Raw genomic sequence first — 72,089 nt, forward strand, 5'->3', positions numbered from 1 at the left:
CGCTTTTCTTCAAACAGTTTATGTGCGTTGTTAGTCTTTTATTTTTCTTTGCTTTGTTCTCGGTTTTACTTTGTTTTGGTTTTACGTTGGGAAGCCGGAATTATTTAGGGGCAATGGTCCGGCCGGAGCTTCTGAAATAATTCTAACTCAGCTTCCCTTCGTCGGTCGGTCTAGACGAGTATTCTTTTTCCTCTTCTGAGGTTTTAATGAGGCTCGGCCCTTAGCTTGCTCCTTTGTGCTCCCAAGGGTTTTTTAGGTTCTTTTTAATATAATCTCTATTTAATATATAGATATTGTCTAATTCTCTCCTACTTCCATCATCATCATCCAAATTTTAAGTGATATTCTTTCAATTTTCAACAGGTTCATATTATACTCAGTAATCTATATTAATACAATACTTCTGAATGTAATTTAAATTATCAATTTTATATTATGTAATGTAAATTATCAATTTTGTTTAATTTCTCTATATTATATTTTACTATACATTATAATATTTCTCTGTAAATTATCAATTTTTTTTTAGAATCCTATAGTACTTCTACTATACATTATAAATACGTAAATTATCGGACCGTTAATACTAGTACTTATATATTCGCGGGCCCAAATCAACCTCCTCCGTTAATAATGTGGACGGATCCAGAATTTTTTTATTACGGGGGCACAAAGTGAAATTGATCAAATTTTTAAAAGAAGCAAATAATCATATTGATTTATAGGGAAAATTGCACCTAAATACACAAACTTTGTCAAAAATTCATATTTGATGCGAAGTTAGGATTTTACATTTTAATACACCAACTTTCGTTGTTGTCCAAATTTGACAAGACTTAATTCTTAAAAATTCAAAAAACAACCCTTTTTTGTAAATAATTATACAAAGACACACTTATGTTATTATTTGGGACATTTAAACCAAAACAAGATATTTCCTTATGATGTTTTCTTTTAATCTTTGATCCGTGCCTAAAATGGTTTAAAAGAAAACATCATAAGGAAATATCTTATTTTGGTTTAAATGACCCAAATTATAACATAAGTGGGTCTTTGTATAATTATTTACAAAAAGTGGTTGTTTTTTGAATTTTTAAGAATTAAGTCGTGTCAAATTTGGACAACAACGAAAGTTGGTGTATTAAAATGTAAAATCCTAACTTCGCATCAAATATGAATTTTTGACAAAGTTTGTGTATTTAGGTGCAATTTTCCCTATAAATCAATATGATTATTTGCTTCTTTTAAAAATTTGATCAATTTCACTTTGTGCCCCCGTAATAAAAAAATTTTGGATCCGTCCACATTATTAACGGAGGAGGTTGATTTGGGCCCGCGAATATATAAGTACTAGTATTAACGGTCCGATAATTTACGTATTTATAATGTATAATAGAAGTACTATAGGATTCTAAAAAAAAATTGATAATTTACAGAGAAATATTATAATGTATAGTAAAATATAATATAGAGAAATTAAACAAAATTGATAATTTACATTACATAATATAAAATTGATAATTTAAATTACATTCAGAAGTATTGTATTGAATATATGAGCCTAATTAAGCTCATATATATTTATTCTGGCACCCGAATATGAACCTTAAGGTCCAAGTTACAACAACCAAGCTTCAAAATACTTATAGTTAAGTATCGATTTTTTTTTCTCATATGTACAACAAAACTTTTCTAACACAATCACTAATATAACAATATTTATTCTATTATGAATAGAAGATCTCGTTATCTGTATGAATATTTTATTACGAAAAACAATTTTTGTTTTATAACAATAAAAAATCAAAGTGACGCAAATTGTTATCTAATTCTCTAGAAAAATATATATTTATAAAACAATCAGAATTAATATATTGCTCCTTTCGTTCCACTAAAAGTGGTCTGTATTCTTTTTTGGGCTGTTCTACTATAAGTGGTCTATTTTTATATATAGAAAAATTTAAGTGCTAATATATCAAAGTACCCACTTTCTTATAACAAAAATAAATTTTACCCACTTTTTTGTTGAATGGACTAAATTACCCTTCTATATAAATGGGCAAACCCTAATTTCCTTTCATTCTCTCATTTCTCTCTCTCCCTCTCTTCTCTCTCTCTCTACCCGCTCTCTTCTCTCTCTCTCTCTGCACGCTCTCTCTCTTCTCTCTCTTCTCCGCCGTCGCATCCTTAGTCTCTACGGCCTTCTGTGCAGCGGCGTCGGCCGCCCCCTTCGTCCTCTCCGCCGTGTACTCCCCCGTCTCCCTGGCTCTGGCGCCCGTCTCCTCCGCCGTAGGACTTCACTCTCTCTCGATTTCTGCTTCCGATCGCGTCCAGCGGAGCCTGGCCTCCGCCGCGCCGCCCCGGATCTGCATCGCCCGCGCAGTCTGCAGCGCTCGCCGGATCTCGATTTCTCTCTCTCTCTCTCTGTAAATCAGCCGGCGACGTGATCCTCCTCCGTGACCAGCTGCGCTTCAACCTCGTCGCCAATCTCCAGCATAACAACTGCTGTTGTTGATTCAATTAAAATTAAAACCTAATTTCAATTCAATTAAAACCTAATTTTCGATTGTGAGAGAGAGGGAGAATTGGGGGAGAGTTGATTGTTGATGATGAGAGAGAGATGAGAATGATTGGGATGGAGACTTTAGTTGAATTCAATTTGAATTTAATCGAAAAAAATATAAGTAACGAAGAAATTGATGAAAATCACGCATTTTTGTACAAATGTTCTTGAATTCACAACTGAATTATCGGTGTTGGTTGTGAATTCACAATTGAAATAGTGTTGGTTGTGAATTCAAGTTTTATCGGTTGTGAATTCTCAACTTGAAATAGTGTGGGTTGTGAATTCACGCGAATTCACAACTAACACTATTTATAGTTGTGAATTCAAACTTTAAAACTTGAATTCACAACCAATACTTGTTATTCAGTTGTGAATTCGAGTTTTAATTTTGGTTGTGAATTCACTGGTTGTGAATTCGTGGGTATTTGTAAAAATTTTATATGCAAGGGTAAAATGGTAAATGTGGGTATTTTTTTAAGTTTTTATATTAGTGGGTAAAATTTATTTTTACTATATAAAAGTGGCTATTTTCAAAATCCACTCAAAATTTAACCCTTCAAAAAGTGTAGGCTCCACCACTTTTAACCAATTTATATTCTCCTTAATTTTTGTGTCGAAAAATTTTAAACCACTTATAGAGGGACCAAGGGAGTAAAATTGTAATCCTCGAAGACAATCTACAACTCTTGATCCCTTTTTTGTATGTATGTGACTATATACAATTATTACGAATTAACTATAAATTAAATAGTGCCTAATTACACAAAAATATATAGGGCCTGTTTGTTTGGCACAAATTATGTCCTAAGAAAGTAATCTGATTCCAAAATATTAAATTCATGTGTTTGATTAAATTTTTGTCAAACAGGGTAAGTAATAAGAATCCTGAAAATAAGGAAAGTAGTGCAACTTTCCAAGATTCTTATTCCTGACTTTTCTTTGTTATTCTTTTTCCTCATTGTCAGGAGTATTCAATATTATTTGTATTATTTTATAAAAGGTAAATTACTTACTATTATTCAATATTATTGTTATTATTATTGATTAATTCATTCATGAATTATTTTAAGAAAATCATAATTTAATTCTTAGAATTATTATTATTATTATTATTATTATTATTATTCTTATTATTATTATTATTATTATTATTATTATTATTATTATTATTATTATTATTATTATTATTATTATTATTATTATTATTATTATTATTATTATTTAATTGATTAATTAGTTCATAATTTATTTTAAGCAAATTATAATTTAACTCTTAGAACTATGAATCATACTTTATTATGAAAATCTTAATTTAATTTTTTACAACTATAAATCATATTTTATGTTGTACATTATTATTATTATTATTATTATTATTATTATTATTATTATTATTATTATTATTATTATTATTATTATTATTATTATTATTATTATTATTATTATTATTATGTAAGGAAAAAAAATGAATTTAATTTTAGAATTATATATCATATAATTAACCTTAATAATGTACTTTGTTGTAACTATAAAATTAATTAGAGAAATTTATTATGAAGATTAAATTACAATTTAATTTTTATATTGACTTTCACAGAAAACCAATATCGTTGTTAAATTGTTGACTTTTATGACTGATAGTTGTCAAATCAGTCAAATGTGTAAGACTTTCATAAAAAACCAAGCAAACCTATCAAATCAAAAGGTATTTAAAGAATATGACATAGAATGTTTATGTTTATAAAAGAGGGCATTTTTCACATATAACTTAAGGAATATGACATTTTAAATTTTCACTCTTGATAGATTATATTTATTTAATGATACAAATTCATAATCTTAACAATTAGATTTGGTATTTTCAACCACTGGATAATGAATCTATTAGGAATCATTTTCTTGGGAATAACAATCTCAATTCACATTACTTTCCTAACAAACAACATGCCCATAGTGTAATTGCATATAGTATAATTGACATTATTATATAAATTTAACATTTAACTAAAAAAAAATATCAGATAGATATATATACACACGCACACGATTTATTATATTTATACAATCAAAGGCCCAATGTAAAATTTTAATGCATTATTTCAAATATATAATGATATTCATATACATCTTACAATTAAAAATAAATAAATAAATAACATTGTATTTTCTTGATTTGGATTCTGTATTGATCTCATTTGCATACAGTGCAATATATTCGACAGTTTTCAGCAATGTAAAGATGATCTTATTTATTTTCCTAACAAAAATAATAATAAACACAAAAATAAGATGATACTCTATACAATTCTTCTGAGATGAGATCCAATATCCCACAATTATATGTATGCTAGTATATTCAATTATTTTATCTTTTAATTTTAAAATATTTTTTTAGAAAAATTACTATTGAATCAATTATTTTATCTATTATTTTTAAAATATTTTTAGAAAAATTACTATTGAAAGTACCATGTTCATGTCACCAATATATACTGGGTACGGGCCTCAAAGCTAAGCTAGCAAATTACTATCACAGCCTTTCACCCAACTTAAGAAAATACATGAGTATTACTCCCTCCGTCCACGAAATGAGTATCCATTTGTGGACGACACGAGTTTTAAGAAATGCATGAAGTATAGTGTGAATAGTTTAAGGGTCCCACTTCTTGAGTGTATTAATTAAAAAGATGTGTGAGGTACACTTGCCAAAACGAAAAATGGGTACTCATTTCGTGGACGGACGAAAAAGAAAATATGAATACTCATTTCATAAACGGAGGGAGTACTATTTTTTAAGAAGTAAACAATATATCTTGAAGTTGGAACCTAGAATATTGGCATGATGCAAAGAATAGAAATATCCTCGCCTAAAAGAATTGTGAAACGTAAGCTTTGTAGTCAAACGTAAAAAATAACATACACGACAAACTAATAAAATGTGACACCACATCCATCATATTCAAGCTTTGTCGACAAATTAACAGTTGCATAATATGAAATACATATATTAGATATTTAGATCAAAAAGACATACACACGAAATAAGAGCAAATAACCATTTAAAAAAAGACAAAAATTAAAACTTTTATCTTGGAACAGATATTAGGAGATCTCTCCAGTTCTTCTCTAAAGATCATTCACAGATTCTGAAAAAACTAAAAGAAAATATATGAGAAAAAGTAACAAAAATGGGCCTTCTCTCCGTTGCCTCCAGCCTGCAGTTCGTGCTTTGGAAAAAATTGGTTGTCATTCTGCATCCACACAAACAAAGCAAAAAATTGAATCAAATACCCTCAATGCCATCGAAGCTAAGGAAACTCGCAGGATAAAAAATTAATTTAAATTCAGAAAATCAACTACTATACATATGCAAAGAAAATTTAATAATATAGTATACCAGTATTTTATTCTTTCCTCGAATCTGGTTGTTGCAGAAAAAATAAAGAAAGAAAAGAAAAATGCAAAGCTGCATATTTGAGCACGAATATAACCTTGTTCGCTATTTTATTTAACACGCCGCAAGTGTACGGGTGCAATTGTGTATAGTAGCAAGCAAGGTCGTATTCCACAGAGACTGAATTAATCAATTCCTATCCTAAATTATTCTACTCTATCTGGACAAACGAAAATAAGAGTTTTGTTTTTAAAACTAAATAAATAAATAACAGGAAACAAAATAAATCAAGCTGTGAAACAGAGAAACAGATAAGACAAGATTTCCCAAGGCAAAGGTTTCAACAGATTCTCCTAACTAACATGTTCAATTCAATTAATAAAACGATTCCTAAGACAATCTCTAAGCTAGTCCATACCCACTCCCGTGGCATACAAACCGTTGATTACATGCAAGGCTACCGTCCCCGGATCGCACTTCTAACATGCAACTCCTAAAAGCTCATAGGATTAACGCCCTCACAAATATCAATTCCCTTTAGAATTAAATATATGTGTTTTATGTTCTTAGTTCAGGTAATAATTATCATCTCCCGATCTCAAATTAAAACCTATGATTATGCTAAATTGGTGGCCAATCAATAAAGCAAACAATTAAAACAAGAACATAGAAAGGAATAACAATCCAATTACTTGAATCAAACAGTCAGAAATTCAAACTATGTTTACTCCCTAAACCCTGGGAAAAAAAGGATTCTAACCACACATAGACATACGAACTAAAATACAATTCTCAATAAAACAAATAAACATCCACAAGAAAAACCGTAGTAGAATTGAGAATCTTCAGTTCTTGCTCTCGCTCCGTTCTCCGTCACTCTCAGCTCTCAGGAAAAGTAAAATATGATAAAAGATGATAAAAGGTTTTTGAGAATAAGTTCTTGGGGAGTATTTATATGTCCTAGGTCTTGTAGCTCTCAAAAATACCCAAAATCACTAAAAAAACGAATTTTGGGCGGAAAAACGGCGACTCGCGCGGCCGCGTGACGAAACAGAACTCCTGACAGCTTTGCGCAGTGATTTTGTTTTGGCTCGTTCTCCCTCGTCCGAACCCCGATTTATGATCCGTTTGCGCTCACGAACTCCTATCGAGACGAACTACAACTTTTATTTCAGTCAATTCTTCCAAATTCTGCTTCATTATTTCTGAAAATTCATTCAAATACAAGCAAGTAACAAGTTCTTGACCATAAACGAATATAAGCTCAAATAGACCATCAAACACACAAAAACCTCATAACTAACCATCAAATATGACACACCAAGAGGTAAAAGTGCATGTTTATTACCGCCAGAAAAGAAAATAAAAAGAAAAAACTTATAGTATATATTTTTTTCCTCTTGAAATTCTAAAAAGAAGTAGTAATCCAATTTGCATCTAACCCTAAAAACGAAATCTACAAAACAGAAAATTCCAAAAAAAATCATGAATATAAATCCAACCTTTTTCTTAGTATTGCAATCCTCAAAAACAATCTGCAGCTCTTCATCCTTTCTTTGTTGAGTTATGAGCTGACTATTCGATTCCAACAAACCACAAAATCTGCAAATTAAAACCAAGATCAAAAATCAAAACACACGGTATAAATTATAGCTAAATCCCCAGAGTTTTAATAGAAAAATCAATAATTCTCACTACAAACACATGCTTGTTGGTGATAATAGACATAAACTATATACATCCTGCCATATACATGACTCAATTCGATCTATAAGACATAAACTATTGAATATAAGAAATCAAGCAAATTCATATCGACTAACACCTTGTTAATCCATACTACGTGCTACTAATGCAGGGAAAAGAAAAACATGCCAAAGAAAAATCAAACATATTTCACCGCTTAAACATGAACTCATATCTTCAATTCAAGGAAAAACATATCAATAACCAAAACTCAGCAAATCATGGAGTACCTCTGAAGAGTTAAGCCGCTGCTCCCAAGCTTTGAACACCGACTTCACACTTCTAGAAACAGCCTCATTCGACACAGATAACTTCGAAAACACAAATTTTCAGTTTCAGGCACCATAAAATGCTTATGTAAAATCCATACAGATTTAAAATAAATAAGAAGGAAAGCTGCTCAACAAATTCCAGATAGAAAATTCTAGATACCAATAATGTTGCTCATAATTCTTTGTTGAGTTATGAGCTGATTATTCGATTCCAACGAACCACAAAATCTGCAAATTCAAAGCAAGACAAAAAATAAAAACAAACGGTATAAATTACAGCTAAATCCCCCAAAGTTTTAGGGAAAAAAATCAATAATTCTCGGTAAAAACACGTATTGCTGGTGAAAACCATGCCAATAATGAAGAAACAAAGGGAGAAAACGGGAATCCATTTCACTGAAACCTTTGCATTTTAACTCTTCATCGTTTCTTCTCTTCCCCTTCTTCGATTTCTATTCAATATTACCTATATTTTGTTCTTCCTCAGATCTGGTTGCATCTCAGCGATAAATTCAAACAAATCTGAAATAACTTTGTGTGGGTAACATATAAAATCCAAAATATAGTAGGTATTGGCAGAAAAAATTGAACAGAAAAGAAAACTCACGGACCAGCCGGCTTCAGGCAGCAGCAATGGCGGCGTCAGATGGCGGCGGTCAGCGGCAGCTTCAGCCGGCGAGACTCGCCGGTCTTAGGCGACGGCGGCGGCAGTTATAGAAAGAAAAAAAACTGGGGGAGAGTTTAAGGCTCGCGTGTGTGCGCGTTTCTATGATTTTCACAAAAAAGAAAAATCCTAAACATATAAAAAAAATGCAAATGCAAATGCAGACGGCAAGGGTCCGGCCGTCTTCGAGTTGCTTGCTAGCAAAGATGAGTCGCTGCAATATTAGCCTTCACGTTATCTTGGTGTCGGAGGAGGGTGGGAGAGAAATTTTGAGAAAAAAAAGTCGAGAATTTCTTAGAGAGAGAATGAAGATAAGACGTAGAGAAATTTTGAAGCATTGTTGAGAAGAAAAAAAAAATGAAAGCATGAGAAAGAAATGAGGAGACTTAAATGATGTCTGACACCTTCTCTTTTTTTTTGCGTGAAAAAAGGGGAAGAAAGAGTGAATAAAGTGGTGTCAACAGCTGTAAACACTTTCCTCACTTTAGATTCACTGCGTTTTTTTGCCAAAACTCTCCTGGCTATAGATAATAAAATAGATATAGATTATCCAGCAGATAAATTTTTTTGAGATACCCATTAGATTATAGAAAGCTGCTCTTGGCGGGAAAAAAATTCAGCGAAAAACTGTGCATTAATAGAAGTATAGATTGTGTAATTGCCTGTAGTTAATGATTTATCGGTTGGGGCAGTTGTTTAAATGCTTGGTGAGTAGCCGATTGATTGTGGTTCAATTTCCACTAGAAGCGTTTTTGTCCCTTTTATTGTTTGACGTTGTTGGGAACTTAATGGAATATCCTAATCCTTATTTTGATGATACCAAAATCCATAGGCTTTGATTGTAATAGACTAGAACTGTTCGAACTCAAGTGTTAGAGTTGTTTTCTAGTTTAGTTTGTTGTTCTGAAGACTGAAGACTGAAGTACGTAGGACTGAAGACTGAAGTTGCCAACTGAAGAATCAGTTGAAGAATCAGTCATGAACTGATTACTTAATGCGTGCCACGTGGATTCAGCGGACTGATACTCAAGTCAAGTATCAGTTAAACATTCCTCCTCAGACTGAACCTCCAACGTTCAAAGAAAGTCACGTACTCCGAAAGTACAGCCGCATTAAATGCAGAGATCTCAGGATCATCCTTTCTCTGCAGAGGTCATTCCTATTTTGTGGCTACTTTATCAGAGACGTCGCATCTCCTGCTCTTCAACATAGCCGTTCTCACCAAACAAGGAACCTCGAAGATTGAAGCCTCAGCCCAAATTCAAAATGCTCTCCAACGGAAGAAATCTTGAAGACCTTCTCCGCCAACGGATCTATTCAAGACCTCTCTTATAAATAGCGCTCGAGGATCACTTCAATCTTCACCGATTCAACGACATAAGCTGAAACTCTGCCAAAATTGTTTCTCAGCCAAAAGCTTAACCTCTCCAAAGCTTGAATCGAGGAAGAGAATACCAGAGCCAAAAATCAGTCACTGCTGATTACATATATTCTCTTAGACCTTAGGCAAACCTTTGTTTACCCAGAAGCCTAGGTCAAAACTGTTGGATTTGTATACTGAAGGCAAGAATTAACATTTTATGCTTGTATACAATTATTCCTGTGTTCACTGTTTTTATCTCCTATCTGTTTGTGTTCATGATTGCATATGTATGTTCTCTATCTCTATATAAGTATATTATATGGTGTGTTGTAGATCACAGAAGACCATATAATTGGATTAACCTTAAGAGATATAATATGATCACAGCCGAGATGACTTTAGGACTAGTCATCGTTTTAGGCTGCGGTATAGATGGAAGTAGTTTGTCTTGACTACTTGTCTATACTGGTACGTCATAACGTATTGATAGGACCACAATGAGATGTATTCTTCTATCTGACTTAAGTGAAGAATCAAGATCTCGGTGACTTAATATAATCTTAATACTAATAAGATTTCAAATATATATGTTAATTCGTGTATCACTTTGATTTACTATGAGTGAGAGTTATATAGTAACTTGAGTACTCTGTATCTTGGGTGATAGCGGTTAATATATGATATTTGATTATCTGTATTAGTACTCGTATCCGATATAGGATAATGACATCCCCTTAAGGAGCTCAATAATGTTTATTGCGCTAAACCCTGCAGGTTGATTAAGTTCAGGCGCAATAATAAGGTTTGAGTGGTACTGCTTAAGGATTACAAAGAGATTAATTAATTTAAGCTGTCAGAGCTCTAATTAATTAATGGATGTCGGATATTTTAAATACGGGGATTTAATAAGTCTAAATACAAGCCCCGACTCATCACCGGCAATAAAGGGGTAAGTCAATATTGGTTCTCTAGTGGAATGAACTAATATTTATAAATTAATTATGGTCTGGGCTGACCATAGATAATTAGTTTATTTGAGGCCCATCTTTATTCCTTGTATTTGGTCCCTGGACTGGCCCAAAGTCTCCTAGCCCAGAAAGAGCTGGAAATCGTCCCTCACCCTAAACCTGCGCCCCATCTCTGTATTTTATTATTTAAATACAGCTGTCAGCTCTCAGGAAATTGTAACACCCCGCCCAATTATATTAAGTTTAGAATTTATTTTCGAACTTAGAAGTAAGATGATTCACGCCGGATATAAAGAAAATGAATTTATTTTTAATTCCAACAAAAATGATTTACAAAAACATTTGTAAATGTAGTTATTGAATTTATATGCATTGCATATTTATTTAATTTAGCATTCAAAGCATTTTCACGAGCTTTTATTTAAGCAAACACTGAAGAATTATTACAGTTTTCATAGTACAACCCTGAAGACTTTTTATTTTATTATTTTATTCCTCCCACTACTCCCACCTATTTCCACTCACACCTTACTTTTGTCTTCCACCCACCCACCTATTTCCACTCACACTCTTTATTTTCCACCCACGAACACTTTCCCTGCAACTTTAATTCATTCACACCCACCTACACCCACTCTTTCCACCCACTTTACACTCACTCTTTCCACCCACAAAGCCATATCCTATGCTCACTCTTGTCCGCAAAGCCATATCCTATGCTCAAATCAATTTATTCCCACCTTATTTCACAAAATCTTTCACAATCTCTTTCTCGCAAGGAAGAAATTCAATGCACATCTCTATCTCCAGAAGTTCAACAACATCAGATTCACTAACCATTCGTTCCTACACAGAACACTATAAGGTTTATCTCAACTTTATTTTACTTTTCATTCAAGCACATCTCTTCTTGTTTCACAGAGCACTAACCAAACACACTCAATCAAATGGGAGCAACTCATTCACTCATGTGTGTATATATATTCGTGTGCATAGAATGAATAAGAGAATTCATCTAATATTCTATATTTTCAAACAAAGCCATGAATCTAGATAATCAAAAGCAAAGAAAAATCAAATCTTGCTCCCTGTTTTGAATACAACAAATTGGAGAAATCTTGGTTTCATGTTGCGCGTGTCCTGTTTTAGTCCGAGTGGGTTGTCGGGCCAGCAGACGGCGGCGATAGTGGCAGCTGATTGGCTGCTGCTATCGACCGGAGTTGAGCAGAGGGATGAGAGAACGGCGGCAGTGGCCTGGTAGCTATACTGTCGCCGGAAAACTGAGTGGTATAGACAGGAAAGGGTGGCGTCTGATTTTGGGAACCTAGGGCAGTTGCAGGGGGGCAGCAGCGCCTTGACGTTGCGAAGGGTAGAAGGAGATGAGAGAGAGTGAAGGGAGAGCCGAGGAAGCAGGCGGCGCTCCTCGCCGGGAACGAGGGAGTGTCGGTGATGGTGGCTTGTGTTGTCGCCGGACTGATTCAGAGATAGAGAGGGAGGAGCGGTGGCGGCTGTGGCTGCTATCGCCGGAGGTAGAACCGCGGTGGTGGATTTCTAGCGGAACCGAAGTAAAGGAGAGAGGAAGATGATGTGGTGAGTCGACGGGCGGCGACCAGTCGCCGGAGGAGGAGCCACGGCGGCGGAAATTCGAGGGAGCAGAGAGAGAGGCGAGTTTGGCGTGAAGAGGGAGAGAGTGAGATATGTTATGCGTGTGTGTGATGGAGCGGCGTGAGTTTGAGGAAGAAGAAATGTAGGTTTGTGTTGTTGGGCTTGAAAGTTGGGTTTGGGTGATGGGTTCTCATTTGGGCCGATTTATTTCTTTATTTTGGGCCGGATTATTTACTTATATGGGCCGAGACAGTTGGGCCATTTTTATTTAATTTGTTGGGCTGCAGTTGTTATTTAAATCATGGGCTGGGTTTATTTAAAGTATTCGGGCCTTTGTTTATTTATTTTTGTGGGCTGCGAATTTTTAAGAAGTTGGCCTTTACATTTAATTATTTTGGGTAGCCCATAATTTAATTAATTAGACTTAATTAGTTTGATTAATTATTTTAAAGAAGATTTGCATAATAATACTATATTATTATTATGTACATATTTTAAGTGATTACTTATTATATGCTAAGCATGACATGCATTTGCATATGCATTTTTGCAAATAAAAGTACTCATGATTTAAATTGGTTTTCATTATAATTCCAATTATTAAAGAAAGTCGAGTAAGAATATTGTTGGTGTTCTTAACTCAAGAGAAATGTTTTCAATTATTTATTCATTAAATTTTGAAAACCCGGCTAAGTGAATCATAGAATATTAAGCACTACACCATGACTTAAGATTAGATTCAAGGAGACCTATTGAGAATAGATTTCTTGTAGGCTTTGAGCATCAGAAGGATTAGCACTGCTATTCCGAATCAGAGATAAGGTTAAACGACAGGCTTTGCCTATACAGGTGGGCTTACTTTCCAAATGTACAAAGTATGATTGAGTTATTAAGCTCTAAATGTTTCAATGAAATGCAAATTGTTTATTTAATGTAATGAAAACTGTTTATCCAATAAAATATTTTGTGCACTCTGCTCTGTTTAAGGCTCGCATAAGTTAATCGATCGAGGTTCTCTTATGACCTAACACGTTGTTTGAGAATTGTGTACACCTATTAGCTGACTCGGTGGGTTGATCTCCATTCGGGCACTAATCATGTATGAGGCGTTATAAGGGTGCTCGACGGGATGTGTTCCGGAGCATTGGGTCCCAAATGGGAACTTGACTGGGTTACGCCCTCAGATCAAGTAAAGCGGGAGATATGGATCCGTCGGTGGCTAAAAGGTCCGGGATCACAGCGAGTAACGGAAAGGGAGTGTGACATGTGCGCACAAATGAAAAATGTTTTAACATGCTTAGAAGTTATTTCATTTTAAAACCTTCTAAGTCATGTCAAGTATAATTGGATAAACTGCTCTTACGAAAATATGAAATGTTTATGAAAATGCATGCCCACTAAGTACATTAGTACTTAGCCCAAAAATACTTTCAAATGTTTTCAGGTTGGCTGGCTGGTGCTGACGGGACGGAGCTGAGGCTAGAGTTAAAATTCATATGTTAGACTTCCGCTGTAGCAATTACTCTTATACATCTTTTGTTTTCTCAACTTAAGATGACTTCATGTCGAGCTTAAATTTGAAATTTTAGTTTTATGCTAATGAATGTTGGTTGTCAGAAACATGAAACAAAACTTGTGATCCAAAGGGGCATAGCCCGACTTTCTATCCTATTTCGGATTTTTACAAGGTTGTTCCTTGTTTATTTCTATGAATTAGTTGCACCTCGATTATATTTATTCATTCAAGAATTGGGGTGTGACAGAAATACACACTGATAAAATTAGGGTTTTGAGAGAGCTGTGAGAGACGCAGAAACGTGTGGGAGTTTTCTGGCTTGGGACTTTCATAGTTCGTTGTCCATCCAACGGTGAAAGCTGAGTGGGATACAGTTCAGAATATCAGAACTGGAGTCATTTGATTCGATCATCAACAGCCTCTGCATACACTTTTCAAGTAAGTATTCCTAACACCTATGTGCAGCTGTTAAATTCATAGGAGCATGTTAGGGATTAATCGTTGTATGATGAATTAATAATAATCCAAGAAACGATCATCGGGCATTAGAGTATTAGTTCAATTTAATATTCCTTCAAAAACTAAATCTAAAGAACTTGTTCTTTGAAGTTAGTTGGCATGATTTCAAACCTCCTTTCGACCGATAGAATCGAGTGTTTGAGTTGAAAAGGAGTTCAGGAAGGTACTCTGACTCCGTGAGATCCTAGTGCCAGTTCGTGCTAGGAGTGAGAAATCCAACCAGGTGTGTTGGTACTGAAGATTGGATCTTCAGTTGTTTCGGTTGTGTGCACCCGGCAAGCACACAGATAGGTTTGCAGTGCACCCGTAAGCACTTGCAGAGTGAAGTTGTTGGTCTGGTTGAGGAAGCTATCGTTTGAGCTTCGCACAAATAAAATATCATGTGCCCACAACTAGACTAGCTAGTGGTAAGTCCAGAGTCGAATCCACAGGGAACTGAGTAGTAACTCCTCCTGCAAGGGTGTCACTAAAAAGGGTTTGTATTCTGAAGGGTTCTGACCACAACGTGCTTATGAGCATAACAGCGTTTCCAACTAAACTGAAATAACAAAGGTAAATGAATCAAATAACAAAACAATCCTTACTTGGGTTTGAATAACTAAACATGAACTAGGCACTCGATCATTGGTGCAAGGATAAATTACTATACTCGCATACCAGTGGTTATAGGCATAAGAATTGTTGCGCCCCTATTGTCACTCGTCACGCACGCAAAAACCCATTGCCCAATCTATCCTTTCAGTTTATGATCCCTTAGAAGGTTCAGTTAATGGAAATCAACTACCCCGGGCAACATCCACGCTCTCTGCGATGGCCTATCGCTAGTTGTGCTTTGCCCAGAATGCTTTAAGATTTAGATAGACCCACTTGACTCTTACGCAGATATTTCACCGCAGTCACGGCTCCAACACTCGTTGTACTATTTTGGAGGTCGATGGTGTCTCGCCTTTGCCCAAAGTTTACTTGTGGCCAAAACTCCCTAGTTAACTAGTGATCAATTAATTAACCAAGTTGTTACAACCTTATTGGAATCAAACCTAGTGTATCGGGAATATGCTCGTACAATTATTATGTCCAAATTAGACCTCTCGAGTTAAGTGTTCATGCTTAGATCATCTTGCCCAAATCAGAATATAAAACTAGTGATGTGTGTATTTTAGCTACCTAGTTTAGTGAGCGTTTCGCTGTGGTTTCATGTGATATTACATGGTTTGCTATATTTTGGCGCAGGAATGAGAAGAATTGGAGAAGGAGCTGCTAATTGGAAGAAATTGGAGAAAGACGAGCTGGCGATGAGTTTTGACGTGAAGATGGAAGAAAGTAGAGATTGGGCTTTTAATTACTTGTTATATTTTTATAAAGCTCAAAACTCTTAATTTTATTTTATTTTGGATATTAATTAAGTTAAGGGCCGAAGCCCGTGTAGATATGATAGGCGGTAGCTTAAGGGAATTTTAATTCCCTAATTTTGTTTCCATAAGGGCCGCATATAGTATTTTATGAGATTAGGACTCTTATGAGATTAGGACTCTTATTTTATTAGCATTAGACCTAGCCGCATGTGTGGACTAAGGATTATGAGGTTTGACTTTTGATTAGTTTTTACACATACTCTTATTTTTGCTTCCAGTGTTCGGACGATTTTCTGTGAATTTTTCCATGCATGCATAGTTTTTTTAGTAAGGTTAATTCTCTCTTTTGCAACAATTTTGAGACTACAGCCGCAATATTTGATTCAATTTTAGGAGTTGACTTTTACTTTTTCATGCAAATTACTTCTATGCAATTTCTCTTTACGTTTTAGTATTTGATTCCATAAGTTTTCCTTAGCTTTAGTTCGTGTTCCTTTAATTATTGCTTGCGGCTGGATTGGAATCGAAGGAGGCAGCCGAGTATTGGGTTAATTCAAGTTTGATTTATTTCTTGCAATTTATTTCTCAGCTTTATTCGCATATTTCAGTATGTTTATTTTTATTTATTTGATTATTTTTATTTTAAGCATGAGTAGCTAAATCTTTAATTCGACGAGAATAATGAAACTCTAATTTAATGATCTGTGAGACCTAATTGGTTTAAAATTGATTCCTATTGATTCCGATTAATTCCTAGGTTCCAAGATAATTCTGATTTTATTTAAGCCTGATCAACTTAAGTTTAATTGGATTACAGTCAATTAGTTCCTGCCAATCCGTAATTGTTGGAATTGGACTAATTAGTGATACAACTACCGTGTTCGTAGGGGGAATAAATTGGTATATTAATTATTACTAGCGTCTCTAGGATAATTGGTATAAATTGGGTTCCTTCATCTTAATGCTATTAGAATATTAAATCTAGGTCTGGCGTTTCCAGCTAGGTTATATTTTAATAAGGGAAATAAGCAGGTCTGGCGTCTCCAGCTGTTTATCGACACAGTAAGTAGGAATTGGGGTACGTCTGTTGCGTTTCACGGTATCCTATAACTGGTTGGTTGATAGGGATTGATTAATTATTGCGTCGAGGATCAGAGTTGAATTAGAGTGGATTTATTTGAGTCGAATTACCCTTTTCATATATTTACTTCAAGCGTATTTTATTTGATTAATTTTGTTTCCTTAGTTTAATTAATATTTTATCCCAAGTTAAGGCGTGGTGGCATCACCAAAAATTATAGATTTTAGGGAATTGAATGATTTTACCTGCTCTCTGTGGGATCGACCCTGCTTATCATCATACTAATTTGTTTTGATAATTCTGCAGGAATTATTTGGTGGTTGGCGACGTCCACCAAATTGGCGCCGTTGCCGGGGAGCGGTGTTAATTAATTCTTTTCCCTTTGTCTATTTTTCTTTTTTTATTTTCTTTGTTTATGAGCAGATCGTCCAAGCCAAACCTCCTCTTCGATAGTGAATTTGAGAAGACCGCGAAGAAGCTAAGGAAGGAGGCGAAGGCGAGGAAGCTACTGGATCTGCTGGATTCGCAGGTTGACCTTCCCATTCGACCAGAACAGTTCATCGAGGAGAAGCCCGGTGCTGTAGCTGCTGACGAGGTTCTGTTTGCCCAAACAGACCACGACTCAGAGACAGAATCAGACTTTGAAGAAGAAACCGACTCAATCTCGGTTGCAAGTACTGAAAGTGATATGGCGGACGATCCCAGACTGTGCGATCTCTCCAGCCACGAAGCTGATGACCCCCCAACTCCGATTCGGATGCCGGCAGCTGCTACCGGTATTGAGATTAAGCTTGGACTGCTTAATGTTCTCCCGAAGTACTATGGCAAGAAGGGAGAAGATCCGTACAATTTCTTGAGCGAATTCATAAAAATTTGCAAGGTCCAGAAACGCCCAACTGGAGTTACAGAGGAGCACTTTAGATTGGCGGCTTTTCCCTTCACTATGACAGCAGAGGCGAACTCTTGGTTCGCGAGTCTTCCAGCTTATTCTATCACTACATGGGCGGAGATGAAAAAGCTATTCCTGGAGCACTTTTTCCCTCCCACCAAGACGAATGCGCTAAAGAAGGAAATCAGTGGAGCGAAGCAGGAGTATGATGAGTCATTAAGCGCTTATTGGACCAGGTTCAGGAGATTGGTGGACAGCTGCCCAAACCAAAAGTTTTCTGAGGGCGACTTGTTGCAATATTTCTACTTAGGGATGACCGTTGACACTAAGAATTTGGTGAATTCATCTAGTGGAGGCGGATTTTCTCAGAACACTGTGAGTGAAGCTAAGAGGTTGATTCAGCACTTGGTGGAAGCGACAAGAGAATATGAGGAGCCACGTATGCAATTGTTCAAGAAAGCTGCTCAAGCAAGTTCCTCTCACTTTGAGGATAAGTTTGAAGAAAGGATGGGAAGGATAGAGAACATGTTGAGCACTGTGGTGGAAAAAGTGGCAAGTTCTGGACAACCTATGGAGAAATCATGTGGAGCGTGTGGAAGTATTGGCCACACGAGTTTGCAATGCACCGGGGGTGAGGAAGAATATCAAGCACAAGCGAATTCTTCTCACAATTTTTACAGCTGTGACGCGCCACTGCCCCATTTGCCCAAATGGGATCCCTACTCAAACAACCACAATGCACCATGGAGAAATCATCCCAACTTTCGATGGAGTGATCCCGACCAGAAGCAACCACAATTGATGCAGCAGCCGCAGCTGCAGAACTACCGTCCGCCGCATCAGAGAATGGGAAACCCAATCCCACCGCCTCCTCAACCCGTTCCGGAAAAGCAAGGCAAATCTCTTGAGGAGATGATGGCGGAATTAATTGGCAACCAACAGTTTTTGCAAGGCAATGTGCTGCAGCTTCAACAGTCTCATGCAGAGCAAAAAGTGCAGATAGAAGGGTTGGCTCGTCAAGTGTCTCAGCTCGCAACGTCCGTGAATCAACTCAAGGGCCATCAAGGCAAATTGCCATCGCAAGTCCAAGTGAATCCTCAAGAAAGTGTGAACTTGATCACCTTGAGAAGTGTCAAAGAATTGGATGAACCACCAATCAAGAAAATGGAAAAAGTTCTAGAAGGCGAATCTGGCGAGAGCAACTGTTTGCCTAAACAGAACGATTCTGAAGAACCAGTGCTCACTGGAGGTCAATCTGGAAATACGTCTCGTTTGCCCAAACAGGACGGAGAGTCCGAAGCTGTGCGGAAAGGAAGGGAGGCAGAACGAGAAAGTGTTGAAGATGATTCGACCAAGGAGGAACCAATACTGAGCCTTTGCGATCCTAAGTTTGTGCCACCAGTACCTTTCCCAAGAAGGTTAGCAAGGAAGAAGCCTGAGGAAGAGATCAATGACTTCATGAAGATATTCGAGAAGTTGGAGATTAATCTTTCATTCCTCCAAGCACTCAAACTCCCTCATCTGAGCAAGTTTTTGAAGGACTTTATCGCTGGAAAGTCTAAGAAATCTGGAAAAATTGTGATGGGCGAAAACGTGTCAGCAGTTATACGAAAAGAGTTGCCACCTAAATGCAAGGATCCAGGTATGTTTTCTCTGCCATGTTTCATAGGTGACACCAAGATTGAACATGCTATGTGTGATTTAGGAGCTTCTATTAATGTCATGCCTTTAGCTGTTTATAATAGTTTAAATGGTGTGAAGTTGGTAGATACTAAAGTTGTGATTCAGTTAGCCGATGGATCATGTGTGCACCCTGAAGGTTTGCTTGAAAATGTCCTTGTGAAAGTGAATAATTTTGTTTATCCTGCTGATTTCTATGTGGTGAAAATGAGTGGTATGCAGTCGAAGGAGTCAGCTGGTGTTCTGTTAGGTCGTCCTTTCTTAAGGACCACTAGGGCAATCATTGATGTTTATAGTGGTACTATTTGTTTGGATTATCATGGAGAAAAGTTTACTTTCAACATTGATGATACCATGAAAAGTCCCCATGCTATTAAAACTGTTTGTGCCACTAATGTTACTGACCCTTTTGTCCAAGAACATCTTGAGACTAAATCTGTGCAGGACAAATTTCTTCATGTTGACCCGAAACTCGCAGGTTCTGGACATACGGACTGTTTGCCCAAACGGAAGCCATGCGACAGAAGTCTGCATTTTGATGTGGAACCACCCGACTTAAAAGATAAGTGTGTGGAGGAGCTTCGTCTTGAAGCTTATGACACCGCGATGTGGTATAAGGATCGCACCAAGATGTGGCACGACAAGAACTTGCGAGGAAAGACATTTGAAGTCGGCCAAAGAGTGTTGTTGTTCCAGTCAAAGCTGCGATTGATGCCCGGGAAATTGAAGACGAAGTGGATTGGCCCCTTCGTTATACAGTCTGTTTGCCCAAACGGGGCATTTGAAATTCGCAGTTTGGATACGGCGAAGACGTTTACCGTCAATGGCCATCGATTGAAGCCGTATTATGATACATCACCCGTGGCAGAAGGGGAAGAAATTTCACTCCTACCTCTGAAGGTTTCGTGAGCAAAGTTGGAAGTCGAGCCGACGACGTTAAAAAATGGCGCTTATCGGGAGGCAACCCGACTTTCTTTCCCTTTTTAATTTTCCGTTTTGTTCTTTCCTTTCTTTAATTCTCGTTTTAGTTTAGTTTTCTTTTCAGTTCTTAGTCTTCTTTAATTAGTTTTAAAGCTTCGTTTTATTTCAATTTAAAAAAAAAAAGAATGAGAGAGGCTCGAATTTTTGAGGTTGAGTGGTAAAAATTTGGCTAAGTGTTGAAAGCTTTCTTCTATTTCAGCAGTTGGCGAGGATGGACGGGCACGTAGCAGCATTGCAGGAGAGCATAGCCAACCTGAGCGCCACGATCAGACATGAGCTGCGGCGGCAGCGCGCGCGGTGATTCCCTTCATTTTTTCCTTTTATTTTTGTTGTTCTTGTGTTAGCTTTTCTGTTTTGAGTGTTGTTCTGTGTTTTTCGTTGCCCTTTGCTTATACTTTATTTTGTTTGCTTGAGGGCAAGCAAAATCTAAGTGTGAGGGGGGCGACTTTGAGTCTTTGTTTCGTTGAGTCAGTTTATGTTGAGTTTTGTGAGTCTTCTGACCAAGTAATTGATAAGTTCAGTTGTCGGAGCATGCTGTTAGATTTGAATATGTGTGATAACTTGATCTTTCTCTACTTAAGAATTGAGAACTTGTGATTGACAGTGTGTGTTTTTATTAAATGATGTCTGGAATGACAAAATAAGGGCGATGAGTGAATCTAAACTACACATAAGTGAGGTATTGAGCCTAATAGAGTAGAGCACTCTCTACTATTCTTGGTTTTGAGAGATTTAATTATCCATGAAGTCGTGATATTAAGTGTGTCATATGTGGTGAATGATAAGAGGCACTAGGGTAGCCATTTGGCCTGCTTTTGAATTCCTACCCATACACTAACCCCTAGTGAGCCATGTTTGAGCCTTGCCGTGATTGTTCATATTAGTCACTATATATATATAGCCAAGGCCTGTTTTTCATGTCAACTTTCTCTTTGGCCCTATTGTGCATGTTAGAATTGAATTACATCCTAATTGAATTCTTGAGGAAGATGCATAAGGATGCTTGTTTGCCCAAACAGAACCCGAGCTAAAACTAAATTCTGAACCTAGACAGATGGTCTGTTTGGCCGAACAGAGGAGGATGTTGACAGTTAGGCAGATTGTTTTTGATGTACTCTTTGCATGATTGTGTTGTTTTAATGAAGTGGTGCAGAAAAAGAAGAAAAAGAAAAAAAAGAAAAAAAGAAGAGAAAAACATAAAAAGAAAAAAAAAAGAGAAAATAAAGGTTGCACCAAGGTTGAATTAGTATATGCATTGAGTTGTTTGATGATTGTTGCCCATAGTTTAGTTGGAAGTTTCTCTTCATATGTTTAGAATTCTCTGGGTGTGATTTGATTCGAGCATGCACGATATTTGATCTTCAATGTTTGAGCTTAGGACCACTAGGATCTTGCCTACATCATTGATAGTCCTTAGCCCCATTACAACCAAAGAAGAAAGACCTCTTTGAGCCATAATGTGACTGCGAAATATCATGACTAATTGGAGTTTCTTTTTGTGTGAGAATTGCCTTATCTTATGGAGAGATTGAATGAGCGTGAGAGTTGCACTCATTGTTGCCCCATTTGGACTAGATTGATAATGAAAACACACTTTGGAGGTTCATGTTCTTAGTTCGAGAGTTGGGAAGTGATGGTGAATTGCATGATTCGATTTGATAGACTGTTGCATTTCTGGTGCTTTGATGTTGCTTGGCTAGTCGTTTGGTTTGTCGTGTCTTGTCTCGTTTCCCTTTTTACTTTCCTGTTCTTGCGTGTGTTTGTTGTGTCTGTTTTCCGTTCTTTCGTTTCTAGAGTCTTCGTGTCTAGGAAGGGAGTTGCTTCTCGGGGCTGAATTTCACCATTAATTCTTCTCTTATTTCATACTTGAGGACAAGTATGATCTAAGTGTGTGGGGATTTGATGTGTGTATTTTAGCTACCTAGTTTAGTGAGCGTTTCGCTGTGGTTTCATGTGATATTACATGGTTTGCTATATTTTGGCGCAGGAATGAGAAGAATTGGAGAAGGAGCTGCTAATTGGAAGAAATTGGAGAAAGACGAGCTGGCGATGAGTTTTGACGTGAAGATGGAAGAAAGTAGAGATTGGACTTTTAATTACTTGTTATATTTTTATAAAGCTCAAAACTCTTAATTTTATTTTATTTTGGATATTAATTAAGTTAAGGGCCGAAGCCCGTGTAGATATGATAGGCGGTAGCTTAAGGGAATTTTAATTCCCTAATTTTGTTTCCATAAGGGCCGCATATAGTATTTTATGAGATTAGGACTCTTATGAGATTAGGACTCTTATTTTATTAGCATTAGACCTAGCCGCATGTGTGGACTAAGGATTATGAGGTTTGACTTTTGATTAGTTTTTACACATACTTTTATTTTTGCTTCCAGTGTTCGGACGATTTTCTGTGAATTTTTCCATGCATGCATAGTTTTTTTAGTAAGGTTAATTCTCTCTTTTGCAACAATTTTGAGACTACAGCCGCAATAGTTGATTCAATTTTAGGAGTTGACTTTTACTTTTTCATGCAAATTACTTCTATGCAATTTCTCTTTACGTTTTAGTATTTGATTCCATAAGTTTTCCTTAGCTTTAGTTCGTGTTCCTTTAATTATTGCTTGCGGCTGGATTGGAATCGAAGGAGGCAGCCGAGTATTGGGTTAATTCAAGTTTGATTTATTTCTTGCAATTTATTTCTCAGCTTTATTCGCATATTTCAGTATGTTTATTTTTATTTATTTGATTATTTTTATTTTAAGCATGAGTAGCTAAATCTTTAATTCGGCGAGAATAATGAAACTCTAATTTAATGATCTGTGAGACCTAATTGGTTTAAAATTGATTCCTATTGATTCCGATTAATTCCTAGGTTCCAAGATAATTCTGATTTTATTTAAGCCTGATCAACTTAAGTTTAATTGGATTACAGTCAATTAGTTTCTGCCAATCCGTAATTGTTGGAATTGGACTAATTAGTGATACAACTACCGTGTTCGTAGGGGGAATAAATTGGTATATTAATTATTACTAGCGTCTCTAGGATAATTGGTATAAATTGGGTTCCTTCATCTTAATGCTATTAGAATATTAAATCTAGGTCTGGCGTTTCCAGCTAGGTTATATTTTAATAAGGGAAATAAGCAGGTCTGGCGTCTCCAACGGTTTATCGACACAGTAAGTAGGAATTGGGGTACGTCCGTTGCGTTTCACGGTATCCTATAACTGGTTGGTTGATAGGGATTGATTAATTATTGCGTCGAGGATCAGAGTTGAATTAGAGTGGATTTATTTGAGCCGAATTACCTTTTTCATATATTTACTTCAAGCGTATTTTATTTGATTAATTTTGTTTCCTTAGTTTAATTAATATTTTCTCCCAAGTTAAGGCGTGGTGGCATCACCAAAAATTATAGATTTTAGGGAATTGAATGATTTTACCTGCTCTCTGTGGGATCGACCCTGCTTATCATCATACTAATTTGTTTTGATAATTCTGCAGGAATTATTTGGTGGTTGGCGACGTCCACCAACTAGCCAGATATAAAGTAAACAACAAACGCAACAGGCATGATTAAAAACAAACTGAAAATACTTAAAGAAATAAAATAGTGCTTACGGCCAAAAGTGCCGCAAAGAACATAAGCGAAGTAACCTAGAACTACGCCCACAGCCTGGGCAAGCTTGAACTCCAAAAGATCGTAAACAAAATGCACAACAGTCGGTTCTTCAACACCCCCCGCTTTGAAAGCTCTTCGGGTATATATATAGGCGCGACTAGGGCAACAAAAGGCCCAGCCCATGTTGTTGCGGCCGGATCCATGCAAGGCATGGAGATGCTATCCATTTTCAGACCTAGTATCTTGAAGATTTCTTTCCTTCGGGATAAGGCGGAGGTTTAGCCTTATCGGTCTCTTCTTGGATGCTGCCGCCTTCGGCCCATATCAAGCGCCTACTCCACAGTCCTGCCTCGCCCGTCTGCTGTGCTTCTGACTTCCTTCCCTGTTCTCCTCCTCATGCCTGTCAGCTTCCATGCGGTATTTATGGTCATAAGGGATGGTTTTGCCTCCGAATCCCCCTTGCTTCCGGCACATGCCTTTTTCACGGAAGGTGACAGCAGTTCTGACCCCTAAAGCACTTTTTGCCCATAAGCGGGTCCTGCCAAAGAACTACACCCTCCCAGGCGACCAAACAACACAAAACAAAAGGAAAAGACTCGATCTAGACCTAAAACAGAGCACAAACTTGGGCTCATCACACACACACACTTTAAACACGATTGTCCTCAAGCGTGCACGTACAATTTTGCCCAAAAGCGGACACATACGAAACAGGAAACAAAACAAAAACACAACCAACAAAGCATGCTAATATTTCTTAGTCCAACAGTCAATGATGATTAAAAAGAAGACCAGTAGCAAGATCAAGCAAACAACGTGCCATCAGTCGAGTCAAGATCAGGTTCTGGGCATGAGGATGTTCCTCCCCTTTCACTCTCTCTCTCAAGTGTTTAGGCTCGTGTTTTTACTCTGGACATCTTGTTGGGTTCTGACCATAGGCTTGTCTATCTTCTATTGTCTCCCCCTTTAGTCAAAGCTCTAAGTGCATCTCATTAGGTCTTTTATGGGTTGTAACGTGGCTTAAGGCATAAGGTGAGAATTTTTGGCACGAGGCTAAGGTCATCCTGAACTTCATTCTGGGCAACAAATTTCCCATATTTTTTTAAAATCCTTGCCTATTCTTGCGGGCCTAAGCACATATTTCCCATTACTCTTTTCTTCTCATTTTTTTATTTTTTTTTCTTTTTATTTTTTTTTCTTTTTATTTTCTTTTTCTTTCTTTTTCTTTACGGACTATTTTTTTATTTTGGGATCAGATATCCCATTTTGCAATTTTTGCACTAGTCCTGCCCATAGGATCCACTACACTATCTTCCTTCTTTTGCCCTTAAGTTCAGTTTGACCAGGACGGCTCAAATCTAGACAAATTTATAAGTGAATTCAAATGAATTATTAAGCTCAAAAGGTTGACAAGTGATAGATGTAGGGTTCTTTAATTTGGCTTTTTGGGCTAAAGAAAGAATTGCCTAAATCATTTAACGCACCTAGACTATGTACACAGGGTTTGACTAAGAATCAAGGCAAGTTCTAGCATCACCCTAATCAAGATGTCAATTTCACACAAGAAAGAAAGAGCTGCTTATGGGCATAAGTCAGCGTGGCTTAGCTCAAATCCTCACAAGGTAATATGCCCGCAACCCTATCCATCGTCCTCAACTACATACGGCACAAGAATTTGGAAAAGTCCTACTTACATAATCGAACTCAAAAACCATCAAAACATGAGCAACCTCGAAAATATAACATGCTGACTTAAGACTCTACTAAAACTAAAAAAAAAAAAAGTGGGTCTTCCCTCCCACTCACACACTTTGCCTTGAGGCAAAGGGTGTGAGAACAAGGATTACTCTGCACAAAAACAACAAGAGCCTTGCCCCCCCCCCCCCACACACTTTGCTTTGAGCAAAGTAGGTGTGTGGAGGGGGTCAAGGAAAACAAACAGACTCCAACAAAAAGAACTAACGAAAACACAAGTGGCCAATGCTTTGGGTGCCTGCACCAAGTGTGTTGCCTTTTGGGCATAACACCGGTGCAGGCAAAAGGTTACCCTTCCCTTAGCATTGGCCAGACAGACTCAACAAAAATAAACAACACAACACAAAAAAACAAAACAAGACAAAAGACACAACAACTTAAAAAAAACTAACATCCTAGGGAGGGTGAAAATTCAAGGGGCAGGTGCAGGTGGGTACCTGAAACCCTGGTGCTTGAAGAAGGCCAAAAGAGCATTTTGGGTTGCAGCCAGCGCAACCTGGGTCTCCACAATACTGAACTCAATCCTGTCCAGCTGGTTCTCTTCGTCCTCTGACTCCGATTCCTTCACCTTCTCTTTTCCTTTGCCCATAGCAGGGCTTTGGCCTTCGGCCACCGAAACCTCTCTCTCCTCTGGGTTGGTGAACTTGGGCACACCTCTCTCCATCATCACGTCTCTCATACGAATCAAAGCCTCAATATTGAGCTTTTTTGCCTCGATCCGGGTATTTTCTTCCTCGATCTCGATCAGTTGGGCGAATGCGGTGGTGAACTGGATGCATGAGAGCCTTTGATTGGGTTTGCTGATGATGGACTCTATATGCTCGATCAGGAAGGCTCCGAATTTGAGCTTCACCTTGCTGTGCATTGCCCAAAGGATGTAAAGATCCTTTTTGGACATTGCATTCCCACTGTCCAGTTTTCCAAAGAGGGAGTATGAGAGGATGCGGTGGCACATCCTTAGGGCAGAATCACGGATTCTATGTGCAATACTCTAAGCTGACCATGTTTCACACACAAATGCAAGACGGTCTGTCTGTGATCCACCTTCTCCGTTGCAGGCAAACGGTCGTGTCGAATGAACTCTTCCAAGATCTCAACATGCCCATTCATGGCGGCAATATGAACTGGATTCATGCCGTGGCAGTCGTGCAGCCAACACATCTGAGGGGCGATTGCTAGCAATTTTGAGGCGATTTCGACTGTCCATTTTGCTGCTGCGATGTGAAGAGACGACGATTTTTGGGAATCCAAACTCCAGGCTAGATGTTGGTTGATCCTTAATATCTCTTCAACAATGGATGCATGTCCGCTTCTTGTTGCTATGTGGAGGAGATTTCTTGAATCGGGAAATGAAACTACATCGAGAAGATATGGATCTTCTTGGAGTAGTTGTTGAAACGTTGTTGCATCACCTAGTGTTGCTGCATCGTAAAGCTTTTTTCTAATTACTTCTCGAACCATTGCTTGATTGTGAATATTAATTTCTTGATTATGTTGTTGATGGTGTTGAGGCAGTCAAGAATTCTGGAGATGTTTATATAATGACAATTTTTTGAAGTGATCATGAAGAGAATTTTCTGCATAATTTCCTACTTAAGTGACACTTGAGGTGAGTTTGATACTCACTTTCCTAGTAATAAACTTTAGTCTTTGTAGAAATGTTATTTTATTCATTCTTCAACATATAATGTCAAGGTAAAGGACAAGGTGAAAATCATATTTTTTTTCGTGAAATTTGAGAAGTGTGAACAAACAAATAAATTACATATACGAATAAGAGATGATCAGATCATGAACAATTAAATATAACACACACACATGATCTAAATCTCTTGTTTATGTATTTTACGTATTTTAATTATTCATGATTTTACCATCTTTTATTCATGTATTTTATGTATTTGTGCATTGTTCTCAATTCTCATGAAAAGATGTGGTTCTTACTGATACCTTCATATATTTTCTAACCCTAATTATATTTTGAGAAAATATTGAATAATGATATTTTAGATGTCATGTACATATTAAATTCATTTTCCTATTACATATAAGATAAATATTATGTAAAGCTTCCTAATTTTGGCAGGTTACAATTATTTAATTTTGTACGAATGTGAATCCATTTTAGATTAGTTATGTATCATAACTAAAGCCACTAAGAGATTTCCTATTTACGATTGATAATGTATGATTGAAATTTTCATTTTAATTATCAGTATTTCTACAATAATTATCTCTTTTGATTAAATATGTACGAATCAAATAATGGAGTTTAAATTATAAAATATTATAAAGGATATTCCAAAATTAAAATTCATTTTCATTAACAATAAATCTCGATCAGCTTATACTATATATATATTTTTTACTGAGGTGGTCTTGTTTACATCCGAGTGTACCGTATAATTGGGTTGCACATTCACTTAAACTTTGACCCGTATCCTTATTTGAACTCATATCCTGACCCAAATCATATAAATAATACCCGATTGTACGATATACCCGGGTGTACTCAAGATTTTGTGTTTTTTACTAGCTAATCTTTCATATTATATGCTAATTAATGCAAATCTGTCTTCATTCTTTAACAAAACAATTGATTAATGTGCGGTATAGATAGATACAAGAACCAAGCATTTCCTCTCTCCCTCTCTCTGCCCTTTTTCCTTTTGTTTTTCTTTTCTTTTGTTTGATAGTGCATAGAAGTCAATCTAAAACATATGGATCGATTTAACAAAACCAAAATCCATTAATTAAAACCTATGCTAATGCAATTCCCGCAAGATCGAGTAATAGTATTACTATCATGCAATATAAACAATAATATATATATATATATATATATATATATATATAGGGTTGAGTTCAACAGAGAATTATCTTTTTATTCATCATGAACAAATCTATATAGTTTACGAACAGATCAACATAACTATTGAACAGACGTATTTAGTAAAAATATAGAAAAACTCGCCACCAGCAGGATTCGAACCCGGGGCAAATTGTTGTTCATGTGGTACATTGATATGTTCATTAAAATTATAGATCTGTTCGTTTTTATTTTACGAATTCTCTATTCTCCACAATATTTAGCTTCTCTGTTGAACCCTTCTATATATATATATATATATATATATAGGGTGTGGTTCTAGAGAGAACTACATTATTTGTGAGAACGGGAGAACCATCAAATCTAATGCATTCACTGTAAAAATTAATGCATTTGCTGTTAAAATTAATGCACTCAAAAAAATAAAAAAAATTTCTCACTTCAGGATTCGAACCCAGGATCTGCATTCATCTAACAAGATGATGTATCCACCGTAGATCTTGATGATCGAATGGCTGAAAATGGTTCTCCGTTCTTTTTTTATTTATGGTTCTTTCCTGAACCTCTCCCTATATATATATATATATATATATATATATATATATATATATATATATATATATATATTCCCTATATAGGGGCGAGCTCCAGTGAGACCCCTATTTTTCGTGTAACATGAGTACAATAAATAAGATATATAATACTAATGAACAAGACGTATATCTAACGAACAAGATGTGTATATACTGATGAAAAACAAAATTTATAAAATTGGTAATGAATAAGACATATATACTGATGAACAAGGCATATATACTGATGAATAACAAAATTTAAAATATTCTGCTCCCTCCAGGATTCGAACCCTGCGAAAAAAAATCACCCTCCAGATACAATATCAGCCATATGATTGATGAAATAAACGCACCAGATCGTGCCCTAGATCTCACTAAAATTAGGGGGTCTCATTGGAGCGGCCCCCTCCCTATATATATATATGGTTGAGTAACAGTATGATGCATATAATAATATATTATGCAGTATAAACTATAATATATGGTTGTTACAGGAAATTCTGTGCAATGTTTTAGTATTAGTAAAGCAGTGTGAAACCATTTCAATTGATTTCAAAGACCAAAGACATAATAATGTGTAACTAGACATGATGACGGAGTGGGAATGGGCGTTTACATCATAGATGATCAAACGTTGTGCGAGGTGTTGTAGTTCATCCCTTGATGCAGAAATGGAAGAGTGTTTAATTAGCTCTTCGAGAAGGGATCCTTTTAGCAAAAGAGTGCTTAGCTCTACGATAAGCGTAGTTTTTTTTTTCAATTTTCGTTCGTTCACAATTAATTAGTATGGTCTTTCTATTTTAGGACATATACCTTTATATTTTTATCCCCGTTCACTCAAAATATTTACAAAAAAACTCATCTGACAATTATTAATTATTAATAAATCAATTTTGATGGTCTCTTTCTCCACTTTATTTTATTTTATTTTTCATCATTTTATATAAAAAATAAAATTTAAGAAAGAAAAATCATAGGACGAGTTTGGCCAAACCGTCCAATGGCTCGAATGGCACTGGGCTAGGCTTGAGAAATTGTAGCCCGATTAGATTTTTGGCCAGCCCGGCCCGACCTTGTACAATCTAAAAGCCCGATGGGTCGGGCCGAACTAGCCCAACCCGACCTATTTGACAGCTCTAATATCCAAAGGTCATGAATTTGAGTCGATCATGGACCATTTTTTCTTAACCTAATTGTTAATTTAACAAAATAAAAATAATTTTATTGAGTTGAGACGTCGAAACAATGAAGCTTGAATGCGAAATACCTAGTATTTTACAGGTTAGTATAATGAGATTTTTAAAGTCGAAATCAAACACGAGCGAAAACGTTAGTTAAATATAAATAAAACTGATGAGGTCATAAATCAAACACAAGCTAAAATTCAGAGCATCCGCATCGGCTACACGATAGCGGCCTACTCGTGTAAGGCTCGCATCGTGTAAGGCAATGCAGTCCTAAGTTACACGAGGGCTACACGCGTGATCAAAATCAGCGTGTGTTTTACACGCGCGATTAAAAAAAAATCGAATTTTGAATTTGACTGCCTCGATTTCCGTGCTTTTTTGACTGTTCAATTTTTTTTCATTTTTTTTTTATGTAATTTTTAGGTTTTTTATTTTAATGGAATTTTAATTATTAATAAAATGTGTTATTTACATTTGAGCAATTAAATTTAAGTGAAAAGCATAAAACTCAAAACTAAAAAAATCATGTAGGCTATCATGTAATTCCAATGCAGCCTCTTTACACAATGTGGTCCCTCCTCATCAAGTAAGCTATCATGTAACACCAATATGGATACTTTAAATTACAGTTAACCCTAATTTCTATGGCTCAAAGTAAACACCCTAGCCGGCCAAGAGATTATACATTGCTTTACCCGAAATTAGGTAGAATTTTGTTTCAAATTACCCTTACTTTAATGTGAGGTCCTTTTCTGAATTGCGACCAAGCAGTGAGGAAATTAGGTAGAAATGTATTTGGGTCAACCTTGTCATGCGAGATTCTTTTTTAGACATACTAGCAGAAAGAACGTACGTTGTACGTGTAATTATAGTTATTTTATTTGATAATCTATTATTTTAAAAAATCTATTAATTTATTACTTTTATTAGATAATTTATTGAATGGATATATTTATCTATAAGCCTTATCAATAGCTATAGATATATATCACATGATTAATGTTATTTTATTTGATAATTTATTATCTCAAAGAAATTATTCATTCATTACTTTTGTTAGATAATTTATTGGATGGATATATTTATTTATAAGCCTAATCAATAGCTATAGATATATATCACATAGATTTAGTGTAATATCTAATGAATTAATATATTCTTATAAATACATGTAATATATAAAATACTTTTAAAATAAAATATATAGTAAGGGTAAAATAGGCAATCAACAAGTTGCCCTTAGACTGCCTTAGCCTCTTTTTCTATTAGTATAGATATAGATAGATATATTGCGAGAGTAGGAGACGTTTGTGAATATAAAATAAAAAAAGGAGAAAGCAGAGAAAGAAATAAAGAAAAGAATTGCTGCAGAAGCAGTAGAAAAGAAACTCTATGATGCTCGGATTTTAGACTCCCAACAACTGTCGCCTCTGCCCATTACAGCAGCAGCGCAAGGGCACGTCGAGATCTCGAGAAAATTGTTATCAGTAGCCCCGGAGACGCGGTGCTAGCGAGACTGTCATGATATGAACCCGGATTCAAATGAGTGATAGATAATCAACCCACATCCAATCATTCAAAATAGTGATTATTTACCACTTCAGAGTTGGGTAGATTGTTTAATCAATCACCCCTCTAATCCTATTAATCTTATCTATCTCATCTAAATTTCTTCTTAAGTCACTTAATTCAATATTATCACTCATTTTATACATGACGGGACCCTCTATATAACTATTAAAAATACAATATTCATTAACTTTTTTATTAAAACTCGTGTCCAGCCAAAATAGTATATAATTATGAAAGCTAATTGGATTAGTGAATCTAAATTAATTAATAAATGTAATACTCCCTCCGTCCCTAAAATAACTTCCTTTTTTTCCATTTTGGGACGTCCCCCAAATAACTTCCTCTTTCTTTCTTTCTTTCCATTTTTGGGACGTACCCCACCACTAATAATACTTTATTTATTCTTACTTTTCACTTTTCACCACTATCAATACTAATTATAACACTTTTCACAACTTCCAATAATAATTATATCACTTTTTCTCCATTATCAATACACTTTACAACTTTTTATTAAAACCCGTGCCGTCCCCAAAGAGGAAGCCATTTCAGGGACAGAGGGAGTATCAAATTAAAGCAGTAGAAGTTGAAAAAAAGTAATGATTGATATATATAGTGGAACATGAAATGCCATACTAACTACGTTGATAACAAGGACAGGTGTTTGAGTTTTTATATTGGATTAACTAACTAACTATGATTAATTACTAGTAATTACAAAGCTCTGACGCCAAGCTCTAACATAGTTGTAGAAGGAGGACACGATGGGTGGACCGTATCTGTAATAAGGAACAAGTCCAAGATCACAGAAGTAGTATATGGCAGCTAATATGATGAGAGAACGATGTTTTGTTGGGTGATTTAGCATCCACATGGAAGTCGTAAAACTTAAGCAGAAAAATACCAACGAGAAAAAAAATCCGGTAAGGATAGCCATCCACAAAGATATTTTCCTCTCCGTCGGCGTACAGAGCCCTATGATTGTTAGCACTGACCAAAGAAAAGCACTCATGTTAGCTTCTACGAATTCTTCGTACTTCTCGGGATTGGTAGACGCCATGATCGGTGTGCCGGCTTTGTGTGTTGCCGAGTCGTCCTGCCACACGCCCCCGGGAGGGTTGATCGCCGCCTGGAACGTCATGCCGATGATCAGGGCCAGAATCCCCAACACCACCTCAATCGGCACCTTGTTAAAACTGGTATTTGAAATTTTTATTATCGTTATTTGTTCGAGGATTTTTGTTATCTCAGATTGAATTGTGTCTTGGGGGCTCTGGCGGGAGATGTCCAAAGCTGTTTCTCGATTGGAATTCCTTGAACATTGATATTCTACTCCAGTGTTTTCTACCAAATACCGAACAATCTAAGATGATCAAACCGTCAGTAGTTTGAAGTATAAAGGTGAAGGGTCAAGTTAAACAGAGAATTATTTTATATTTTATTTTGAATAAATCTATACATTTTACGAACAAATTAATATAACTAAGGAACATACATATTTGGTAAAAAAAGAGAAAAACTCGCCATCAGCGGGATTCGAACCTGAGGCAAATTGTTGTTCATGCGGTACATTGATTTATTCATCAAATTTATACATCTGTTCGTTTTTGTTTCACGAATTCTTTATTCTCTAAATATTTAGCATTCTCTGTTTAGCCTTTCTTTACTCATATTTAAAAAGTAAAGGTTTAACCAAATACACATACCGAAATTTGGAAAAATTTAATACCTCACCCGTCCCCATATAGGGATTTAAACGAATCGAAATTGATGACTTTTTTAACTAACCCAAGTTGAGAGAAATTTATTAATTTTATAGAGTTTATTAATCAAATAAAGTTGTTTAGTTGTGTAATCAAATAGGCCATTTTTCCAAGTAAAAAAAAATACTAATATTATATCAATATTTGATTAAATAATCTTTGTTATTATAAAAATATTTAAAACCAAAATTGAGTCAATTAATCAAGTGAGAAAGTCGATGTAGACAACTTACTAACCTCAACTTGTTTGTACCTAACAGCCAAATGCAATACTGTTTCTCCATAATCATCCTGTAAATGGACAAGCTCACGAAAGTGGTTCACTAAAACCTGCAATACCCTAAGCTGACCATGTTTCACACACAAATGCAAGACGGTCTGTCTGTGATCCACCTTCTCCGTTGCAGGCAAACGGTCGTGTCGAATGAACTCTTCCAAGATCTCAACATGCCCATTCATGGCGGCAATATGAACTGGATTCATGCCGTGGCAGTCGCGCAGCCAGCACGTCTGAGGGGCGATTGCTAGCAATTTTGAGGCGATTTCGACTGTCCCTTTTGCTGCTGCGATGTGAAGAGACGACGACTTTTGGGAGTCCAAACTCCAGGCTAGATGTTGGTTGATCCTTAATATCTCCTCGACAATGGCTGCTTGTCCGCTTCTTGTTGCTATGTGGAGGAGATTTCTTGAATCGGGAAATGAAACTACATCGAGAAGATATGGATCTTCTTGGAGTAGTTGTTGAAACGTTGTTGCATCACCTAGTGTTGCTGCATCGTAAAGCTTTTTTCTAATTACTTCTCGAACCATTGCTTGATTGTGAATATTAATTTCTTGATTATGTTGTTGATGGTGTTGAGACAGTCAAGAATTCTGGCGATGTTTATATAAAGACAATTTTTTAAAGTGGTCATTAAGAGAATTTTCTGCATAATTTCCTACTTAAGTACTGAGACTTGAGGTGAGTTTCATACTCACTTTCCTGGTAATAAACTTCGGTCTCTGTAGAAATTTTATTCTATTGTGTTCATTCTTCAACATATAATGTAAAGGTAAAAGGACCAGGTGAAAATCATATTTTTTTCGTGAAATTTGAGAAGTGTGAACAAACAAATAAAATACATATACGAATAAGAGATTATTCGTGATTTTACCATCTTTTATTCATGTATTTTATGTATTTGTGCATGGTTCTCAATTCACATGAAAAGATGTGGTTCTTACTGATACCTTCATATATTTTCTAACCCTAATTATATTTTGAGAAAATATTGAATAATGATATTTTAGATGTCATGTAGTAAATAGACTACATATTAAATTCATTTTCCTATTACATATAAGATAAATATTATGTAAAGCTTCCTAATTTTGGCAGGTTACAATTATCTAATTTTGTACGAATGTGAAGCCATTTTAGATTAGTTATGTATCATAACTAAAACCACTAAGAGATTTCCTCTCATAACTAAAGCCACTAAGCCATTTTAGATTAGTTATGTATCAGTATTTCTACAATAATTATCTCTTTTGCAAACAATGGATTTTAAATTATAAAATATTATAAAGGGATATGATATTCCAAAATTAAAATTCATTTTCATTAACAAATGATCTCGATCAGCTTATACCATATATATTTTTTTTACTGAGGTGGTCTTGTTTACATGCATCCGGGTGTACCGTATAATTGAGTTGCACCTTCACTTAAACTTTGACCTGTATCCTTATTTGAACTCATATCCTGATCCAAATTATATAAATAATACTATTTTGGATACGGGTCAACCCGATTGTACGGTGTACCCGAATGTACTCAAGATTTTGCGTTTTTTACTAGCTTATCTTTCATATTAAACTATATACTTCATTCTTTAACAAAACAATTGATTAATGTGCGGTATAGATAGATACAAGAACCAAGCATTTCCTCTCTCTTTCTCTCTCTCTCTCTGCCCTTTTTCCTTTTGTTTATCTTTTCTTTTGTTTGATAGTGCATAGAAGTCAATATAAAACATATGGATCGATTTAACAAAACCAAAATCCATTAATTAAAACCTATGCTAATGCAATTCCAGCAAGATCGGGTAATAGTATTATAATGAATATAATATATATATATATATATATATATATATATATATATTGTCACAGCCCGCCTTAACTAAGGATAGTTAAGCCGAGTGATCTACGACTAGGGATGGGGTTAAAGAATAAGGGAAAGAAAGGGGCATCATTTGAAACCGTAAATCTTACTTAACTTAAGAAAAATCATCGTATTTACTCATTAATACTCTTTTGAACAGTCTATGAAAGACAACATAAAACTTAATTAATATCATTAATCAAGTTATACATCATATGAAACCATTCTCTTAAGACTCAAAGTATGACATAACATACTATAACATCAACAACATCTTGCAGCGGAAAGTAGCTAGACATATGTATGAAGACATATTCTAGACAGGTTAACTATTTATTAACAACCCTGGAGACTCCGCTCATTGCAGCACCATCATCACATCAGCTCAACCTGCACATTTAGAAAACATATGCAGGGCTGAGTACAAAAGCACTCAGTGGGCACGTATGCCCAGGTATAAAAATACATGCTTCAAAACTATAAATTGTCATGCCATCATAATCAGTACAGCGAGGGAGTTTTTCGCTAAAAAGGGCCCAAGCTTACTAAGTTCATTTGTGATTCTTAAAGTTCGTCTGATCAGACTAAGTTCTTTTGTAATCTATCATATCTGAAACTGTGTGCCGGAGAGGTGGCCACCTCTCACGGTCACTTGACCGGCCAACCCGCTAGATGACTCACGGTCACTGGTGTACACTAGCCCTGGCAGGATAGCTATCAACTGCTCAGGACCCGAATTCGATTGCATCATTGGCAAAGCCAAAGCAGATAGATATCATACTAAAATTTAAACATTTTATGGCAAGACAATACTTGAAATAACTTTAACTCAAAGATTTTGTCATGAAATAACTTGCTCAAAGGTAGCATTAAACTCGTTTGATAGATATATAAAACTGAAATTAACAGTTAAATCATCTCATGCATTCATTCGTATAAGAGGCCTACGACAAGCAGGGGATCTCTATATACGTATAGTAAAAGTAATGCCCACCTCGTTGTGTCTCTGTATCAATGAGTAACGTCACTCTCTCCCTCAAGTCGTTACTTCCCAAAAGGACCTTCATCGTTATGAAGAATTGGTGAGAAGTTATAAAAGAAACCTCGATTAATAATCTAATCTCTTTTATGAAACATTAGTATCTCTAATGTTCATCTCTCTTGATTGTTAATCAATATAACAATTATTATCTCTCGTCATTACTCATTAATTATAACATCCTTATGTTATAATTAGTAGCGCTTCAATTAAAAGAAATATTTAACACATCGAAAAGTCCACTTTCTTAGCAGATCTATTCGCTCTCATCTCGTCTAATTAACCGATTAGAAAGTTAAACTTTCCATTAGGCATGTATTTGAGTCACGGGTCAACAAGAATTGACTATGCTCAAATTCTAATTTCACTAAAAATTTCGGCATGACCTATTCATATATAATGTCAGCCACGAGATTTCAACGCGTGAATCTCACTACGTGAACTCGTCTCTCGACTCAAAACTTAACATCTTGACATCTTTTCAACGCAAACCAAACAATTCAAAATCATCAAAACTCTTTATCAGTAAACTATCATTTATACTCGACACCAATTGTTCGAGTGTCAGATACCAACATTTATGTGCGTTAATCATAACTCTCACAACTCACACCATTTAGTCATATCGTATCATCCATCAAAACAAATATAATCAAGTTGTTTTCTAGAAAGTTTTGCTGTTTTTGTGTCATCTTTAAAAATTCATAACAACCAACTCAATCATCATAAACTCTCATACCAATTGATCTAAAAAACTTCATGAAGTGTAGTTCACTCTAAAAATGGTAGTTAACCAAAAAGGTTAAAGGTTTTTGGAGATATTGCTCTTTTAGTGCAGGCTGTCAAAGATTGACAGTTTTTGCCAATTTTGTTTAGGCCATTAGAAACCAAGGCAAACCTTAATAAAATTCCATCAAATTTAATCATCCAAAACTAAAGGTATCCTTGAAGATTTGGTTAAAATTTCACAAGAGAAAACGTTCATATGATCTGCCAAATAAACAATGAAACTCATACACTTTTACTGTTGGACAAATATGACAGCAGAACAGGGCATTTTTGAAATAATAAACTGCTCTGTTTCAGAGGTCATAAAAATCGAAATCTTATGTTTTTAGAAAAGTATTGAAGTCTAGTTTCGTTTAAAAAAAACGGTGATGCAAAATCCTTCATGGATTAATAGATATAAACGTTTTTGTGAAGTCTACCAATAGTTGACAGATTCTGTCAAGGATTTTTCAAAATATCTTTAAAATAACAAACATCATCCAAAAGACATGAAATTTTGCAGCGACGAAATACACATATCATAGATAAACATACTAAAATTTCAGAGTCATCAAGCAATGAAAACTCATCGAAACATAAGCTTGAAACTGCTGTAAAATTTTGACAGAATTCCAGTTTTAATTTCGTTCAACCAATTATCATCCATAAATTGTAAATCAATTAGCATGCTCATGTGATATCGTAGAACACATATACGCAATAATATTCATTATGCAACGTCCCAAACTTCACGAATTTAAATAATCATGCTCTAAAAACTTATACAATTTTCGTGCTTGAAAAAATACGAATTTAATATATATCGATCCTAGCATACCCCTAAGCACAAATATCAAGTCAAAACGATCAAACAAAAATCGAAAGACAAGCTAATATGTGAAAAACGGGGCTGCCCTCATGGGTTTCATAGCTACGGTTCGTTCCGTTCTTACTCCCTTCATTAAACATGCTCAACATCTACCCAAGAACAACATACTAAAATTTCACGACGATCCGACGTCGTTTCAAAATAAAGTCGAGAATCGACGTTTTTCGACGTCGACGAAAATCGAAAATAAAACCATCAAAACGTAGGTAGAGATCTTACCTACTTAGATACATGATCGAAAAGATGATCGGCGCTCGTCTCGGTGCTCAAATCGGAGGTCAAAAGCTCCGTCCAAACTTAAATGGAAAATGGCGTGTGTAGTGTGTGTTTTAGGTGTTGTGTGTGTGAATATGTGAGTTGTGTGTGTGGTGTGGGCTGATATAGCGTGAGTTAGTGAGGGGAAAGGGGTTTTGGGAGGTTTGGGGGTGGTTAGGGGTAGGGTAGGTTAGATATTTAGGATATTAACCCGTTAGTCGTTAAATATCTCGTCTCGTCTCGTTTTAACAACTAACAACCCATACTCTTTGTTACTCGCCCTCTCAACCTCTACTCACTTTCATTGCACTCGTAATTCTATATAAATATAGAAAACGCAAGCTCGTTCTCAAAATTCTGATAAACGAGCTCGGTTCGTTTATCGAGAAATCCCGATTTACTATTCACTCGTCGTCCAAAAATAAAAACTTTCATTATTGGACTTGTATCGAAAAACTAAGAATATTTCTCGACGACGTGCACGTAAGATTTTGAAAGTCGACAAAAAGACGAAATAGCAGTATTTTACTATTCATCGTCAAAAAGTCAAAATTTTCAAAAACGTCTTAACGGACTCAGATCTCACTTCCGAGTTCATCGTTCTCATTCAAATAATTATCTCGAATTATTCAAATACTCAAACTCAAATACGGATATAAAATCCCACATCATTCTCACATCATCGAAAGAACATCTCAACATCTTAAAAAAATAACAAGAAAACTTCATATAACTCCTCATCTATTTACAAAGTAAATCAAACAAGGGATCTAAACCCTAATTACTCAAACTCAAGCAATTAAACACGTCATCAAAAGCCCGGGTATTACATACCCTCCCCCTTAAAATAAATTTCGTCCCGAAATTTGTACCTCTTGTAAATGTTTCAGGTACTTCTCTCACATCTTATCCTCAAGCTCTCTTTCCACTTCTTTCTAACTATCATATCTCCATTGGACCTTATCCAATGCAATCGACTTATTACTCAATTGCCGAATTTTATGATCTAGCATCATCTGAGGTCTCTCTTCATAACTCAAGTCTGGTTCTAAGATCATTTCTTCTTAGTAAACCACATGGTTTGGGTCGAAAATATATATCCTCTCAATTGTGACACGTGAAACACGTTATGCACATTTCCAAAGCTAGGTGGCAAAGCCAACCTATACGCTATTGACCTATCTTTTGCAATATCTCGTAAGGACTTATAACTCTGGGTCTAAGCTGTCCTTTAACTCCAAATCTATTCATCCCCTTTGAGGGTGAAACCTTCAAGAAAACTTTGTCTCTTATCTCGAAACTTTGTCTCACATCTTATAGGTAAACTCAATTAGTGGCAACACATTCTCCCAATTTACTCCTCTATCAAGGATAGTAGTTCCTATAATATCTTCTATCGCCTGCTATGCTAACATTCATCCTTGTACCCAACTCTTTCTGTAACTCATCCAAAAACGTGATGTAAATTTTTTTTTTTTCTGAGGTGATCTACACCGGTACTCAATGCAATCTTATAATCTCACGAACGTACAATTGTGATAACTTATCTGGTCCATACGCGATTAGGATCGGTATGAAATGTGCAGATTTTGTTAGTCGATCTACAATCACCCAAATTGCTGTATTTCCTCTTTGACTTTTGGGTAAAGCTGTCACAAAATCCATCGCTATGTGATCCCATTTCCACTCGGGATTCTCCAACGGTTTTAACTTCCCATAGGGTCGTTGGTGTAATGCTTTCACTTGCTGACAAGCTAAGCATCGCTCTACAAACGAAGCTATGTCTCATTTCATTCCGTCCCACAAAAATCTATTTTTTTACAACCTGATACATCTTTGTGCCTCCTGGGTGGGCGGTGTAAGGCGTGTTATGAGTCTCACTCATGATCGTATTCTTAAGTTCATCATCGCGGGGAATGCATCTTCTCCCCTCAAATAAGATAGCATTGTCTGATTTTTTTTTTTTTTTGTAACTCTTGAGATCTCCTGCTCTTATCCTTTCTCGTAACTTGTTCATTGTCTCATCTTTCCTTGTGCTTCAATCACCATTTTCCTCAAACTAGGCATCGTCGCAACAATACTTGCTATCGTCCCTGGTGGTTTTATCATCTCTATCCTCATCTTGTCAAAGTCCTTTATAAGCTCATCCTCTCTCGTGAGAATACATCCTAACTTTGACGAGACCTTTCGGCTCAATGCATCGGCTACTACATTGGCCTTGCCAGGGTGATAGTTAATGTCGCAGTTAACATCCTTTACTAATTCGAGCCATCTCATTTGCCTCATGTTAATATCCTTATGCTTGAAAAAGTATTTCAAAGTTTTGTGGTCCGTGAAAATCTCACATCTAACTCCGTAGAGATGATGTCTCCAAATTTTTTTTTTTTTTTTTTTTGGGCATGCACAACGGCTGCAAGCTCTAAATCATGCATTGGATAATTTATCTCGTGGGATCTAAGTTGTCGTGATGCATAGACTATAACTCTTCCTTCTTGCATCAAAACACATCCTAGCCCATTCTTTGACGCATCTGTGTAGATGGTATACTCTTTATCCATTTCCGGGACTAGCAGCACTGGTGTTGTAGTCAATTTCCTTTAAGCTCTTAAAAACTCTCTTTACACTCCTCTTTCCAATTGTACTTAGCTTCTTTTCTCGGTCTTGCTATCGTGGAAAATCCTTCAATAAACCTCTTCTAGTATCCTGCTAAGCCTAAAAAGCTGCAAATCTCGTTAGGCGTAGTTGGTGATCTCCACTCATGTACAGCTTGTACCTTGACGGGGTCAACTTTAATTCCTTTGGATGATACAATATGTCCTAGAAAAGTTACTTCGTTCAACCAAAACTCGCACTTGGTGAATTTGGCAAAAAGCTTCTCAACTCTTAGCGTTTCCAACATCGTTCTCAAATGTTTTGGCGCTCCTGCTCATTCTTCGAATAGATGAGAATATCATCTATGAAAACTAGGATAAATTTATCCAGTTATTGATGGAACACTCGATTCATGTGATCCATGAAAACTACTGGTGCCTTCGTCAAACCGAATGGCATAACTATGAACTCATAGTGCTCATACCTCATTTGAAAAGTTGTCTTAGGTGTATCCTCCTGTCAAAATTTGAACTAGTGGTATTATGATCTCAAGTCAACTTTCAAGAAAAACTCGCTCCTCGTAATTGATCAAACAAGTCATCTATCCTCGGCAAAGGATATTTGTTCTTGAGTGTCAATTTATTCAGCTCTCGATAATCTATGCACATTCTCAACGTGTCATCCTTCTTTTTTGACAAAAAAGACTGGTGCTCCCCACGGGGATACACTACGTCTAATAAAACCTAACTCGAGCAATTCTTGTAGCTGAATCTTCAGCTCTTGTAGCTCCTTAGGCGCCATTCTATAGGGTGCCTTCGACACTAGTGCTGATCCAGGTTCTAGGTCGATAGTGAACTCCAACTATCTTGTTGGTGGCAATCCTGGTAAGACCTCGGGAAATACATCTCTATATTCCCTTACCACTACTACATCCTCAAAGTTTTTACTTGATTCTCCTTCATCATTCAAGTAAACTAGGTAAGCTTGTGCTCCTTTCTTCTTTACCAATTTCGACGCCTGAAGTGCCGAAATGATTGGAACTCTCTTCTTTCTATCAATGCCGTGAAAACATGTCTGTTCCTTCCCAGGTGGTTGGAAAGTTATCTGTCTCTTCTAACAATCAATCGGGGCAAAGTTCTCTGCTAACCAGTCCATCCTTAGAATAATGTCTACGTTCCACATAGGCATTAAGTGCAAGGTTCTTGTTTTCATCTTTAGTGATCCTAACTCAAACTCTAATTTAGAAATCATGTGAGAACTGTAGTAGCTCTTCCTACAGGAGTGATTACTCTCAACTTGGGACTAGCTCGTTTTGGTTCGAGTTTGAAGGTAACATGCTTCCAACACTTAAAGAATGCGAGGCTCCTGTATTAAACAGGATTCTAACTGATGCATCCAATAACTTGCCCAATACTACCTTAAAGTCCTGCCTTAAACCGGCACATAAAACTCAGACATCTCATCATCAGTATCCATCTTCTGATGAGCAAATCGTGATAGCTCACAGAATTCTCGGTTATACTCTACAACCGATTTCTTTCCTTGCATCAAACTTCAATAGTCAGCCTCTTGCTGCTTACTGTACTCCTTGGTACAAATTTCTCAAGAGTAGCCTTGAATTGTTCTCAGGTGTAGTTTACCAGTTGCTTGGGTGTTAAAGTCTTCTGACGTGCCTCTCACTAGTCTTATACATGACAAACATGGTTTTCATACCTCAATTCCACATGTTTTGTTGTCATTTCCCTTCATGTTTTGCTTGTGAATGCTTGTTTGTGCCCGAATATTTAGTTTTATGAAGATTTGATATCTTGGTGTAGTTTTGGAGTAATTTCAGGAAAAATAAAGGATTAATTGGAGCATTTTGAAGATATGAGATTGAAGTACGTCTCGAGAGGAATCCGTGAGCGCAAACGGCGACCAAATCCGAGTCCGGACGAGGGAGAACGGAGCAAAACGAGCGGACTGTGCAAAACGCCCAGTACCCCGCGGTCACCACCCGCGGCCGCGGGGTGGGACCGCGGGTCAGCTGTTCCCAATTCCAGGGGTGTACCGCGGTCACCACCCGCGGCCGCGGGGCGGGACCGCGGGTTCCCTGAGTTTTGCCCACGTTTGAGCACCACGGGCGCGGGCCATGACCGCGGGAAAAGAGCGGAGTCGCGTTTTTCAGCCCTTAAACCCCTTTCTCCCCCTTTTCCTCACATTATTCATCATCCCCAACATTCATTTACTCATTCCTACCTCCATATCCAAGCCCTAACCCCCATTAACACTCATTTCCTACCCATTTGAAGAAGGCATTGAAGAGGAGAGAGGATTGAAGCAAGCTTCTCAATAGGATTTGTTCATTCTTTCTCTCTCTTTCATTTATGTTTCTCTTTTCATTGGGTATGTTATTGTTGAACATGATAGGCTAAATTTCTCTTTGATTTGGGGATTAGGCTAGATGATTATTGTAATGGATTGATTATTTGTGCTCAATATAAATCTTGTTTGTTCCTTTGCACATTATCTTTTCAAACCCTTGATTTATTTCTTGTATGGATTGTTGGCCACATTCTATGCATTTCTAATTTGCACTTTGAATCGGGAGAGGATAATTGCAATAGATAAGGTGTTTGAAACATATCAATTCGATAACCGGGAGGTTGAGAGTTGGGTGAGAGTATGTCGATCTTTGTGTGCTTTTGGGAGTTATAGGTTAGAAGTTGACCGGGGACGGCAACTATGACCCGTAATCTACCGTTTTAGTCGTCCGGGAGGGGGCTAGAACTAGTTGGGAGATCACTCTAGATAATTAGGTTCGTCAAGATTAGTATTGAGTTATAATTGAAGTCCTTTGCTTAATCATCGATGCCTAGTCCCTAAATCGCCTTAATCATCTTATTTATCCACTTTGCTTATTTGATTTTTATTTGTCTTTGCACTTGTTAAGTATTTAGTTAGATAATCAAACCAATCACTCAATCGTTTAGTCTAAATAGTCGAGTAAAATGAATTAGGATAATCACTAGATTGAACTACTAATCCTTGTGGGATACGACCTTGCTTCCATATATTACAACTACCCGTATACTTGCGGCGTGGTGAAAATATTAGCGAACAATACATCAAAAGAATCTACTAGGATAACTCAAAAGTTGTAAGGGTTCAACACTAGAACGACATCAAAACAAATTGTTCAAGAGACTCAAATGAATGACCAGAGGGTAGAATGAAGTAACTACCAGGTCGAACAAAAATGACCTAGAGTAAGAACCCATCTGGCTTTTCAACCGAAAGTTGAAACACATGGGTTTATAAACCCAAAACACGTCTACTGAGATTTGGATCATGCGGACTGGCCAGGTCCAACATAATCACTCCCCAGTCACACGGGATATACTATCCCGAACTTGGAAATTCTGTGTCTTCTAAACCCTCAACATACTATACATAACAAAACTTAAGTTCACACCAGCAAGCTAAAAGCTTAAACTCAGGGTCCTATGTTCTAGACTCTTGTTTCGAAAGTTCAATATTTTTCGACTCTCCTCTCATGTTGCGGTGGTGGTGGCGGAGTATTATCCCGCCTATCCTTCACATCACACTCTTGATGACATCTTTGAGGCATTTTTGAAATCACAAAAGGAAAACTCAACTCGACCAACGCTCTAAGCATCCTCAAAACTCAAGTTCAATTTACTAACTCAACTTTAAGGAAACCCTCACGGTCACCTTAACATTCATCTGTAAGGCAATAAGCACTCACGAAATGCTAACAAAAAGACCACTCTGGTCAACCTAATATATCCATCAGTAGAATGCCTCTTTTTAGAGGGCTTACATAAAGGGGTTATTTAAACCCTACAAAAACCATAGTATCTATCGTAATGTCCCTTCTAAATCGACACCATTAATAGTACTATGTCTCGGTCTGGACCTCCTACGGTAATTGCTACCAGTTAACTCATCTAGTTGCTACTTTAGCACACTAGGAACATCCATCTATTTAACATCAGTAGGGTACTAAATTCGCATGCTTATCTATCATCATGTCAAAATCTCAAGTACCAGTATCTCCTAAGTAAGTTATATACATCGCAATGTAATTGCAACTAATCAAAAACGAGGGTGTACCGCGCATACTCTCAAGATCATCCTTAGCTCTAGCCTACATCGACTTCTCTTCTCATCCTCATCAACTCTAGCCCTCCTCGGCTACTTTTCATCCTCATTATCGTTTATCATTTTATCATCTTTGGTAACTGATACTCAAGGATCGACTCGATATCTACTACACTCTTCTAGAGTCCCTGGTAGAAAACAAGCATCCGGTCAGTAGATCCGCATAGAAAATCTGGGTATCTGTAACAAATCCCATCTCCTGTGGGTCCAATGCTCAAGACGACATGTCCCATCATATTGAGTGGCTTTCTTCCTTGCTCAATCCTACCACTCGATTGGTAGCACGGGGACTAGGTGCACGATGCCATCCAGTCTAGTAACAACCATAAGGCTTTCATCCTTTCATAGTCTATGAACATGTGTTTGAAAATCTACTAGGGTATCTCTGTACCACATACTGTACGCCTCGTCCTCGTATCCGATCTTCCCTGAGTTCGATCTCACAACAGTCCACTTTCGTGCAGTGCCAACAGTCCTGGCCAATCTATAAGGAGAACTTAAAGGTGACTCTAGGAACTAACTCTACTTGGCTCCAGCAACAGAAATAAACAAAACATAACTTAGCAAAACTCCTACTAAGTAGTACTGTTCTCTTAAAACTCAAGCTCAAAACATCTAAATTCTCATCTCGTCCCATCTTTACATAGTAGGTAACCTCTCTAAACAATGATATTAGATCCCTTAATCTAAATCATCGTGACTCAGTAAGACAACTCAACAATTCTCTCTCAAAGCCATCTCCAAAGACTATGGCTCATGATACCTCCTCAAGTACCATTAAGGTTGCGTGAGCAAAACTCGCGTCACAAAACAACTCAACATATCGTACAATATCTCATTGCTGCATGCTAATAACTCATCATTAATCATGTTATTATACTCAAGCTCATAACTCAAACCAACAAGTACTTAAAGCAATTGCTAATTCTCTCAAGCTTTAGCTCTAAGTTCTCATTTCATCCTTCTACTTAGTAAAAAAAAATCTCTCTTAACAATGACATTAGATTCCTTCATCTAAATCATCGTGACTTATCACAACTGCTCAAACAATTCTCATCACAAAACATCTCAAATACATCACATCATAACTCATAATTATGCATCCTCAATCATATAACATCATATGATATAAACGCTCTCATGATTCATCATGTAACATCAACATATGCTCTTACAACATAATAACTCATTATTAATCATGTTGTCATCCTCAAACTCAAACTATGCACCTTTAAAGTGTAACATCATAACTCATCATATAACCTCAACATCATGCTCTTCAAAATTTAACGTCAAATAAACTTTGAAATTTTACATACCTCGTTGAGCCTGGTGTGATGGTGCGCTGAGCTCACGGTTGTTAATAACTATTAGTCTAGTGACTCATTCTAGACTAAACTCAAGACTTCTAATTCAGAGCTTTCCTTCGCTCTGATACCACTCTGTCACAGCCCGCCTTAACTAAGGATAGTTAAGCCGAGTGATCTACGACTAGGGATGGGGTTAAAGAATAAGGGAAAGAAAGGGGCATCATTTGAAACCGTAAATCTTACTTAACTTAAGAAAAATCATCGTATTTACTCATTAATACTCTTTTGAACAGTCTATGAAAGACAACATAAAACTTAATTAATATCATTAATCAAGTTATACATCATATGAAACCATTCTCTTAAGACTCAAAGTATGACATAACATACTATAACATCAACAACATCTTGCAGCGGAAAGTAGCTAGACATATGTATGAAGACATATTCTAGACAGGTTAACTATTTATTAACAACCCTGGAGACTCCGCTCATTGCAGCACCATCATCACATCAGCTCAACCTGCACATTTAGAAAACATATGCAGGGCTGAGTACAAAAGCACTCAGTGGGCACGTATGCCTAGGTATAAAAATACATGCTTCAAAACTATAAATTGTCATGCCATCATAATCAGTACAGCGAGGGAGTTTTTCGCTAAAAAGGGCCCAAGCTTACTAAGTTCATTTGTGATTCTTAAAGTTCGTCTGATCAGACTAAGTTCTTTTGTAATCTATCATATCTGAAACTGTGTGCCGGAGAGGTGGCCACCTCTCACGGTCACTTGACCGGCCAACCCGCTAGATGACTCACGGTCACTGGTGTACACTAGCCCTGGCAGGATAGCTATCAACTGCTCAGGACCCGAATTCGATTGCATCATTGGCAAAGCCAAAGCAGATAGATATCATACTAAAATTTAAACATTTTATGGCAAGACAATACTTGAAATAACTTTAACTCAAAGATTTTGTCATGAAATAACTTGCTCAAAGGTAGCATTAAACTCGTTTGATAGATATATAAAACTGAAATTAACAGTTAAATCATCTCATGCATTCATTCGTATAAGAGGCCTACGACAAGCAGGGGATCTCTATATACGTATAGTAAAAGTAATGCCCACCTCGTTGTGTCTCTGTATCAATGAGTAACGTCACTCTCTCCCTCAAGTCGTTACTTCCCAAAAGGACCTTCATCGTTATGAAGAATTGGTGAGAAGTTATAAAAGAAACCTCGATTAATAATCTAATCTCTTTTATGAAACATTAGTATCTCTAATGTTCATCTCTCTTGATTGTTAATCAATATAACAATTATTATCTCTCGTCATTACTCATTAATTATAACATCCTTATGTTATAATTAGTAGCGCTTCAATTAAAAGAAATATTTAACACATCGAAAAGTCCACTTTCTTAGCAGATCTATTCGCTCTCATCTCGTCTAATTAACCGATTAGAAAGTTAAACTTTCCATTAGGCATGTATTTGAGTCACGGGTCAACAAGAATTGACTATGCTCAAATTCTAATTTCACTAAAAATTTCGGCATGACCTATTCATATATAATGTCAGCCACGAGATTTCAACGCGTGAATCTCACTACGTGAACTCGTCTCTCGACTCAAAACTTAACATCTTGACATCTTTTCAACGCAAACCAAACAATTCAAAATCATCAAAACTCTTTATCAGTAAACTATCATTTATACTCGACACCAATTGTTCGAGTGTCAGATACCAACATTTATGTGCGTTAATCATAACTCTCACAACTCACACCATTTAGTCATATCGTATCATCCATCAAAACAAATATAATCAAGTTGTTTTCTAGAAAGTTTTGCTGTTTTTGTGTCATCTTTAAAAATTCATAACAACCAACTCAATCATCATAAACTCTCATACCAATTGATCTCAAAAACTTCATGAAGTGTAGTTCACTCTAAAAATGGTAGTTAACCAAAAAGGTTAAAGGTTTTTGGAGATATTGCTCTTTTAGTGCAGGCTGTCAAAGATTGACAGTTTTTGCCAATTTTGTTTAGGCCATTAGAAACCAAGGCAAACCTTAATAAAATTCCATCAAATTTAATCATCCAAAACTAAAGGTATCCTTGAAGATTTGGTTAAAATTTCACAAGAGAAAACGTTCATATGATCTGCCAAATAAACAATGAAACTCATACACTTTTACTGTTGGACAAATATGACAGCAGAACAGGGCATTTTTGAAATAATAAACTGCTCTGTTTCAGAGGTCATAAAAATCGAAATCTTATGTTTTTAGAAAAGTATTGAAGTCTAGTTTCGTTTAAAAAAAACGGTGATGCAAAATCCTTCATGGATTAATAGATATAAACGTTTTTGTGAAGTCTACCAATAGTTGACAGATTCTGTCAAGGATTTTTCAAAATATCTTTAAAATAACAAACATCATCCAAAAGACATGAAATTTTGCAGCGACGAAATACACATATCATAGATAAACATACTAAAATTTCAGAGTCATCAAGCAATGAAAACTCATCGAAACATAAGCTTGAAACTGCTGTAAAATTTTGACAGAATTCCAGTTTTAATTTCGTTCAACCAATTATCATCCATAAATTGTAAATCAATTAGCATGCTCATGTGATATCGTAGAACACATATACGCAATAATATTCATTATGCAACGTCCCAAACTTCACGAATTTAAATAATCATGCTCTAAAAACTTATACAATTTTCGTGCTTGAAAAAAATACGAATTTAATATATATCGATCCTAGCATACCCCTAAGCACAAATATCAAGTCAAAACGATCAAACAAAAATCGAAAGACAAGCTAATATGTGAAAAACGGGGCTGCCCTCATGGGTTTCATAGCTACGGTTCGTTCCGTTCTTACTCCCTTCATTAAACATGCTCAACATCTACCCAAGAACAACATACTAAAATTTCACGACGATCCGACGTCGTTTCAAAATAAAGTCGAGAATCGACGTTTTTCGACGTCGACGAAAATCGAAAATAAAACCATCAAAACGTAGGTAGAGATCTTACCTACTTAGATACATGATCGAAAAGATGATCGGCGCTCGTCTCGGTGCTCAAATCGGAGGTCAAAAGCTCCGTCCAAACTTAAATGGAAAATGGCGTGTGTAGTGTGTGTTTTAGGTGTTGTGTGTGTGAATATGTGAGTTGTGTGTGTGGTGTGGGCTGATATAGCGTGAGTTAGTGAGGGGAAAGGGGTTTTGGGAGGTTTGGGGGTGGTTAGGGGTAGGGTAGGTTAGATATTTAGGATATTAACCCGTTAGTCGTTAAATATCTCGTCTCGTCTCGTTTTAACAACTAACAACCCATACTCTTTGTTACTCGCCCTCTCAACCTCTACTCACTTTCATTGCACTCGTAATTCTATATAAATATAGAAAACGCAAGCTCGTTCTCAAAATTCTGATAAACGAGCTCGGTTCGTTTATCGAGAAATCCCGATTTACTATTCACTCGTCGTCCAAAAATAAAAACTTTCATTATTGGACTTGTATCGAAAAACTAAGAATATTTCTCGACGACGTGCACGTAAGATTTTGAAAGTCGACAAAAAGACGAAATAGCAGTATTTTACTATTCATCGTCAAAAAGTCAAAATTTTCAAAAACGTCTTAACGGACTCAGATCTCACTTCCGAGTTCATCGTTCTCATTCAAATAATTATCTCGAATTATTCAAATACTCAAACTCAAATACGGATATAAAATCCCACATCATTCTCACATCATCGAAAGAACATCTCAACATCTTAAAAAAAATAACAAGAAAACTTCATATAACTCCTCATCTATTTACAAAGTAAATCAAACAAGGGATCTAAACCCTAATTACTCAAACTCAAGCAATTAAACACGTCATCAAAAGCCCGGGTATTACACATATATATATATATATATATATATATATATATATATATATACTAGAAATTCTGTAGGACGCGGTGTTTCCATAATTGCTCTATGAATTATGGGACCAATAACAGCACTTGTCGAATCATTTTTAAGTGTAGACATATTATACTATGACTTGTAGGTCACAATTGTAATACATTTAATTAGAAGTATTTAATTTGTACAACTAGGAGCAACAATCTACACAATAAAATTTATATATAAACTATTTAAGTATCCTTTTAGACATTACGCGTTATATATACATATCGCATTATACCAAAAACTGTATTGAGGCATATGCAATGTACATACAAAAGGTAACCTCAAAATACTAGTAGAATGTCACCGACATAGTGTAATAGAGCCAAAAGTCATAGCTAGAGAATTGTACAAGTACATACAATTTGCTGGATATAAATTCTAGAAGATTTAAAAATATTGTCTATCATGTCTAACTATTACTTAATAGAGGCATATCCAAATGTGCATCATCAAAATTCTCTATCTATCTATTAAAAATATTATCACTCATTTTATACATGAATGATTACATAAACATTGTTCAATCTTAAACCTAATTTCTTCTTAAGTCACTTAATTCAATATTATCACTCATTTTATACATGACGGGACCCTCTCTATATATATATCTATTAAAAATACAATATTCATTAACTTTTTTATTAAAACTCGTGTCCAGCCAAAATAGTATATATGTTAAAACAATAATTATGAAGGCTAATTGGATTTAGTGAATCTAAATTAATTAATAAATGTAATATCAAATTAAAGCAGTAGAAGTTGAAAAAAGTAATGATATATATAGTGGAACATGAAATGCAATACTAACTACGTTGATAACAAGGACAGGCGTTTGAGTTTTTATATTGGATTAACTAACTAACTATGATTAATTACTAGTAATTACAAAGCTCTGACGCCAAGCTCTAACATAGTTGCAGAAGGAGGACACGATGGGTGGACCGTATCTGTAGTAAGCAACAAGTCCAAGAGAATAGAAGTAGGAAATGGCAGCTGATATGATGAGAGAACGATGTTTTGTTGGGTGATTTAGCATCTGCATGGAAGTCGTAAAACTTGTGCAGAAAAATACCAACGAGAAAAGAAATCCGGTAAGGATAGCCATCCACAAAGATATTTTCCTCTCCGTCGGCATACAGAGCCCTATGATTGTGAACACTGTCCAAAGAAAAGCACTCATGTTAGCATTCATGAATTCTTGGTACTTTTCGGGATTGGTAGACGCCATGATCGGTGTGCCGGCTTTGTGTGTTGCCGAGTCGTCCTGCCACACGCCCCCGGGAGGGTTGATCGCCGCCTGGAACGTCATGCCGGCGATCAGGGCCAGAATCCCCAACACCACCTCAATCGGCACCTTGTTGAAACTACTATTTGAAAATTTTATTGTGGTTATATGTTCGAGGATTTTTGTTATCTCAGATTGAATTGTGTCTTGGGGGCTTTGGAGGGAGATGTCCAAAGCTGTTTCTCGATTGGAATTCCTTGAACATTGATATTCAACTCCAGTATTTTCTACCAAATACCGAACAATCTAAGATGATCAAAGGTCAGTAGTTTGAAGTATAAAGGTGAATTACTCATATTTAAAATTTGGAAATTTGGAAAAATTTAATACCTCACCCGGGAACGAGATTCAGTGTACCACATTTTATGCCCCACTTCGTGTCCCACTTTCAATTTTACTTATTTTCTGATATGTTTTTTCTTCAATTTCAATTTTATATGCTTTAGTTTAATTTTGTGATTATTAACTAGGGTTTATTCCATCAAATTAGGGTATATAATTATTTTTTATCATTTAATTTCACTTTTATTAGCTAATAATTGGTTGATAAATTCAAAGTCATAGTATATACTTTAAAAAAAAAAAAATTATTTGAAATAAAATTTAAGTATAATTCATAGTGTTATAATAAATTTTATTTTAATAAAAATTATTTTTAAAATAATAGATATAAGAATGGAACATGGTGGTACACATAAAATTGTGGGGCACCGGATCTCATCCTACTCAGCCGTCCCCATATAGGGATTTAAACGAATCGAAATTGATGATTTTTTTAACTAACCCAAGTTGAGAGAAATTTATTAATTTTATAGAGTTTAGTAATTTACTAAAGATTGTTTAAAGTTGTTTAGTTGTGTAATCAAATAGATCATTTTTCCAAGTAAAAAAATAATACTAATATTATATCAATATTTGATTAAATAATCTTTGCTATTATAAAAATGTTTAAAACCAAAATTGAGTCAATTAATCAAGTGACAAAGTCGATGTAGACAACTTACTAACCTCGACTTGTTTGTACCTAACAGCCAAATGCAATACTGTTTCTCCATAATCATCCTGTAAATGGACAAGCTCACGAAAGTGGTTCACTAAAACCTGCAATACTCTAAGCTGACCATGTTTCACGCACAAATGCAAGACGGTCTGTCTGTGATCCACCTTCTCCGTTGCAGGCAAACGGTCGTGTCGAATGAACTCTTCCAAGATCTCGACATGCCCATTCATGGCGGCAATATGAACTGGATTCATGCCGTGGCAGTCGCGCAGCCAGCACGTCTGAGGGGCGATTGCTAGCAATTTTGAGGCGATTTCGACTGTCCCTTTTGCTGCTGCGATGTGAAGAGACGACGACTTTTGGGAGTCCAAACTCCAGGCTAGATGTTGGTTGATCCTTAATATCTCCTCGACAATGGCTGCTTGTCCGCTTCTTGTTGCTATGTGGAGGAGATTTCTTGAATCGGGAAATGAAACTACATCGAGAAGATATGGATCTTCTTGGAGTAGTTCTTGAAACGTTGTTGCATCACCTAGCGTTGCTGCATCGTAAAGCTTTTTTCTAATTACTTCTCGAACCATTGCCTGATTGTGAATATTAATTTCTTGATTATGTTGTTGATGGTGTTGAGACAGTCAATAATTCTGGAGATGTTTATATAAAGACAATTTTTTAAAGTGGTCATTAAGAGAATTTTCTGCATAATTTCCTACTTAAGTACTGAGACTTGAGGTGAGTTTCATACTCACTTTCCTGGTATTAAACTTCGGTCTTTGTAGAAATTTTATTCTATTGTGTTCATTCTTCAACATATAATGTAAAGGTAAAAGGATCAGGTGAAAATCATATTTTTTTTCGTGAAATTTGAGAAGTGTGAACAAACAAATAAAATACATATACGAATAAGAGATGATCAGATCATGAACAATTAAATATAACACACACACATGATCTAAATCTTATGTATTTTACGTATTTTAATTATTCATGATTTTACCATCTTTTATTCATGTATTTTATGTATTTGTGCATGGTTCTCAATTCTCATGAAAAGATGTGGTTCTTACTGATACTGATACCTTCATATATTTTCTAACCCTAATTATATTTTGAGAAAATATTGAATAATGATATTTTAGATGTCATGTAGTAAATAGACTACATATTAAATTCATTTTCCTATTACATATAAGATAAATATTATGTAAAGCTTCCTAATTTTGGCAGGTTACAATTATCTAATTTTGTACGAATGTGAAGCCATTTTAGATTAGTTATGTATCATAACTAAAGCCACTAAGAGATTTCCTATTTACGTGATAATGTATGATTGAAATTTTCATTTTAATTATCAGTATTTTTACAATAATTAGTATTTTAATTATCACTTATGGGTGCTGCAGCTGAATCATTGCCTATGCTAGATAAGGAAGTGGTGAAAAGCGGTCCAGTTCTTACTCTTGAGCAACAACAATGGCTGATAGCTCCTTATTCTGCAATGGAGATCAAAACAGCTTTATTTGACATGAATCCTCATAAAGCCCCTGGTATAGATGAGTTTAATGTTCTTTTCTTCCAGAGAACATGGCATGTTATAGGGCATGATATTGTGGAGGCAGTCAAAGAATTCTTCCAGACAGGTTTCCTCCCTTCTGCTCTAAATACCACTTTGCTCACTTTATTGCCTAAGATTCCAAATGCTAGCAATATTAGAGAGTTTAGGCCTATTGCTTGTTGTAGTGTTATCTACAAAATTATATCCAAGGAGATAACTAACAGGATGCAACATGTGCTAGGAAGCATAGTAAGTGAAAATCAATCTGCATTCATCAAAGGAAGGGGTATTGCTGACAATATATTGCTTAGCCATGAAGTAATTAAGGGTTATAACAGGAAACATGTCTCACCTTGTTGCATGATAAAGATTGATATACAGAAAGCATATGATTCTGTGGAATGGCCATTCATCAAATATTTGTTATTAGAACTGGGATTTCCGTTTATGTTTGTTCAAAAGATTAATATTATGGTATGCTTGACGTCTGTGGCCTACTCAGTTAATGTAAATGGTAATGTGACTGAGGCGTTTCAAGCAAAAAAGGGCCTGAGACAAGGAGACTCAATTTCTCCCTATTTGTTTGTGATTTGCATGGAGTACCTGAATAGTGTCTCAGTGAATTGAAGCACGATAAAGGGTTCTAGTTTCATCCGAGATGCAAGAGGTTCCAACTGATACATGTATGTTTTGCTGATGATTTGTTGTTGTTCTCTAAGGGTGATGTGCAGTCAGTCAGGAAATTATTATGGGCTTTTGATAAATTTTCTCAAGTGTCAGGATTGAAAGCCAACAATGCTAAGAGCTCTATCTATTTTGGGGGTGTCCCAAGAGATACTCAGCAGGAAATATTGCAAGAGTTTGGCTTGGTACAAGGAGAGCTACCTTTCAAGTATTTGGGAGTTCCTTTATCTTCAAAGAAACTGTCAATAACACAATGTCAACCACTCATTCAGAAAATTCTTGCAAGGATTGAGTGTTGGTCAGCAAGGTTATTGTCTTATGCAGGCTGTCTTACAATTGATTAAAGCGGTTCTGATTAGTATTCAAACGTATTGGAGTCTGGTATTCCTTCTTCCTCAAAAGGTAATGAAAACTATACAGACTGCGTGTAGGTCATTTTTATGGTCCGGTACTGCTGAAGTTACCAAGAGGAATCTGGTTTCTTGGGAGCAAATGTGCAATCCTAAGGAAGCTGGAGGGTGGAACATTATTAATCTGGAGCTATGGAATAAGGCTGCTATATGCAAGCAGTTATGGAATGTGCTAAAATCTAAGGAAAAACTGTGGGTGAGGTGGATACATGGTTACTATATCAAGCAAAGAGATTGGCAAACGATGCCAATTCCAACTCAAGCTGCTTGGGTGGTGCAGAAAATTTTGGGAGCTCGAGCTTACATGACTTCAATACCCAATTAATGGTATGGATCTTTTGCAGCAAGAGACATTCTCCATCAGGAAAACCTATGTGGCTATGAGAGGAACACCAGAAAAGGTGAAGTGGTATCCTATGATCAGTAAAAGCTTAGCTGCACCTAAATGCATCTTTATATTATGGCTTGCTATACTGAAAAGGATGGCAACATGTGATAGATTGCTAAGGTTTGGAATACAGTGTGAGCAAGTATGTTGTTTATGCAAGCAGGAGAATGAGTCACTTAATCACTTATTCTTTACTTGTGAATTATCGGCTCAAGTGTGGAGGAAATTAGCTAATTGGTGTGGAGTTAGGCAGCAGGCTTTCACTTGGGATGCAGAGGTGGAGTATTTGGAAAGTCAAGGAACATCTAATACCGGGAAACAACTCATGTACAGGTTAGTGGTTGCTACTGCTGTTTATCATTTATGGCGAGAGAGAAATGATAGAAAATTCAATAGTAAAGAAAGTGATGTAGATAGAGTAGTGAGACAATGTCAATTGATGATGGTGGTGAGAGGAAGTAAGAATGCTAAAGTTCAAAAGATGTTTTTAAACTAATTGTATTCGTGTTTATGTGATGTAAGGTGGTGGTTTGTGTTCGCTATTTTATTTACACGCCGCAAGTGTACGGGTGCAATTGTATATAGTGGCAAACAAGGTCGAATCCACAGGGACTAATGGTTATCAATGCCTATTCTTAATTACTTTACTCTATCTGGAAAACCGAATTGTAAAGGTTTGATTTTGGAAAACAAATTTAAATTGAAATAAAGAAACACAAAAAGAAATCAAGCTGTGAAAATGCGAAGTAACAGAAGAAAGAGAGTTTCCCAAGGCAAATGTTTCAACAGATTCTCCTAACTAACACGTTTGATTCAATTAATGAGATAATTCCTAAGGCAATCTCAAAGTTAATTCATACCCACTCCCGTGGCATACAAATCGTTGATTACATGCAAGGCTACCATCCCTGGATCACACTTCTAACATGTAACTCCTAAAAGTTCCTAGGATTAACGCCATCACAATTATTAATTCCCTTTAGAATTAGAATAAATGTGTTCTATGTTCTTAGTTCAGGTATTAATTATCATCTCCCGATCTCAAATTAAAACCTATGATAATGCTAAATTGGTGATCAAGCAATAAAGCAAGCAATTATAACAAGAACATAGAAAGGAATATAAATCTCAATTAATTAAATCAACAGTCAGAAATTCGAATCATGTTTACTCCCTAAACCCTGGGAAAAGGGATTTAGCCACACATAGACATATGACTAACAATCACAATCTCAATAAAACTAATGAACATTAAGCAATGTAAAACCGTAGAGAAATCGAGATTCTTCAGTCTTGCTCTTGCTCCGTGTCTCACAGCTCTCAGGAAGAGTCCGAATATGATAAAAGGTGTCTGGGATAAGCTAAAAGATGGTATTTATATGCCCTAGGTCGTCTAACTCGAAAATACTCCAAAAATCGTATTTTAGGTGAAAAAGCGGAAAAGTTGGGCAGACTCGGCGCCTCGCGCGGGCGTCGTCGCGCGGGCGTCGTCGCGCGGCCGCATGGCTGGCCCGCGCGAGCTCGCGCGGCCTCCTCGCGCGGCCGCGCGCCTGGACCGCGCGGTCCTCCAGCGGGTTCTGCAATGTCGCGCGGCCGTGGCATGCGGCCGCATGCCCCGACCGCGCGACCTCCCGGCGCCGTCCTCGCACACGATCGTGTGTCCTCCGACACACGGACTTCCCGGCGCCCGTTCTTGCTCATCCGATGCCCGATTTTTGCCCCGTTCGTGCCTATGGACTCGTCACTTCGCGTACTCCACTACGCTTCATCCAAAACTTCACAAATCGAGTCCAATAACCTGTAAAAACAACACGAGCACGGACGAGTAGTCTATTCCACACAAAATTAATAATTCAAACCAAAGACACTCAAGAACTCGATGAAAACACCCAAAAACTATGAATAAACGCGACAAAGGAGATGAAAAATGCATGTAGACAACCCCCCAAACTTAAACCATTGTCCGTCCTCGGACAAAAACAAAGATGAACCACATATGAATCGACAAGAGCGCAGAGAAAAGTGGATAACCTTGTGGCTTCAGATTTATCAACAAAAACAACAGCATGCATTTGTGTCTCCTATCATCAAGACATGACACTCATGACAAACTTCAAATTATGGTCTCAATGACTCGCAATCCTCACCAAAAAGATAAAGAATATACGAACTCTCAATTCTCGAGTGTATCAATCAAAAATGACGTGTATACGCTCAGTTCAAGCTAAACATGTACTCATCCATAAGCTTGTCAATCGTCTCACCTCTCCACCACTAAATGTGTGCTCCTATAACCAAGATAAAAAAGGTCTTTATTGAGGGTTGTAATGAAGGCTCTTTGGTAAGGTAGGATATGTTTGGCTAAGTGACTCAAAGATGCAAATCAAAGTAGCATCATCACCAACCTTATAGCATTCTTGCTCCATTCTATCTCCACCTTTCACAAAACCAAATTTTTCAATATATAATTCACCACAACACAACAATTATCTCCCATGGCAATATGACCTTCTAATGTATCCTATGTACCCATTTTTTCAATTTTCTCACTCTTTTTTTAATTTTATTTTTTTATTTTAAAGACTTGTAGGATACTAGGATTTTTTTCAATCAAAGACAAAGTTCATAAACCATGATCACACACCTCCACAAACCAACATTCCCATAGCAACAAACTCCAAGTTCCCACCCACGGCTAAACCAAATAAAATGGATAATAAAAGCTCAAAGGGGCGAAACTAGGATCATATAGAGTAAAAGGACAAGTATGGGATATATGGGCTAGCAAAGATGGCCTTCTATCATCTCACAGTTATTAAGCACACTATGTGACCTCGAGGGAGAAACCAAGACAAGTTCTAGCGAGAAACAAGCATGCTTGAACAATCACTCAAGAAACAGAAATAAGACTGTGGAAAATAGTGACAGTCAAGGCTCAAATCTCACAGCTTATTTCATTGATTGCGAACACATTAGAGACCATGCTTATCATTTATCAATCATGCTCAATCTCAACAATGTCAACACAAACACATGCAGTTTTACCATTTTAAAACAGAAATCATCATAGGCCAGTCATCCAACTAATCCATGCACATCTCATCATTTCACCAGGGCATCAACACAGAGCGACAAACAAAAACAAGACTGACAACTTCTCAACAAAGCAAACAAGACTCAAACGACTAACACAAAATAAAAAGAAACAAAGCAATAAAGATAGAGTGCCCACACAGCCACATCCCCCCAAACTTATTCTCCACAAGGAAGAATAAGTTTGAAAATGAAGTGTAGGGCACAGAGTCGAACTCACCGGGGCTCAAGGGGCCGGCGGGTCCTGAGGATCCTGCGGCGGTCCTGGGAAGGCTCGCTGCCAATCATTCATCGACCTCATATACGCCGCATGTTGGCGCATATACTCCTCATGTTGCCGTACGCGGGCAGCGCGCTCAGCTTCAAATTGGGCATCAAAGTAGCCCTGTTGCTGCCTCTGGAATGCAGCAAATTGATTGTCCACGTGGCCGTACATGTTGGTTTGCAGGTTTTGGAAACCTGCATCCATGTGGCCGTACATGTGTTGCTGCATTGTGGCAAAGCCGGCATCCATGTGGCCATATAGCCGCTGCTCCATGGCAGGAAAATCGTATCCAACGGGCGGCGGCGGAGGTGCATGATGGTGGGGAAAGTAGGATGAAGTCCCCGCCTCAGACTCTTGGGGCACGTCGCCCCCTGCTTCATAAGCTGCTTCCTCCTCTGCAGCTTCATCTCTTGCCGCTGCCCGTCCTGCCTGTGATGCCGGTGCGCGTTGGCGTATGAGGTTGAGGTGCTCCGGGGTGTTCAGCAGCCAGTTCGAATGATAGCCACATCCAGCACAGTGGTCAAGTGCGGGTTGGGCAATGGAAAGTATAGCTTTGGCTTAAAGACCCAGTATAAGTTCCGGCCACCCGTGATGTGTCCCGCTGCTTTGAGCACTTTTAAATCCACCAGGATTTCTTCAGAAACCGCGGTCTCCATGATCTCAAGTTCCAAGTCGAGAGCAAGGGCGGTGACAAATCCTCCAATGCCAATGGAGGCGGTCGGGGAAGTGAGCTGACTGTGAAATTGATCTAGCAACTGAGGGGCTAAATCAATCTTGTCACCTGTGAGCATACAGTTTAAATGTAGCAATTCGTCAGAACGTAGGTTGCCCACATTTTCCCGAGCGAAGTAGTTGTAGGCCATCACCCGCTGTAGGTATCTGAATACCGGGTTTCTCAATGCTTTGGCCTTTGCACGGCCAGTGACAAAGTGCTTGGAGTCCTCAAGAGTTAAATCAGCCATGGCGGCCCATAACGTCTGCGGTTGAAAACCGGCAACACCATATATCCCGCTCCGCGGACTTTCAAGAACGTCATTGAAATTGTTACAGGTGAGCTCGTAGTCCGTGTTGAGCAAGCGGAAGTGGCACTCCGTGGGAATGGTTCAATCATATTTGATCTTTAAGGTTGACAGGAACTCGATCGTGAGAATCCGATAAGTGTGCCAATTCCCTGTGAAAACCTGTCGAAGTCCTGCTCGATCGACCATAGCCCAAACATCATCCTGGATGCCCAACTTCTCCACAGTGGTTGGACAGATGTACTTTGTGGGCTTGACCGGGATGTGAATGAGCTTCTCCCAGTTCTTTAGTGAGGCATCATCTGGGAGTTCCACACCGAAGTGAGCCGGTGAGAACTCCGAAACCGGCGGCGCCGCACGATTGCATCTGGATGACGACCCAGTAACCTTGCCCTTTCCCTTGGCAGCCCGGGATGCTTTCCCTTTCGGTGGCATGCTGGGAATACTACAAAACCCAAACATGCTGCATTATAAACTATCCCCCAAACTTAAATTACACACACAAGAAGAATAAAATCAAGGCACATCAAGCCACCACCCAACACACCAAAACAATTCAAAGGCCAAACTCATGTGTTGCTTATGCTTAAAATATGTAGCATGTGATTAAGAATATAAGTTAGAACAATATAGAGCATAGGAATAAGGCCAAAGAACATCATCCCCCACATCATAGCATAGAAACCAAATCCACACCAAGAGCTCAAATTGACCAACAATTAAGTTTACCCATGATAAATAAGACATTCCCAAGCATTAATTCGTCCAAATATAAGCATAGAATCAAGAGAAATCAAGAGAAAACGAGAAATCCCCAAATTTAAGCCCTAGTTTGGAACTAAGAAAATAAATCATGGAATAAAACAAAACAATCGGTCAAAAGCTAGTAAATCATGCCAAGAATTGAAAAACATAAGTAATTGGGGCAAGAAAAACATACCTTGGATGGATTGGATGTAAGAAAATAAGAGAAAAATATGAATTGGGGTGTTAGTGTGTGAAAAGTGGGTGTGGTGTGTGTAAAAATCGTGTAAAGAGGGAGAAAATAGGGTTAAAACCGAGTTGGGCGGGTGAAAACGCGGGTCGCAGCCGGGTCCGGGTCGCGCGGGCGCGTCGCGCGGCCGCATGGTTGGACCGCGCGAGCTCGCGCGGCCGCGCCCCCAGACCGCGTGATCTCCCCAGACTTCCTGCCTTCCTCGCGCGGGCGTGTCGCGCGGCCGCATGGCTGGACCGCACGAGCTTGCGCGGCCTCCTCGCGCGGCCGCGCCCGTGGACCGCGTGAGCTTCCCAGATCGGCTGACTTCCTCGCGCGGGCTCGACGCGCGGGCGCACGCCTGGGCCGCGCGGTCTGGGCGTTCGACTCCTCGAAAAACATGTTTTTTTTCTCTTTTTTTGGTTTATACCTGCAAAAACGCAGCAAACAACAAAAACGAACAAAAGCAAAACAAAACTAAAGTACTAAAACTAAAGAAAAACTCACAAACTTTGGGTTGCCTCCCAATAAGCGCTATTTTAACGTCGATAGCTCGACGCTTCATGACTCAACAATCATGAAGATCAATAACGTCCACCGTGTGGACTTGATCCGGGCTATAGTAAGCCTTCACTCGATGCCCATTCACTCGAAACGGCTCACCTCCTTCTTTGCTCAACTCAATCGTTCCATTAGGAAAAACTTGGGAGATGGTGAACGGTCCTGACCACTTCGACTTCAATTTTCCCGGAAACAAACGAAGACGAGAATTGAATAAAATGACTTGATCTCCTGCGGCAAACTCTCGCTTGAAGATCATCTTGTCATGAAACCTCTTCGTCATCTCCTTATAAATGCTAGAGTTTTCAAAGGCTTGATCACGAAACTCTTCCAAAGCACTCAAGTGAAGCATCCTCTCTTTTCCAGCCGAATGAAAGTCCAAATTCAACTTCTTCACCGCCCAAAAAGCTTTGTGGGTAAACTCCACCGGCAAGTGACACGACTTTCCAAACACCAATTGATATGGAGACATACCTAAAGGAGTTTTGTATGCCGTGCGATACGCCCAAAGAGCGTCATCTAGCAATATTGCCCAATCCTTGCGACCTCCATTCACAGTCTTTTCCAGAACTTGCTTAATCTCACGGTTGGCTAGCTCGGTTTGTCCATTCGCTTGAGGATGATATGCCGTAGTGACACGATGCTTTACTCCATTCCTCTTCAACAAGCTCTTCAACCATCGATTGCAGAAATGTGATCCCCCATCACTTACTAAGGCTCGCGGCGCTCCATATCTCGACAAGATGTATTTCTGCAGAAATTTCATCACCACCTTTGAATCATTCTTGGCGGTGGGAATGGCCTCGACCCATCTCGACACATACTCTACGGCCAAAAGGATGTATTGGTTCCCATAGGATGAAGGGAACAGACCCATAAAGTCGATCCCCCACACGTCGAATAACCCAACCTCCACCAGGCTTCTCGGTTACCAACGGAGTGATAAACGAAGAGAAGAAGCCAAATCTTGAGGAGTTGCTAATGAAGTTCGTGGCCAAGTCCGACGAGAGGATGAAAAAGTTGGAGTCCAATGCTGCAGCTGTGGGGACCCAGATGAAGATGTTCGAGACCCAATTGGGTCAACTGGCCAATGCTTTTACAAATCTACACCAACAAGGTCAGTTTCCGAGCAATACAACTGTTAATCCCAAGGAACTCCTAGGTGGAGGTTGGATTGCATTATTGGGATTCCCATATAACAAATTCGGGTGTGAGTGACCTCCTTGCTGATATTGTTGTCCTCTATTGTAGCCACTCTGCTGCCCACGCTGGAAATTCCCGAAGTTTCTCCCATGAATGAAGTTGGCGTCTTCTATGCCTGTCGGATCCTCCACAACTGGTTCAGGATTTCCCATAGACATTGCTGAAATTTTTGAACTCAGCTCTGCCAGCTGAGTCGAGATCACTGCCAAAGGATCTGAGCTAGATGCTGCAGCAACTTTCTTCAGCTGCACCCTCTCGGACGGCCATTGGTAGCTGGTAGCTGCCATACTTTCTATGATCTAGTTGCTGTGTCCATGAACATCCTCGTGCGCTCTCCGCAAGCATTGTAGAACATGACGACTAGAGTCCCTTCATCAAAGCCGTGGGACGGGCACTTCCTCAATTTCTCTTGATATCGTTCCCATGTTTCTGCTAATGATTCACCTTCAAATTGCTGAAACTGAACGATGTCCATCTTCAGCTTCAAAGTGAGACCAGGAGGGTGAAACTTTCGCAGAAACAGGTGTGCCAACTCTTCCCATGCTGGATTGGCACCCAATTGCAGAGTATGGTACCATGACTTGGCCTTGTCCCGCAGTGAAAAGGGAAATAGATGAAGGCGAATAATGTCATCTGCTACGCCATTCATCTTTATAGTGCTGCATAACTCCAGAAACTGTCTCAGATGCACATTCGGATCCTCTATGTCACTACCTCCATATTGGTTCTGTTGTACCATGGTAATCAGCCCAGTCCTTAGCTCGAAGTTATTTGCGTTGACTCTGGGCGGCTCTTGGTACTGGTACAGTGGAGTAAATGCCTCATCAATAGGCGGCTGTTTCTGCTCGGCAGCATTTTTCTGAGCATCCAACACCGCCTGCAACTGCTCTCTCAAAGCACGGACTTCTTCCGCAGTAGCCATGTGATCCAATTTGACTTTGGTCGTCTGGCTGTTGTTATGGCGGCACGTAGCTTCAATCTCCGGATCAAAATCTACTAAAGGTAAATTTTTAGATCTTGTGTTCATACACCACCTAAACAATCCACCAGTTTCAAATTAGAACCACAAGAAAGAAGTAAATAACGTAAATAAATAACAGAAATAAAAATCCAGAGTAGTATCAAACAATTAACAGAATAGTACTGATAAAAATCAGTCCCCGGCAACGGCGCCAAAAACTTGTTCGCTATTTTATTTACACGCCGCAAGTGTACGGGTGCAATTGTATATAGTGGCAAACAAGGTCGAATCCACAGGGACTAATGGTTATCAATGCCTATTCTTAATTACTTTACTCTATCTGGAAAACCGAATTGTAAAGGTTTGATTTTGGAAAACAAATTTAAATTGAAATAAAGAAACACTAAAAAGAAATCAAGCTGTGAAAATGCGAAGTAACAGAAGAAAGAGAGTTTCCCAAGGCAAAGGTTTCAACAGATTCTCCTAACTAACACGTTTGATTCAATTAATGAGATAATTCCTAAGGCAATCTCAAAGTTAATTCATACCCACTCCCGTGGCATACAAATCGTTGATTACATGCAAGGCTACCATCCCTGGATCACACTTCTAACATGTAACTCCTAAAAGTTCCTAGGATTAACGCCATCACAATTATTAATTCCCTTTAGAATTAGAATAAATGTGTTATATGTTCTTAGTTCAGGTATTAATTATCATCTCCCGATCTCAAATTAAAACCTATGATAATGCTAAATTGGTGATCAAGCAATAAAGCAAGCAATTATAACAAGAACATAGAAAGGAATATAAATCTCAATTAATTAAATCAACAGTCAGAAATTCGAATCATGTTTACTCCCTAAACCCTGGGAAAAGGGATTTAGCCACACATAGACATATGACTAACAATCACAATCTCAATAAAACTAATGAACATTAAACAATGTAAAACCGTAGAGAAATCGAGATTCTTCAGTCTTGCTGTTGCTCCGTGTCTCACAGCTCTCAGGAAAAGTCAGAATATGATAAAAGGTGTCTGGGATAAGCTAAAAGATACTCCCTCCGTCCGCCAAAAGTATTCCACTTTGGCCGGGCACGGAGTTTAATAAAATGTGTGATGATGTTGATGTAGTGGAGAAAGGGCCCCACCACTTTATGAGATGTGTGGTTGAGATTGAATTTGGGGTGGGTTTTGTGTAAATAAAGAGTGTTTGTAAGGATAAAATATAAAGGTGGATGGTGGGACCATGGCTTAAAAAGGAAAGTGGAATACTTTTTGCGGACGCCAAATATAGTAATTATGGAATACTTTTGGCGGACGGAGGGAGTAGTATTTATATGCCCTAGGTCGTCTAACTCGAAAATACTCCAAAAATCACATTTTAGGTGAAAAAGCGGAAAAGTTGGGCAGACTCGGCGCCTCGCGCGGGCGTCGTTGCGCGGCCGCATGGCTGGCCCGCGCGAGCTCGCGCGGCCGCGCGCCTGGACCGCGCGGTCCTCCATCGGGTTCTGCAATGTCGCGCGGCCGTGGCATGCGGCCGCATGCCCGGACCACGCGACCTCCCGGCGCCGTCCTCGCACACGACCGCGTGTCCTCCGACACACGGACTTCCCGGCGCCCGTTCTTGCTCATCCGATGCCCGATTTTTGCCCCGTTCGTGCCTATGGACTCGTCACTTCGCGTACTCCAGTACGCTTCATCCAAAACTTCACAAATCGAGTCCAATAACCTGTAAAAACAACACGAGCACGGACGAGTAGTCTATTCCACACAAAATTAATACTCCCTCCGTCCCATTATTTATGAGACAAAACTTTTCGGCACGGAGATTAAGGAGTAGTAGATTAAGGAGTAAAGGGGTGTTGTTCATTTGATTAGGTTTGTATTTAGAGATTCTTTATTAAAGTTATTTAAATTCTGCAATTTAGTTTAAATTTCTGTAATTTATTTTATATTTTGAAATTTCATTTAATTAATTTAATTTAATTTAAATTAAATTTAAATTCTGAAATCTAAAATTTAAATTCTGTAATTTAGTTTAAAGTCTTTCTTTAAATTCTGAAACAAATCTGAAACAAATCAATTTAAAGGAGACAAGGCTGTGCAATTCAATCTAAGTAAAAATAGGCGCCAGATTTTTAAGCCACCTGCCTTTTCATTGAAAATTTTGGAATTTTTAAATTTCCCACACTTTAAGTTGCCTCCCCTCTATAAAAGGAGCAATTCAGTTTCTAATTTACAAACTACACGGCTGCTACAACCACAAAATCCACAAAAACTATACTATGGCTAGGAGAAAAGATCTCTCCACATTTGAGAGGGCAGCAATAATCCAGTTCATCCTTGAAGACAGCAAGAAGGGGAAGCCTGCCAGGGGTAAGATTGCAGCCGCTGTTACAAAATGGAGCAGCTCGAGAGCTACAATCAATCGGATTTGGGCAGCTGCAAAAAAGCAAAAAGAGAATGGTGAGGTAATATGTTCCATGAGTCGAAAAATACAAAGACCAAGACAAAAAAGAGTGCAAATAGATTTACAGTTAATTGCTAACTTAGACTTGTCCAAAAGATCTACAATTCGAAGGCTTGCATGTGGGATCCAATGTAGCAAAAGTACTGTAGGAAGATGGATTAAGCAAGGGCTGATCAAAGCTCATTCAAATGCCATTAAACCTGATCTTACTGCTCCTAACAAGTTGCTTAGGCTACGGTTTTCATTAGAGGCCCTAGAGTATGATAGGATTATGAGGAGTGTGACATTTAAAAATATGCACAGCACAATCCACATTGATGAGAAATGGTTCTACATAACCAAGTCCAACCAAAGGTTTTACTTAACCCCTGCAGAGACTGAGCCACATAGAACCTGTAAATCCAAAAAATTCATCACGAAGGTGATGTTTATGTGTGCAGTGTGTAGGCCTATCTTTGGCCCTGATGGAGAATGCCTATTTGATGGAAAAATAGGCATTTTTCCATTTACTGAAATGGTACCAGCACAAAGGAAGAGTAAGAACAGGGAGGCAGGCACACTGGAGATTAAACCCATTCAAAGTATCACCAAAGAAGTGGTGAAAGACTGCCTTATTAATAAGGTATGGCAAGTGAATGATTTATGCAATAAATGTGCAAGTAAAATGCTTGGTGTCCAGTTAATTTCATTTTATGCTTAGTATCCATGTATTCTGTATTTTCATTCAATCTCATGTAATTTCAGAATGCTTAATGTTCTGCCTTTTCAAAGAATTTCATGTAATTTCAGAATGCTTAGTGTTCTGCCTCTTCATTCAATCTCATGTAATTTCAGAATGCTTAGTGTTCTGCCTTTTCATTCAATTTCATGTAATTTCAGAATGCATAGTGTTCTGCCTTTTCATTCAATTTCATGTCATTTCAGATTATACCTGCTATAAAAGCAAAGTGGCCTAGTTTTGCTAGCAAAATCATCTACATACAGCAGGATAATGCCCGGCCACACATTAAAGACAATGACCCTGATTTTAGGGCAGCTGCATCAAGTGATGGATTTGACATACGATTGGTGCATCAACCACCAAACTCACCCGACACAAATATAAATGATTTAGGGTGGTTCAGGGCGATACAATCACTACAAACTGAATCAGTTTGTAACAATGTGAGTGATCTAGTTATGGCTGTGCAAAATTCATTTGATGAATTAAGTCCACAAACCTTGAATAAGGTTTTTCTTAGTCTACAAAGCTGCATGATTGAAATACTCAAGGTAAAAGGTCAAAACAGTTACAAAATCCCCCATTTGAAGAAGGATGCCTTAATTAGGCAGGATATGCTTCCTTTAAACCTTGAAGTTGACTCAAGGCTTGTTAGGGAATGCATATCCTACCTAATTGAGCAGGGATTCATCAATGGGAGTGAAGATTTCTTAAGGCAGCTTCCTATAGGCATGATTGGAGGCACAACTGATGGGCTAACTTGTAGCATGCAGCAGCTACAAATTGAAGGGTGCACAAGTGCATATTGATAATGCATAGGTTTTTGTAAAGTGAAATGTAGAGGGCTTTCCAGCAAGCGCAAGAGCGAAACAAGTGTGTCACTCTTTATGCCATTGTCACCATTGGATTGATTAATCATCTGTGATATGCGCAAAGCACAGAGACCTAATTTGGTTTGTCCTGTAAAGAAGAATATGAGCAGATTCAGAATGCTTACTATGCAAACCTGATGAAATTATTGAAAAAAAAGCCAACATCAATACACGTGATTAGGATAACACAAAGACGTCAATTCTATAAAACCAAATGAGGAATGGAATAGAATATGGAAGCAACGTGAGAATCACAAGGTAAAGAGCCAAAGAAAACAAAAACCTCGTAGAGATGTCTCATCATTAAGGTACTCGATGAACAGTTTCAGTGCTGCATCTATTCCTTTACACTGAACTTCAAGTTCAACTAGGCCTCTGCTTGATGAACTTATGATCCTGAATAAGTGTGCACACTATGTTAGCAATGAATCAATCAAGCATACACAAAAAAGCAGGGAAGAACTTACAAGAGGAATGACTTCTGATAGTTTGAGTGCCATTTGAGTAAGTGACTGGATACAACAGATTGTCAAAATCCCATTGTGACTTGGCATCAACCTGTTTTTAAAATTTTGAAAAATTAGAATTTTAAAATAACAAGCATTTTTTACAACCTAAACAAGTAGTTGGCAACTCAAATACTAATTGGCATTATTGTGTTATTCACGTTAAAAACAAAAGAGTAACATAATCCTTAAAATTAAAAACTTTCACGTAGACCGGCATCTTGTAACCAACAAACTATAATTAGTACCTGTCGAATTGCAAAAGACGATCAAGACGCTTCAGCAAGGAGGGTAAATAGATGACACTCTGTACAAGATCAACCACAAAAAATCAAAATACTGCTCAGCCCTCTGAATTTAGTTATTAATCAGCGACAGACTGACAAAACATGGATGATGGAAAAATTAAACCGAATTTCTAATAAACTAGAATAATGGATTTATGTCCTAAACTTGAAATTAGTACCTCAATGTAGCAGCAGGCCTCAAAATCTTATTCAGGTCATTTTTACCATTGGCATAAATTAGTTCTAAGTCTATACTCACATATATGATCAATACTCGCCTTAGTTTTATATGCTGAAATTAAACCAAACATTCAATAAAGTTCACCAACTCTCCAGTCAAAGAGCTTATCAATAAGCTGCTCTATGATATTTAAAATACAAACATTTTCATGCAAAGAAATTATGTCCGAGAAAAATGAGTTCTGAATCATCTGCTTTGATATTACTTAGGCCAGCGTGAGGTGAAAAATGCCCTCATCCTCATGAGAAAGAAAATGCTGAAGATTGGTAAATTATAGGAGCAAAGATCCCCTATAAACGGAGCTGTCATTGCAATTGAAAACATAAGATTCTGGTGTCCTGTTAGCTAATGTTGCATCTCTAAAACATAAATTTAAATTATGATGAGCATCTATGAGACAGTATTGGCCACATACTGGAGAAGGCAATGAAAATTCATAAAGAGAAACTACATACATCTTCTTGTAAGAGAGAAACATGAGGGGAGGAAGAGGGAACAGTGACAACAAGAGCAAGCATCATCACTAAAGTGAATCATATCATATACCTGCTGTCCAAATTCAAGTTCGCCAACAGACTGGACCAATGCAGCTACCAAGAAAACATCCGAGTAAGTGTTCCCATGCTGTAGAAACCTTGTGTCCATCATCCATTCACACAGGCCATTACCAACATCATCTTTAACCTTATCTCTCTACATTTACCATAAAAAAAAAAAAAAAAGAGAAGCACCAAGGTAAGCCTATCATTTGTGGATATAACTGGTAGCACCGGGCTTTCTGTAGGAATTTGTGAGCCACGTGAAAACAAGAAAATTGTAGCATCTAGAGACTGAAAGAATATTTGAGCTCCAGCAAAGAAAAAATTCCCAATGCTGCAAGTAAGAGAAGGATGAGCTAATAACCATTTTGGTTTTGATGAGCTAAGGATCTGCAGAGTATAGTTTTACCCTATAAACCACTAAAACAGAAATGTGGTGGTACTGGTGTGGACTCTTTATTCTAGAAAATTCAGCATAATGGCAAAGACAATAGGAAGGATATTAAATGGTCTTACACCAAATTTGACACAAAAATAAAATCAGTCAATAGACAGTGAGTCACTAAGCCCTAGTATATTTTCACAGATCATCCACAAGAAAAACTATTAAAAGATTGAAACCCAATCAGGAACCAAATCTACTATATCAAATGCTAACTCAAACCAATATTCTTTGCAGATTGCAGCAAAAAAACTAGAAAATATAATAATGCCAACTAATAAGGACCAAATCATTCTTCTTGGAGAAGAGGAAAGCAATAATCCATACCAACGAAATAGAGTAGTGACCACAAGGCAATACAATGCAATTTTAGGGAACTAAATTAGAAGCATGGCACTTACAAGCATGAGCACGCACACCATGAAGTTACATATTCCAGTGGTCGATTACTGAGTAATAAGACATGCTCAGGATAAATTAAGGACCTGATCCTGGAAAAAAAAAACAAAAATGCTCGGCAGAGAGAAGACGAAGCGGCGCAGCGGGAACCAGGCAGCCGACAGGCGAGATGGGGGCGCGAAACCTAGGGTTAGGAGGACAGGGGCCACAACCGGAGGGACACGGTGCCTAGGGGTAGCGAGATTGGGGATAGAGCGTGGCAAGGGACGCGGATTGTGTTGCCTAGGGTTCGCGAAATTCAGAGAGGAAAGGGAGGCTGAAAACCCTATAAATTGGGGATTTTGTTCTTCGGGAAGAAATAGGGCACAAAAGGGAAGGAGAGGAGGAGGAAGAACATGCGCCGACCTCGTCGCGCCAGAGGGAGGCGGCGATTCATGGCGGCCGCTGACCGGAGTCGAGAGAGAGTGGCGAGAGAGAGTACTGCTTGAAACTTGAGAAAATGAGACTGTGGGTTGACTAAGGTGTATTAGGAAATTAGGATTTTGATTTTTTATAATATTATTAAAATTAAAAATAAATATAAAAATAATTCATAACAGTTTTGAATCGCTCATATATAACGGTTGAAACAACCGTTATAAAAAGATGCCCATAGATAACGGTCGGCTTAACGGTTTTGTAATACCGTTATGTATGCAATAAATAGATAACGCACAAACATAACGGTTTAACTCAAACCGATATCTAAGTGTATGGACAACACTACATAGATAACGGTTTTTTGTAAAAACCGTTATCTATTCCAAAAATGCGCTCATACATAACGGTTTTTTAAAAAAACCGTTATGTATGAAGTGTTATGTATGTGCATTTTTGTAGTAGTGTTTGCAAAGTGAAATGCATAGTTTTTTGTTGTTTTTGCAAAGTGAAATGCACATGTTTTACTTAGTCTGCCTTTTGTAAAGTGAAATGCAAAGTATGCAAATTTCAGATGTAATGAATGCAAAGTATGCAAATTTGTAATGAAATTCAGATTTTGCTATCAATTCAGTTTTCAGATTTTGCTAACAACTAACACACTGCTTCAAGCAGATACCAACACATAGATCAGAAACACTGCTACAAGCAGATACCAATAGATAGGAGAATGCCATCCAACAGGGCCAAACAAGAACACACAC

General features: G+C 37.4%; 4 protein-coding genes and 2 long non-coding RNA genes across 8 annotated transcripts; all 6 read right to left on the reverse strand.

The window, feature by feature from the left end:
* Positions 1 to 5,800: 5,800 nt before the first annotated feature.
* LOC130995136 (uncharacterized) lies at positions 5,801 to 8,620 on the reverse strand. The gene is made up of 4 exons (XR_009092064.1): positions 8,590 to 8,620; positions 8,139 to 8,500; positions 7,937 to 8,017; positions 5,801 to 5,817 (listed from the first exon to the last, which is right to left on the reverse strand). It is a non-coding gene; the product is annotated as an uncharacterized LOC130995136 (long non-coding RNA).
* An 18,302-nt stretch (positions 8,621 to 26,922) lies between these two features.
* LOC130994504 (ankyrin repeat-containing protein At5g02620-like) lies at positions 26,923 to 27,426 on the reverse strand. Its single transcript, XM_057919547.1, has one exon. It carries the CDS (start codon positions 27,424 to 27,426, stop codon positions 26,923 to 26,925), a length of 504 nt encoding a protein of 167 aa, XP_057775530.1.
* A 5,347-nt stretch (positions 27,427 to 32,773) lies between these two features.
* LOC130995137 (ankyrin repeat-containing protein At5g02620-like) lies at positions 32,774 to 34,951 on the reverse strand. Of its 2 annotated transcripts, none has more exons than XM_057920287.1 (2): positions 34,130 to 34,951; positions 32,774 to 33,473 (listed from the first exon to the last, which is right to left on the reverse strand). In XM_057920287.1, the coding sequence occupies exons 1-2, from the start codon at positions 34,700 to 34,702 to the stop codon at positions 33,459 to 33,461; spliced, it is 588 nt and encodes a 195-aa protein (XP_057776270.1). In that variant the 5' UTR covers positions 34,703 to 34,951; the 3' UTR covers positions 32,774 to 33,458. The 2 variants fall into 2 exon arrangements, with proteins under 2 accessions (XP_057776270.1, XP_057776269.1); XM_057920286.1 differs by having other exon boundaries at positions 32,774 to 33,492.
* Positions 34,952 to 36,202: 1,251 nt separating this feature from the next.
* On the reverse strand, positions 36,203 to 40,077 carry LOC130995139 (uncharacterized). The gene is made up of 2 exons (XR_009092065.1): positions 38,954 to 40,077; positions 36,203 to 36,428 (listed from the first exon to the last, which is right to left on the reverse strand). It is a non-coding gene; the product is annotated as an uncharacterized LOC130995139 (long non-coding RNA).
* Positions 40,078 to 51,789: 11,712 nt separating this feature from the next.
* On the reverse strand, positions 51,790 to 54,001 carry LOC130995138 (ankyrin repeat-containing protein At5g02620-like). The gene is made up of 2 exons (XM_057920288.1): positions 53,324 to 54,001; positions 51,790 to 52,561 (listed from the first exon to the last, which is right to left on the reverse strand). The coding sequence occupies exons 1-2, from the start codon at positions 53,894 to 53,896 to the stop codon at positions 51,899 to 51,901; spliced, it is 1,236 nt and encodes a 411-aa protein (XP_057776271.1). The 5' UTR covers positions 53,897 to 54,001; the 3' UTR covers positions 51,790 to 51,898.
* A 14,459-nt stretch (positions 54,002 to 68,460) lies between these two features.
* Positions 68,461 to 71,730, reverse strand: LOC130995140 (transcription initiation factor TFIID subunit 2-like). Of its 2 annotated transcripts, none has more exons than XM_057920289.1 (6): positions 70,911 to 71,730; positions 70,075 to 70,221; positions 69,249 to 69,307; positions 68,962 to 69,052; positions 68,778 to 68,890; positions 68,461 to 68,582 (listed from the first exon to the last, which is right to left on the reverse strand). In XM_057920289.1, exons 1-5 carry the CDS (start codon positions 70,929 to 70,931, stop codon positions 68,858 to 68,860), a joined length of 351 nt encoding a protein of 116 aa, XP_057776272.1. In that variant the 5' UTR covers positions 70,932 to 71,730; the 3' UTR covers positions 68,461 to 68,582; positions 68,778 to 68,857. The 2 variants fall into 2 exon arrangements, with proteins under 2 accessions (XP_057776272.1, XP_057776274.1); XM_057920291.1 differs by having other exon boundaries at positions 70,075 to 70,401; positions 70,911 to 71,729.
* Positions 71,731 to 72,089: the final 359 nt, after the last annotated feature.

Source organism: Salvia miltiorrhiza, chromosome 7 (assembly GCF_028751815.1).
Source record: "Salvia miltiorrhiza cultivar Shanhuang (shh) chromosome 7, IMPLAD_Smil_shh, whole genome shotgun sequence".
Taxonomy (NCBI): Eukaryota; Viridiplantae; Streptophyta; class Magnoliopsida; order Lamiales; family Lamiaceae; genus Salvia; species Salvia miltiorrhiza.

What these genes read in the sequence shown, in the direction of transcription:
- LOC130995140 (XM_057920289.1), bottom strand. Translation starts at nt 70,931, where the DNA reads ATGGTGTGCGTGCTCATGCTT. An exon ending in AACTTGAATTTGGACAGCAG is followed by an intron (nt 69,308 to 70,074) that starts GTATATGATATG and finishes GATCTTGTACAG; the next exon opens with AGTGTCATCTATTTACCCTC. An exon ending in TATCAGAAGTCATTCCTCTT is followed by an intron (nt 68,891 to 68,961) that starts GTAAGTTCTTCC and finishes ACACTTATTCAG; the next exon opens with GATCATAAGTTCATCAAGCA.
- LOC130994504 (XM_057919547.1), bottom strand. Translation starts at nt 27,426, where the DNA reads ATGGTTCGAGAAGTAATTAGAAAAAAGCTTTACGATGCAGCAACACTA.
- LOC130995137 (XM_057920286.1), bottom strand. Translation starts at nt 34,702, where the DNA reads ATGGTTCGAGAAGTAATTAGAAAAAAGCTTTACGATGCAGCAACACTA. An exon ending in TTAGGTACAAACAAGTTGAG is followed by an intron (nt 33,493 to 34,129) that starts GTTAGTAAGTTG and finishes TGATCATCTTAG; the next exon opens with ATTGTTCGGTATTTGGTAGA.
- LOC130995138 (XM_057920288.1), bottom strand. Translation starts at nt 53,896, where the DNA reads ATGGTTCGAGAAGTAATTAGAAAAAAGCTTTACGATGCAGCAACGCTA. An exon ending in TTAGGTACAAACAAGTCGAG is followed by an intron (nt 52,562 to 53,323) that starts GTTAGTAAGTTG and finishes TGATCATCTTAG; the next exon opens with ATTGTTCGGTATTTGGTAGA.